The sequence below is a fragment of the Ursus maritimus genome, unplaced genomic scaffold (assembly GCF_017311325.1).
Source record: "Ursus maritimus isolate PB19 unplaced genomic scaffold, ASM1731132v1 scaffold_35, whole genome shotgun sequence".
In the NCBI taxonomy this organism is placed as follows: domain Eukaryota; kingdom Metazoa; phylum Chordata; class Mammalia; order Carnivora; family Ursidae; genus Ursus; species Ursus maritimus.
The window spans coordinates 19,920,679-19,992,767 of record NW_024426119.1 but is presented as its reverse complement, the minus strand read 5'-3'; the positions used below and the strand labels follow the sequence as shown (position 1 = coordinate 19,992,767).

The 72,089-nt window shown below is 37.5% G+C and overlaps 1 protein-coding gene and 2 long non-coding RNA genes across 4 annotated transcripts in view; all 3 read left to right on the top strand.

Moving 5' to 3' along the window:
* The first annotated feature begins 8,093 nt into the window (after positions 1-8,093).
* Positions 8,094-11,383, top strand: LOC103676764. Its single transcript, XR_572203.1, has 3 exons — positions 8,094-8,251; positions 8,747-8,877; positions 10,986-11,383. It is a non-coding gene; the product is annotated as an uncharacterized LOC103676764 (long non-coding RNA).
* Positions 11,384-29,133: 17,750 nt separating this feature from the next.
* Positions 29,134-35,732, top strand: LOC103676765. Its single transcript, XR_572204.1, has 4 exons — positions 29,134-29,235; positions 34,367-34,421; positions 34,558-34,597; positions 35,652-35,732. It is a non-coding gene; the product is annotated as an uncharacterized LOC103676765 (long non-coding RNA).
* Positions 35,733-61,340: 25,608 nt separating this feature from the next.
* Positions 61,341-72,089, top strand: part of UNC13C (unc-13 homolog C) — a 538,361-nt gene continuing 527,612 nt past the window's right edge. The window contains exon 1 of one of the 2 annotated variants that reach the window (XM_008705990.2): positions 61,341-64,332. In XM_008705990.2, coding sequence (XP_008704212.2) covers positions 61,344-64,332 — 2,989 coding nt within the window. In that variant the 5' untranslated portion in view covers positions 61,341-61,343. The remainder of the gene's footprint in view (positions 64,333-72,089) is intronic. The other variant, XM_040620622.1, reaches the window with a different exon arrangement.

The following is a 72,089-nucleotide window of genomic DNA, read 5'->3' as shown; positions in this document are numbered from 1 at the left end:
TCCTCCACTATGAGCCTGCTTCTTCCTCTCCCACTCCCTCTGCTTGTGTTCCCTCTTTCGCTGGCTCTCTATCTCTGTCAAATAAATAAATAAATAAAATCTTTAAACCCCCCCAAAAAAGGACATATTATTATTTTGATTTTATGATAAAGGAAATAAGTTGTATGAATTTATGACTTACTTGCCCAATGTCACACAGAAACAAGCTAGATCTAGAAGTCAGGACTTCTAATGAGGTCATTCTCCCATTCATTCTCTCTCCTTCATCAATCCGTCTCCCCACTCATCAATTTATTTATATCATCAGTTATTATCAAACACTTATTATATACCAACTTTGTGCTAGGCTTATGCTAGGCTAGTGGTTCTAAATTTTGATGCCTATTTAACACCTTGGGATCTTTCAAAAATACTGATTTCTGCCTGGCTGCCAAGCTAGACATTCTGATTTAATTGGTGGGCTGTAACCTAGGCATGAGGATTGTTAAAAGCTTCCCAGATAATTCTAATGCGTAACCAAATTAGGAATCCGCTGTGCAAGGCACTTGGTTAGGAACTAGGAATAAAAGATGACCTAGGCAAACTGATACCCTTAAAAAACATGTGATGAAAGAAGGGATTCAGAGCCTATCCTTCTTATTCCACATTTACAGAGAAGCCATTAAAGCACAGGAACCAATGATACTCAGGATATTCAGGACCTATATAACAAAAATTGTGATATTTTACGTCTCTTAGAACGTCTGTTTTTGTTTTTGTTTTGAGAGGTTTGGCAAAGAACACAGCAAATGGAAATCAGATTGCTGAAGTGCCTTGTATTTATGTGAAGTGCAAAATGTGAAATATGTTACTTCTGTGTTTAAAACATTAAGTAAAATAGATATGAATAGAGCAAATTGTTACTGAATTAACACCTCACAACAGCTGCTCTCAAGGGGTAATTTAAGCTTCTTTTTATATTGTGCTTCAGACTTTGATGTTATGAGAGGATTTTGAAATGCATTTTGAGAATTCTTCTTTTCCTCAGGTTCACATGGTTAAATGATCAGAGATTACATTTTATTTCTACATGGAAAACCTCTATTAATTTGATGCAAAGTAGGAACTCTTGAATCCTGAGGGAAATGAGAAATTGATGGCTCTCCTTCTAAGAGCATGACGGGTAGTCAGGAGCTAGGCTGTGCGTGCTCCAGGGGCTTCCCCTTAGGAGGACCCCAAAAGTCAAGGCACATTAGTAATGAATCTCCAGCTTCTGTCCAACTAAACCCTGAGGAATCTTTAGACCCTGGCATATTTACGGAATAGCAGTATTATGGTATCATCCAGGAGTATCATAGGACAAGCAAAATAAAGATTCTCCTTTTTGGACTTAGCTAAAGCTTAGAAAGTTTGCTCTGAAAATGAATGCATTACAAATTGGGGGCAGTTGCTCTGTGGCAGGGACTGGAGGGAATGACTCAGAGTCAGAAGAGATACGTAGATAAAATCTACATGTCCCATAGCATTTGTGATTACACTTGCTAACACTTTAGTTATTGAGTTTGCTTGTGGAATCATAGGATTGAAAGGGATATTGGAAGATCTTGGGGTTTTCTGGTTTCCTGCCAAATTGCCTTGATGCCATCTAGGAATGATAGATTTCCCCATCACAAATCTCTCCTTGCTCTTGTGTCCCCTGGAAGTGGTGTCAGAGCAGAATCCAGAACTTCTTGTTAACTAGTCAGCAGCTGCCATATGCAGTTGGGTGTGAACAGACGCGTGTTGTGACCCAAATGGACACACACCAGCCAGGAAGGTACACATGACTCGGAGCTTTAAATAGAAGACGCAGAGGAAGGGGCAACTTTTCTTTTGTCCACCGTGGTCTCCTTTCTTTCTCATTCATCATGTCTTACCAATTGTTTAAAGAGCCTAAATTTCTTGTAGTGATGGGTTGTAGGAAGAATAACTACTCTGTGCCTGTCATTTTATATGTGCCATCTCATTTAACTCAAATAACCTATCAGAAGCTATCATCATCATCCCCTTAGCCAGTCTGGGTAAGGTGTTTCTCTGCTGTATTCCCATACCATATGTCTAAATCTATTTTGACATAATGTTTTTTTTTTTTTTTAAAGATGTTATTTATTTATTTGACAGAGACAGCCAGCGAGAGAGGGAAGCAGGGGGTGTGGGAGAGGAAGAAGCAGGCTCCCAGAGAAGGAGCCTGATGTGGGGCTTGATCCCAGAACTCCGGGATCATGCTCTGAGCCGAAGGTAGACGCTTAATGACTGAGCCACCCAGGCACCCCTGACATAATGTTTTAATTGTCTGTTTGTCTCACTAGGCTGTGTGCTTCTTGAGGGTAGAGGCAGTGTTTCTCTTTGAACTATAGCTACTTAGCATAGTGATTTCAAATAATAGGTGTTTAGATAATTATAAATTTATTTTAAATTAGTGACTGATATTTGCAAAGGAAGTATTAATGAAATGAATAAAGAAAACTAAAGTCCACAAAGGTTCAAAAGTAATTTGTACAATGTTATACATAGTCATAAATTGATCAACCTGGGATTTAGACCCCAAAGCTCCAACTTCAGGGAAGGGCTTTTCCTGATATCATGGTCTTTAGAGATGAAGATGTGAAATCCAAAATCAGGTGTCACCATACATTTTCACAACTTGCTATTGATTGAACTTTCTGGGTATTGTCTTCCAACTTCAATGAAATGAAAGTTATGCTTCAAATGGAAGTTATGAGCTAGATTTGTTACAGAAATATAGGCTTATTTTATTTATTTTTAAAATTTATGTTAGAGAAAGCCTGAGCAGTAGAAGGGGCAGAAGGAGAGGGAGAGAGAGAGAGAGAGAGAGAAGCAGACTCTCCGCCGAGCATAGAGCCGAACATGGGGCTTGATCTCAGGACCTAAGATCTTGACCTGAGCCAAAATCAAGTCAGCCACTCAACCAACTGAGCCACACAGGCAGCCCCAGAAATATAACTTTAAATGGCTCCTGGGACAAGCTTATGAAAGAATAGTCAGATTTCTACTTGATGTTTTGGTTTATGTTTAAGGGATAAGACATTCTCACTTTCTCAGACCTAAGGGATAAGGCATTCTCACTTTCTCAAAACTAAATTTATAAAAATTACAAAATGCTTTGGCTAAGTTTTTATTTCAAAAAATTGTAATAGGTGACCTCTTCTAACCTTACACAGAGTATCAGTATACTATCATTTTCTTACTTGAAGGCTCACCCAATGTATGGTGATATCAAAGTCAAGGTGAAAGGTCAGTGCTGTGGTCAAAAAGATCAAGAAATCAGCCTATTTTCACCGTCCACTTATACCACTATGATGAGCTGGCTAGGACATTTTGAAATTCAACTTCTTGATTCTACTCCTGATATTTTGGCAAATATATGCAGAGAATTGGAGCATATATGTTTAGTCACAGAGGCAAGAAAATTTGTACCATTAAGTGCAAGATAATTTTAGGTAGATATATATTTTGAGTGTTAATTATCTAGATAATATCTTCAAGTATCTACAGTATTTCTTCTGCGTAGACAGAGATTCTCAACAGCTCTCTGAAGACTTCTTTTTATACAATGGAATCCAAGTTATGGTTTTTTTTCCCCTAAGAGTCATATATATCAACCCTAGGGAAAAAGTCATTATGGGAAAAGAGAAAGCTAGAAATAATCTTTAATACCGAACATGCTGAATTAAGGAATACAAAATTATAAGAGACAAGGTTAGTAAGATACATGATTTTTCAGTTGCTGTATTCCTGTTATTTCATTAGAATAAAAGGAACTAGGAAATGAGAAAAATTGAAACTGCTCCAGCTAAAATGATGTGGGTAATTAGAGCAATCTACATTTGGCTGAAATACAATCAAAGTGACAGGGCTGTTGAAATTCCATCTCCAAAACATTAAAATACAGTTAGAGTATTCTGTATAGAAATTAAGGGCAGTCATGATGTGGTGGGAAGATGGTGGCAGAAGCTCAAGAATACATGGCAGTTACGGGGCATGTAGAGAGAAAGAAAAGCAGTTGGTGCTAAAAAGCCTGAGGCTTTATACATGCACAGTCAGCTAGGTGGTCTGGCAATATCATAACCACCTACCTGCCCCGTCCTGCTGCTTCTCGTGCTGCTCATTTCAATTAGATTTCTTGCATTTAAGAATATTAAGGGATGGAGTGTTCACACAGCAAATACGTATTTATTGCCTACGTCATGTGGCCATTAGGCCAGGTGCTCGGAATGCTCAGTGATCAAAAGCAGAAATGCACCATCTTGCTCCGGATTCCTGTTCTTAACTATCACGTGATCCTGTCTTAGATGGGGTTTGACTGCAAGACAAAACAAAACAGAAGGCAAAGAGGTTTAGGGTATTAACAAGGATGTCATTGAAAGGATAGGTCTTGGAATTTTTTTTTTTTTTTAAGATTTTATTTATTTATTCGACAGAGATAGAGACAGCCAGCGAGAGAGGGAACACAAGCAGGGGGAGTGGGAGAGGAAGAAGCAGGCTCATAGTGGAAGAGCCTGATGTGGGGCTCGATCCCGGATCACCGGGATCACGCCCTGAGCCGAAGGCAGATGCTTAACCGCTGTGCCACCCAGGCGCCCCGATAGGTCTTGGAATTTAAGCTGCATAAGTTGGCAATTGGAAAAAAAGGTGGGGAGCTTGTGGATCGAGATAAAATTGGGGGCTCAAAGGAATGGGTAGCTCTCTGAGTTTGCAGAATGGCCACACTGGAGGAAGTTGAACAAGGAAACTAACCAAAACTTTGAGCTGAGAATGACTGTGTAGTTAGAGGAAGTATGAGTGGTGACGATGTCGTAGGTTGCAGAGAATGGATGGTAGAAGCAGAATGGAGAAAAAGATCATCACCGGTGAGCGGGTCATGGAACAAGAGGCAGCTTGGCTCGTTGGCTGGGTTATTCATAGGACCAGTGAAGTTACATTGCATAACACGCATGTGTGCATGTGTGTATATGTGTGTGTAAAACATGGACATCCTTCACCTCTATAAAGTAGTTTAGGAGCTGCTGGGTACTACCCATAATGCTCAAAACACTCTGCCTTCACAGGAATATTTTATCACTAAAAGAAGTGCCAAAGTATATATATTATTAGTACATGTATATTAATTATGACAATACTTACTCTGAAATTCTAATATATGCAAGGTGGGAATTAACAGAAATGGGAATGTTCTCAAAGTTGTGTTTTTAAAGGGAGTGGTTCCTTTCTTTGTTAATACTTTGTTTATTAAACTTTAACTATAATTTAAAAAATCCTCACAACACTGTGAATGTACTAACTGTAGTTAATTGTAAATTTTGTTCTGTGTATTGTACCACAATTAAAAAAAAAATCCTTCTCACTCCAAGCAAATCATTTTCTTTTACAGTCCAGTGATTCTGACTAGCTTGATACAAATACCAATTCTTTTCTGTGGTTATTGTTCAACATTCAATTATAGCATATCAAATGAGTAAGAGAAAAAGAATTTGGCCTTATTTTAAGTTTGGTTCAAGTCAGCACCCATTTATTGAACTTCCTAGTAGATGCCAGAAACAGTACTAAGGCTTGTGTGGAAGGCAGCAGCAAACACCCAATAGTCCCGGAGCTCATAGTCTAGTGGGAAAGAAAGAAGCATCAATAAACAGACCTCACAGGAAAGAAACTATGGTCAAAGATTACAACATGGGCTCAAACAGTTTGTTTTGGAGGGGAAGGAGGAGACTGAGGGAGATCTTGTTCCTTATTTTCAGAGTACTTACAAAGCAGTAGTCAGACAGTGCAAAGTTAGGTTTCCCAAATAAATTAGTTGGAACATGAAGATGTACAGAAACGCTGCTTAAAGAGAGCTGATGTGCTGTGTAGAAATTTTGCAAAAGGTTTGTCATTCAGTCCTCTTTCATCACTCTAGCAGTAACAACGTTTAATGGATTGGGGTTAAGTTTCTCGAATCAGAACCACCTCACACTTGGACAGCTCTTAGAGACGCATTGAAATGTCCTTTCTCCCCAAAAGTTCACTCTAAATTTCAAATGCACTCAGCCTCAGGGTTCCACATGACTGCCTAATTTAGATAATGTTTTTGTCTTCTTGTTTCCTTTGTTGCCAAGATCAGAGTGAAATGAATGCCTGTGTTCATTGTTCTCATGTGGTCTTGAAGCCTCTGTGCTGTCTTACTTTCAGAGACTGAGCTCATAATCTGGGAAGTCTGAATGCATCTAATGCAGATGTCTCAACTTATTGATGAGGAAACGAGCTCTTGACTTGCTCGAACTTGTCCGGTCTTTTAGACGAGATATAAGACGGGCTTTTTGATCCCCATCCCAGGCTCCTCCTGCTGCCCCTGCCCTGTGTCCTCTTTTTTACCCTGTTGGTGTTCATGCTGGTGGCCATCGTCATTTGATCTGCCTATACCTAGTAGCTTCCCCACAGTTTTGTAAGGTTGAGGGTACACCTTTGGGTTTCAGGGCTCAAACAAAGGCTTTCTAACCTAGTGTGATAAATTATCATATGCAGTTTTACTTGGGAGAGATTTCATGGCAATGCTTTGTGGGTTAAGTCTCACAACAGAAAACAAATCTAAGCTGCAATTTTATTTATTTATTTTTATTATAATAATATTTTTTATTATATTATGTTAGTCACCCCTCCCCTCTGAAGCCCTCAGTTTGTTTCTCAGAGTCCATAGTCTCTCATTAAGCTGCAATTTTAAAGTGGAAACTCAGTGTGGTGTACATGATCCATGTTGATCAGAATAAATCTTACAGCCGAGTTTTTCATAAAGTGAATTTCTACTTATATTTTCTATAGACATTATTGCAACATCTGAGCTGGGTATTATTGTATAAAATTAAATTGAAGAAGCCCATCTTTACTGATCATGTTTTAGAAGAGAAAGAATTATGACATTTTGATAAATGTAGTGAAGTGACTAGAAGACAGATTTAAAGCTTCCTGGATAGACATTGTCTACCCCCACCACCCACCTTTTTAATTTTTTTACATCTTCAATTTGCAGAGAACATTGAGATGACTCCCTTACCCTGGCTTACTCTGTGTGTGTGTGTGTGTGTGTGTGTGTGTGTGTGTTGATAACATTTAAGGTCCACCCTCTTAACAACTTTCAGTGTATAATACAGTACTGTTCATTATAGTCATCGGAACTTAATCAACTTATAGTTGCAAGCTTGTACCCTTTGACCAGTATCTCCCCATTTTCCCAAAGCCTAACCCCCAGCAACCACCATTCTATTTCTGAGGTCAGCTTTTTTAGTTTTCACATGTAAGTGCTATTTCCTAATTTTATATAACAGGCAAAGAAAACAATGCAGTTATTTGAAATTATCCTTAGTGATGGGTAAATTACAAAATTACAGAAAAAAGTTCAAAAGTGTATGTGCCTGTGTGTATCCTTTACCTAAATGTATAGATGAACCTAATTGACCATTCTAATGAATGCCTACTTTCTGACTGCCCCCCGGGTCTTCTGCCCTCCCCTTTTCTTTATCCCTGAGGTTTTGTTGCAGCCAACAGTCACTAAACAATTCCCTGGAGCTCTCTGGGGCCCTCCAGACAAAGGAGCCTGGCTCAGCAGAGGGATACCTGTCCTTGCCAAAGCCTGCCCACTCACCCAACACCTGGCCATGGGTCCCCTGAGGCTTTGGTGCTATTCTTCCTGCCCCAGAGGAGTCTGTTGTAGCAGGCTGTGCCTCTGAATCATTTGTCCTCAGTGAATTGACCTGTTTGTTAAGAGTCGCTACAGTCCTAGCTGTTTTGGCTGAGAAACACAGCCCTAACTTCTTCACAATGAAGGATGAATACATAAGTGAACATGGGGATGCTTTTATCACTGGGGCCTCAGGGAAATAGCACACAGTGGTTAAGAGCTAGTTTAGAAACTGCATTTGAATCCTGATTTTGATACTGTGTGACATCTCTAAGCCTTCATTTCCCTAATAGTAAAACAGAAAAAATGAGGTTATTGGAAGTATTAAATTGGTTAATATGTGTAAGTGCCTAACACAAGAAACCATTTTTATAATTGGGTAATGTGACGGTTATAACAAAACAGGTGTTCCTAAAAACCTTGTAACTAGCATCCTATTTACTGCAAACGTATGGGATAATGTTCCTTATACAAATATGTACCGTAGCAGGATAAACTGTATTTCCAATGATGCACCAGCAAGAAGAATCTACAAATCAACCTCAAAGTGTCAAGAATTTGGGGGTAAGTAAGAAGGCCCAGAAATGACAAGCTCCCCTCCTACCCTTCATTTATTCCTCTTTCTCATTTTCAATGCCTTTACTTCTTCACTTCTGTTACTATTATCAAACTTGAGGAGTAATCTTTGATTCCTGCTTGTATTTTGTTTAAATTCTGGTATCTAGCTCATATCTCACAATGCTAAGCATTTTGCTGGATTAAGGAATATTATTTTCCATAGTAACAACTTTAATAAGGAGATCAGACAAATAAATATGTGGATCAGGATATGAAAAATGGAACAGGAAGCACAGACTGAAAGCCACTAATTTGCTAATGATTTTTAGATATTGCTCTTTAAAAATACTTATGATATTTGAGCAAATATTTTGATATAGTCACCATTTCATTAAGTATATGATTTATTTCAAGTGTGTGATTTTTAATTTTATTTTCCAGTGTATGTGTGTGTTTGAATGTGAGTTGATTACACTCTGAGCCCATCACAATTTTTTGTAGAGCACGTGTCTGATGGATTCTCTTAGCTGCAGTGGAGACCTCAGCAGACTTAGTGACCGTTATCTGCCTCAGGAAGTAGACAAACCTATGAGATGCTGACTGCTCCGTTTCTGTGTTTCAGCATTTGTCAGGTAACTGGCTGCAAAAAAGAATACTGCATTATTAAAGAGAGGAGAGGAATACATTGGAGCAAGATTTTTAGTGTTTTGTTGTTTTTTTTTTTTCCTCCAGACATAAAATGGAATCACAGAGGTGAGCTTCTGCTCTAATTAATTCTTCCCTTGGTTAGAATATCAGCCTTCTCTTCTCCACTGCCCTCATCAGAACCACCTGAAGGGAATAACTAATAAGAGTTCTTTGCCATCTTTTGTAAATGACAAAATTCTGACTGTCGAGAAATCACAGGTAGCAAGTAATGACCATCTGCGAAAAAGTCATCATAAAGCCTTTTGTATAGTTCTTTCTGTCACGTGGTTTTTCACATTGGCCTGCGGAGATCAGAAGGCTGATGTTGCTGTCCTAATTCTAAATTGACAGAAGGTAGGTTATGTTTTAATGACCGCGCAGAAGGGTTCTAGCATTTCAGAGAATGCTTTTGAAACACGAATTAGATACGCCAGCAGGGGGCGAGCATTAGCCATGAGAAAGGCTCAGATTAACCGTGGTTTAGAGAGACGAACGCTCCCCTACACGCACTCACACGCGTGTACTTAATTACTTGGGGGGATTTTAAAAGTTTCAAAATTTAAATTATACTTCCTCTGTTATACGAAGACTCTCAACTGCTGTCTTTATAGTTTACCAAAATTATACCAAATTATACCAAACTTATTTACCAAAATAATTGTTGTAAAAATGCTTCCTGTTTTGGGGAAGACAGCCTGGCATCACAAGATGCGTCAAGCTTTGAGTTAAATCAAACTTGTTTATGTTTGAACCTCTGGGAGCTGTTGGACCTGCAGCAAATTCTGTGACTTCTCTGAGCTTCAGTTTCCTCATTAGAGAAGGGGGGATGGTAAGGGCATTTACCTCCTGTGTTGTTGAGATACATGTATGAAATAGTACATGTGTAGGATTTAGCTCTTTCAGCCATGTGGCAAAATCCTGGTCTTATATATCACTAGCAATGAGTGCAGATTCTGNAGTAGACACACCAAAATAGGAATAATACCCACACCCGTCGAGAAGCCCTGCTAAGAGTAGATTTGGAAAGGCTTATTACAGGATGAGTCGGCAGAATGAAGGATGGACCAAATGCTCAAAGAAGTCTGATGTATGTTTCAGTTAGCAGGGGTGAATCTAGCAAGAGGACCGAGCCAATGACTGAAGTTCATGGTTCACAAACCTGAAATGACTAAGAAATTGTCAGGGGAATTGAGTGCTGCACATGGAAATGGAAATAAAACAGCCTGGATGGTTTTATATCCAGAAACATAATTTACAGTTAAGCAATTGTGTCGGGACAGAGGGATTTTCTGCATCTATTTTAGCACCCGAGCCCTTTCTGGCAGGATTCGGGGAAGAACATATCTTTTGGAGTTTGGCGAATCACAAACAGGCCCATCTGTTCTGGAAGGAAATAGTCTTTACCCATTGCTCTTTTATAGTTTGGAGTCTTGACAGATGAAAGATGTGAGCTGGGGAACTAAAAATGGGTTACAATTGCAGGAAATAAAATCAGAAAGGACCAACATGTTGATGGAGTCCAATGAACATCAAGACATCTCCCAGGAAAGGCTATTTCTACCTCTTCATCCTGAACTATGTATTCAGGGGACCACTAAACCCAACAGCTTGATACAAAGAGTTTGGAAACAAATTGACAATTTTGCAGGGATGTTCATCTCCTCGCTGAAAAGAGAAATTGAAAAGGGTTGATCTGTCTCCCTAAATCGTGAACACTCTGTGGAAGTAGTATTTTAAGTCTAAGAATTCTATTTAGTGCAAACACCATCTTTTTACAGCTATTTTACAGAGCTACCCCAATGGTATCTATGAAAAGTAGGTAAAAATGATCTTTCTTCAAATAATTACTGAGTATCATCCCATATTTTTCTACACTCGGAGACATGAAATGCATCTCACTCAGGCGAAATAAATTCTGAAGTGATGCTTAGGTATTCTTCTGAGGTATTTAAATATACATCTAAATAAAACAGGCCTGAGGACTTACTGAGCTAGAAATTACAGATGGTATATATAGGAAATGTCATATTTTTCTAAAACTCTAACGTTTCAGAAATAGCATCTCATCTAGGATCCGCACCTGGGGAAGATTTGACAAGCAACAAACAAATTTACCACCCTTTGGGTCCTCAGGGGTGGACGGCAGCCAGTATCGCTGATGGGAGCACAGCTTAAAGCCGTGTCGTCAGCCACAATCCTACACGTCTGTGACTTCTGAATTTTCCATACTTCCTATGAAGGTAGCACCTTGGAAAAAGACTTCTTCCCCCCAGTGGTGGAGGGGCATTTGTCATTTACAAGTACTGTGGTCATAATATAAGTGTCCTCAAGATTTTTTAAATAGTGCTTCAGGATCCTCTAAAGTCATGTTTCGTAGTGTTTAAAAATGGTCTGTGATGGGGCGCCTGGGTGGCACAGCGGTTAAGCATCTGCCTTCGGCTCAGGGTGTGATCCCGGCGATCTGGGATCGAGCCCCACATCAGGCTCCTCTGCTGTGAGCCTGCTTCTTCCTCTCCCACTCCCCCTGCTTGTGTTTCCTCTCTCGCTAGCTGTCTCTCTCTGTCAAATAAATAAATAAAATCTTTAAAAAAAAGAAAAAAGGTCTGTGACATTTTTAAGGCGGAAATAGTTTTGATTATGGTCAGCCTCCACATCTTTTAAGCAAGAAAAAGTGACTGTGCAAAAAAGGAATGCTAATGATCTTATATATTTTCTCTCTGATTATGCTCATAAACCCCAAGTAATTTTGATTTATAAAGGTATAGGGAATTTTGGCCCATTATACTCACACAGGCAACATGGTCCCAAATAAACTTGTTCTTTGGCAATCTGATCATTAAGCATAAGATAGCTTAAACTATGTTTTATTATATAAAATTTTAAACACAATAAGTAGGCAGATTATAATGAACTCCCATGTGCCTCTCAACTGGCTTCAGTGATTATTAACCTAAGACCAGTCTTTCATCTATACCCCATCCATTCCTTCTCAGCCTAATTTGAAGCAAACGTCAGATATTATATCATTTCACCCTTAAATATTTCAGGATACATCTTTAAAATATTTAAACTCTTTTTAACACAGCCTTCCATACCATCGCTTTATAAATCAGAAATAATTCTCTACCATTATTGAATATCCATTTGAATGTTTAAATTCTCAGTTATCTCAAAGGTTTTGTCTTTCCTCTTTTTCCTCGTCTTCTCTCCTTCTTCTTTTTCCTACTAATTAGAATCCAACTAAAGTCTAAATATTGAATTTATTTGTTGTCTTTTAAATGTGTTTTAATCTATTTATAGGCTTTCCTTCTCTTTTTCTCTACCCCCCCCTTTTTTTTTCTTATGAAATTTATTGGTTAAAGAAACTGTTGAAGGGTTCCTTGTTTTATAGAATTCTCCCGTTCTTGATCTTGTTGATCAGATCCCTGTGGCATAGTTAACACATTCTATGACATATATTTTCTATAAATCAGTAGTTGAATCTACTGGCTTGATTAGGGTCAGGTTTAATCATCTTTGATAGGATTATTTCATCAATAGTTGCATATACCTTTCCATAAGAAGACCCATGATATCTGATTGTCTCTCTTTTGTGATGTTACCAATTGATGCTCAAAAACACCAAATTTTATGCCGTGTCCCCATTCATTTTGATTGTCTAAAGTTCTTTGTATAGCGTATTTCTCAGGGTAAGATCACATGAATAAAATTCCTTGAGTTTTTGTATGTCAAAGAACTTTGTACTTTAAAAAAAAAACAGTATTACATTAGTTTCAGGTGTATAATACAGTGATTCAGCAGTTCTATACATTACTCAGAGCTCATCATGATAAATATACTTTTATTCCCCTTCACCTATTTCATCCATCCCCCCCACCTCCCCTCTGGTAACTACCAGTTTGTTTTCTGTATTTAAGAGTCTGGTTTTTGTTTTTTGTTTTTTTGTTTTTTGTCTCTTTTCTTTGTTTGCTTGTTTCTTAAATTCCACATATGAGTGAAATCATATGGTATTTGTTTTTCTCTGAATTATTGCACTTATAGGATTATACCCTCTAGATCCATCCATGTTGTTGCAAATGGGAAGATTGCATTCTTTTTTATGGCTCAGTAATATTCCATTACACACACACACACACACACACACACACACACACATACACACACACCACCTCTTCTTTATCCATCCGTGTATCAGTAGACACTTGGATTGCTTCCATAATCTGGCTATTGTAAATAATACTGTAATAAACATAGGGGTGCATATATCTTTTTGAAATAGTATTTTCATATTCTTTGGGTAAATACTCAGTAGTGGAATTACTGGACCATATGATAATTATATTCTTAATTTTCTGGGTTAATTTTTCCAGGTATGCAATATGCCTTCTCAAAACAACATATTTCAATTTTTTTGTTGTTCAAAATTTTAAGAAATTTTCCTTCATTTACATTTTTACTTTTTTTTCCTTAACGTCCTCCTACTACGTGTATATTAGATTTTCTTTGCCTAGCTTTTATAGTTTTAATTTCATCTTGCATTATTTTTACTATTTTATATGTTTTTTACTCCGAAAAAGTAAAAATTATATTTTTCTTAAAGTAGTATCAATTGTGTTTATGCATTTGGTGTTCTTTCATTTCTGAAGTAATTTTGCTTTATTTCTAACTTTTTCTGACTTCTATAACCTTATTTATGGTTTTTCTAATTAGATTTTAAGTTACTTTTTCATATCTTATATCATCTTAAATTTTTTTAGCTCCTTTGAAGTGTCAGCCTACTACTTTTTAAAAATTTTTAATTTTCATTAATTTATTTTTAGGTTATTTTTAAAATCTGTTTTGTGGGGTTGTTTTTATGTTACATTTTTACTTTCTGGAGGGATGTTATTCTGCTTCATATACACATTTTTTTTTTAATTTTGTTTTGTAACAACTTTGGGAGTTGTATTTCTCTTCTCATTTTTTCACAAAATTGGTTTTCAGGAACATAGATTTTTGCAGTCATTGTGAGTTGAAGTATGCGGTTGCTGTTCTCAAATGACTGACTACTTTTAAGTGAGTGCCTTTGTTCTTTTTGGTTTCTCCTGTTCTTAAGTCTTTTACATTTCTTGTGGCTTCTTTCTCTTTCCTCTCACACAAAAACTGATACTGGGAGCATCTTATAGCTGTTTATATTTTGGGATGAATATATTCTGTCAACTGTTTCTGTTTGTTGGTTATTGGTGGGATTTCAGTCTTGCTCTCTAGTTATTCTGTTTTCAGTGCTATTCCTTTGACTAGTCTTGAAGGACAGCTCATCACGAAGATTAAGGTGGAGGTAGGAGGGAAAGGAGAAACATAAATTATATTAAATTCTTTTACTTTAATGAAGTATTTGCCTTTCTTGAAGATAAATAACTATTTTTGGCACAAGTCAGTCTGTTGAAATTGGTTTTGTAGTTATATGTAAATAGTAATATATGGAACAGTATTTATTTAAAAATAATCTATTAGTAGATTAGTAGATTCTATAAAGTCTTTGTTCTTAAATAGGTAACTTCATTTTTTTTTTTCCTGTGACCTCTATATCTCAAAATATTTTGCATATTTAACTTGGAGAAACTTCTGAGGCCCAATAAACATACCTGGATTTTGATTTGTACGTGCATTCTGTGCACAATGGGGAATGTCTCTGATGGTAAAATGGGATTGTTTTCATGGCTTTGGAATCTTGGCTTTGGATACTAAGAGGATAAATATCCTTACACTCTGGGCCAGAGAGGAATGTGACCAACTTACTGCATAGCAGAGGGTTATTTAGAGAGCAGTTAAGAGACAGTATTATACCATATTATAAAAGCTCATTTCTCTACACAGCCTCGGTGGGTTCTGATTATTCCTGTGTGAACTGGTTCCTCAACTAATATTAAAATTTACTTTATAAAGTTGCCTTTAGTGAATTAGTCAGGGGTCCTTGATATTGGAAGGCTTCTATCAATCTAAGAGTAATACAACAGTAACCAACAGGAAACTTGGAAGATATTATGCACTTACCAGGATAAGTAAGAATCTGAAGAAAACAGTGTGAGGAAGCAGAGACACTCTGGACGTTGAGTGACAAAGGAAAGAAGGTTTCAGTATAACCACTGAAACTCTGTGGAAGGAGCTTTTGTAATCAAAGCCTATCAACTAACAATAGCTTCTGGAAGCCATTGATAGCAAGAAGAAGCACCAGAAACAGTGCCCGGCTAAGAAAAGATCTTAAGTCCCGAGGTCTCAGAACGTCCCATATTTGAATTTCTCTGTAAGAAAAGAGGAGTCAGTCTTGTTTTTGTATGTAATCTGGAATTGGAAGAAGATCTGAATTTCTTATGCCTTTGAGCTTTCTAGCAAAAATCAAAAATTGTTGGCCAGTAAGCAAAGAACCCACAGTTGGGGTTTTTGTTTGTTTTGTTTGTTTGTTTTCGGGGTTTTCGGGGTTTTTTGGGTTTTTGTTTTTTTTTTTTGCATTTTGTTTTCACATGACAGTCATTTTAAAAATCGCAAGAATTTACACAAAGTTCCACATTTCTAGCCTATTTTTAAAAATAAGCAGATTTCATTGTTTGGTGCTCCTGTCGTTTGGCAGCTATCCCTTTTATCTAGGCCTTGTATTGTGTTGTGTCCTATCGTCCGTATATCTTTGAATTTTATCACACTCCACTGACTCAAACCATCGAGATGGCCTTCTTGACTATTCGAAGTATTTGTATTTGTAACCTGTGTCTTGCAGGAGAAAGAGAATAATTATATTCCAAATACTTGGATTGAGTTTGCCATCCAGAAACCCTGGAGTGGTAGAGATCTCACTCAGATCCACAGATGATTATCGTAGAAGTACAGCCAAGGGAAAATGTCTGCAAGCTGATAAAGTAGAAGTGAAGAAGAGTCAGAGCAGAATAACTGATCATTGGAAATAAGCCTAAAAGAGATGACAACAGAGAGGGAAACCACCCAAGAAATCTGAGGCCCCTCAGTGCAGCCCCTGTTCATGCTTTTAAGGAGCTTGAGTTGGAGGCAGTTCCAGCATTCTGTTCTTCACTTCCAGCGAGAACTTGAGAAACTATTTTCTGAATGTTAATACACAGTTTTACATAATACCCACTTCACATAGCAGTATTTTTAAAAATTGTAAAACCCATAACATAAAATTTATTATCTTAATCATTTTGAAGTATATAGTTCAGTACTGTTAAGTATATTCATATTATACAACAGATATTTAGAACTTTATCTCACAAAACCGAAACTCTATACCCATGGAACAACTTCTCACTTCTCTTCCTCCAGCCCCTAGCAATCACCATTCTAATATTTTACAGTTTTTCAAAGAAATTTGACTACTTTAGGTATCTCATGTAAGTGGCATCTTACAGTATTTGTCTTTTTTTGACTGGCTTATTTCACTTAGCATAATGTCCACTAGGCTTATCCATGTTGTAGCATGTGTCACAATTTCCTTACTTTTTAAGGTTGAATGATAACCTCTTGTATGTGTATACTACATTTCCTTTATCGGTTTATCCATTGATGGGCTTTTGGGTTACTTCTACCTCTTGGCTATTACAAATAATACTGCAATGAACATGAGTGCACAAGTATATCTTTGAGATTTTGCTTTCAGTGCTTTTGGATTTATATCCAAATATTGGATTGCTGGGTTATATGGTAATTCTATTTTAAATTTTTTGAGGAGGCTCTCTACTGGTTTTGAGGAAACTGCATAGTGGGTGCACCATTTAACATTCCCACCAATGGGGCAGGAGAGTTACAATTTCTCCATATCCTTGTTAACATTTGTTATTTTATTTTATTTACTTATTTTTTGGATAGTGGCCATCCTAATAAATGTGAGGCGATGTTTCATTGTGGTTTTGCTTTGTGTTTCTCTAATGACTAGTGATGTTGAGTATATTTTTATATGTTTGCCTTTTCTGTATATTTCATATATTTGCCATTTTTATATGTTGGCCATTTGTATGTCTTCTTGGAGAAATATCTATTCAGTCCTTTGCCCATTTTTAAATTGAGTTATTATTATTATTATTATTATTATTATTATTATTATTTGGTTGCTGAGTTGTAGCAGTTCTTTATATATTCTGAATATTAACCTCTTATCAGATAAAGACATATACCAATGGAATAGAATAGAGCGGTGAGAAGTAAACTCACATATATGGTCAAATGATCTTTGACAACTGTGCCAAGGCAACAAGAGAAACAACAGTCTCTTCAACAAATGGTGTTGGGAAAACTAGATATCCACATGCAAAAGAATGAAAGTGGACCCTTTACCTTACACCATGTACAAAAGTTAACTAAAAGTGGATTAAAGGCCTTAAATATGAAACCTGAAATTATAAAACTCCTAGAAGAAAATATAGGGGAAAAAATTCAGGACATTAGATTTGGCAATGCTTTCTTGGATATGACACCTGAAGCACAGGCAACAAAAGCAAAAATAGACACCGAAACTACATCAGACTCAGAAATGTCTGCACAGCAAAATAAACAAAAGTGAAAAGGCAGCATACAGAATGGGAGACAATATTTGCAGGTAGCCATTTTTTAATATAGGATGATCTATAGGTGCAAAAAAGTCTCTATGAGCTGCTGGAATTATAGGTGGTGTTAAGAGGACAGTGTTTTCAAGTGGAATACCCTTCTGGAATTCTTCAAAAATGCGTATTTTTCTTTCCAGGTATATACTTGGGAACTGGCAAAAAATTCATCTGCATGAAGAAAACTTTTATTATCTCCCTTTTAATTCTTAGATGATGCTATCAGATACTGCTTCCTTCTACCACTTCCAGAGGTAGAGCATTTCCTCCTTCAAGCATCCATGAAAAATGAATAATGATGCTGATGATAACAGTAATGGCTGATACTCTGTCAAGCCCTTTATATTTTTCATGTATTTAATCTTTAAAACAAATACATGAATGGGTCGGTGGTCTTTATTTCACCTCATTTTATAGATGCCCCATAAATCAAAATTACCAACTGTACCTACGTGCTATGATGTCAGAATTATCCTAAAAAGACTATGGATTCATTGCTTTCACTTTCTCTTCCTCCAAGTGACATACTTGATTGATTTACAACATAACCTTGGTTACTCACAGAGTCTTTTCTCAGGAGAATAGCCAAAGTAACCAAAGAGTTGCTGAAGAAGAAATTTAAAAAGGGCAAAGACATGGAAAGTGAAGGGCTCTAAAGATAAACTTCATGTAGTTCATGGCTGACCTAGAGCCAACGCTTCCGGTGATAGTTACCACAGGGTCTTTCTCCCTGGCTACAAACCAGAAAGCAGGGTTTTGTTTTGTTTTGTTTTGTTTTGTTTTTGTTTTTGTTTTTGCTTTTTCCCTTCCAGGCTCTGCAGAGAGTGTAGATGTGTTCTCTGGAGAAAAACAACTAGGAAACTGAGCAGAAGATGAAATGCCATGAAAAAGAAGGATATGATGATGTCCAATCATATTAAATAAAATGCTCCAAGTGAATCTATTTTTTGATACAAGAATTTTAGACCATGTCAAAGAAATATATTGTTGACTTGCTTCGTGGTTTGTATATATCCTAAACAGTTATTAATTTAGGTGGAAAAGACTTAGTATGAATCATGAACCATTGCTTATAACCAGAAACTGTTGGAAGAAGAACCGCTTTAATACCAAATATGGTTTTAAGACTGTTGGACAAAGGCTATATCTTCATGAATTTTGAATCTGTGCAGTTTCTGGTCAATAATGATTCTCACCCAGTCATCATAGAGCTTCTACTGAGGGCATTTTCATTGCTCTTGGAATCATCAGCACATATTGAATAGCTCCTGAAATACTGGCAAGTAATATTATGATTCATAATTATACTCCTTAATTTTCACAAGAGAGGAAAAGACATCATTGCTGTTCTTGGAAGGAAGGGGAATCTAAAACTCATTTGTTTATTACTGTGTACATAAATATTTTATCTGAGACATTTCTTCTAATATTGGGCAAGATAGTTCAATTTATGAACTTTATTGTCAGGCATATAAAATGTCTAGTGGGCATAAAACGTTTAGCAAACAAATATAAACCATTAAAATAATTTTTCCTTTTGTCAAACCAAGTTGAAATATGCATTTGAGAATCCAGAAAGAATAGAAGGGAAAAATGGAGCATAGTGATTGAACACATAGTACATACAAACACAGGAAACTGAGGCTCAGGGAATTTACATAACTGGTATATGAGCATACAGAGAGAAAGCAGCAGAGCTATGAATCAAAGATAGGTCTTTGGCATTACTTGGCACTGATATATTTTTTTTAAAAAAATTCTTATTAAAAATAAGAATTCCCCTGAAAAGTTACCATGATGAATGGGGGTCAGGTTAGTAACAGTAGAAAATAATGACAATGATATCTGGTAAGAAGTTTGGTAATAATCAATTATTATTAATTATTACCAAATAGATAATGATTATTGAGTACCTACTACATGTCAGGTATATACTAAATTGCTTTACACAGATTTTGTCATTTGATTCACTAGCAAGAGGATAAATAAGAATTATTTTTATACCATTTTACAGATGAAGTAACTAAGGCTTAGGGCATTAAGAAACTTTACCAAAGACAGAAAGATAATTCATGCTAGGACAAAGCTTGGAAACTAGGCACGTGGTTTCCATAGGCTAGGCTTTTCAGTGCCATGTTGTATAATTAAATCATAATTCCCTGAATGAACAAAAATTGAAGGAATAAGGGAATGGAAATCATTTTACTTGATATTGTCCAAATGTTGTGTCTTTCTAGCAATTGGAACCCCCTTTAAAAAAAAACAAAAACCTTCATATGATGAAGTGCTGACATGAATTTTACAGAAGCAAAGAAGAGAATAACAGGATGGGGCTTTAGAGATGCTTCACACCAAACGCACTCAACATCGCATGATGGTTACCCAAAGCCTACCCAAGCAGACATACTCTAAAAGAGCATCTGCTTAAGTAATTCACCCTTTAGTAGAATTTTTAACAGATTACACATTTTGCCGTTGATTATGGTGTTTAAATAAATATCTGTCAGCTATGTGGCAGAACCAGTTTTAAAGTAGAAGTTGAATGCCTGATTGCTAGTCTAGTCTCCACCACTTACTAGTTCCGTATAGTCTGGTAAGTCAGGCAGGCTTTTGGAGTCTCTGTTTCAGCATTTTAGGATGGGGCAATCACAAGACCATTAAAATATCTTGCAGGATTTTAAAGATAAGTATTAAATGAGAAAAGGTAGGTAAAAACACTTTGTAAGAGGGTTTAACTTTAGACATTATTATTGTGTTCTGTCTTACCCCTGTTGGAATATGTAGTTAGGTGGTTTGTTCTGGCACACATTTGTGAGACAGCTGGTGAGAACCAAGGCTGCCATTTGGACCAGAAAAGGAACAAAGCTAATTGGTTACACAGGGACTCAACCCATGTCCTTAGGCTCATTAGCTCTGTGCTCTACCAACTAAATACACGGTTATTCACTCGCCTACCTTTCATGAGTCTGGCTTTCAGCTGGGCATTGGTGATATAAAGGTGAATGAACCATGGTCTCTGTCCTCAAGGACATCACAGTCTAGCACAAAAAGGCTAAGGTAAGTGAGTAAATTAATAGTTAACACACCTTATACTAAACTAATACTACCATAGAGATTTATAAAAGTGCTAAGGTCACACAGAGAAGAGAACTACCAGTACTGACTAGGGAACTGTGACATTCTCCTCTTGTTCCTGAATGTGTTGAACCCAAAACTTTTACATCTTTTTTTTTTTTTAATGTTTAATTCTGGTTAGTTAACATATAGTGTTATATTAGTTTCAGGTGTACAATATAGTGATTCAATAATTCCAGACATCACCCAGTGCACATCATGACAAGTGTACTCCTTAATCCCCATCACCTAGTTCACCCATCCCCCCACCCACCTCCCCTCTGGTAACCATTATTTTCTCCATAGCTAAAAGTCTGTTTCTTGGTCTGTCTCTCCTCTCTCTCTCTCTTTTTTTTTTTTTACTTCACTAGTTTGTTTCTTAAATTCCACAAATGAAATCAAATGTTATTTGTCTGTCTAACTTTTTTGGCTTAGCATTATACTCTCTAGTTCCATACATGTTGTTGCAAATGGCAAGATTTCATTCTTTTTTATGGCTGAATAATATCCTGGTGTGTGTGTGTATAGATATATATGTGTGTGCGTGTGAGTATGTATATGTATGTGTGTGTGTGTGTGTGTATATATATGTATATGTATGTATATATCTCACATCTTTATCTGTTCATCAATCACCAGATACTTGGGTTGCTTCCATATCCTGGCTATTGTAAATAACACTGCTATAAACATAGGAGTGCATGTATCCCTTTGAATTAGTAAAACTTTACATCATAAGACACTTAAGTACCCTTAAATCCACAAGTTGAAAAATAGTCCATCTAATTTCTCATTTGGAAATTCTAACAGTTTATCTTTTCTTTCTTTCTTTCTTTCTTTCTTTCTTTCTTTCTTTCTCTCTCTCTCTCTCTCTCTCCCTCTCTCTCTCTCTCTCTCTTTTTTCCTTTTTTTAACAATGGGCATTTATTCCCCGAGTGTCTCCACAGTTTCTCAGGTGGTTTCACTCAGCGTGTCAGCAGGGGCTGTCGTCCTCTCAAACCTTGAATGTGGGTAGAAGGTCAGCTTCTAAAATGGCTTTTTCACATGACTGTTGGTAGGAAGTCTCAGTTCCCATCTGGCTATGGGGAGGGGACCTTTGTTACTTGCTCTGTGGGTTCCTTCTAGGCTGCTTGAGTGTCCTCGTGACATGGCAGCTAACTTTCCGAAGAGTGAGCAAACCAAAAGAGAGCGGGCAAAAAGGAAGCTGCAGTACCTTGCATGACCTAGTCTCCAAAGTTACACGCTGTTACTGTCTTTCAAATGTATGCTTTTTACGTGATTCATAATTTAATGGAAAACTTCAAGAACAGAGCTTAATGTATGCTTTACTATCATGAAATCAACATTTTGCCCATCTTTCCAAATTCCATATGATAGTTTATTCCCAAATACTTGTTCCCCTATGCGTTATTCAGTTATACAAAGCTAGAAACAACTTACTATTTTTGATGTAATCATGTTTTTGTCTTTGATTATCTTGACAATAATCCATTTTACCAATACATTTAAGTGCATACAGGGAGCCAATGATGGTTCAGTTTTTTGTTTTTTTTTCCTAATAGTGAGGTCCAGTGATAGGTTACCAGTTCGCTAAAATAAAGAGCAAGGTTTTCTAGAAAGCTGAAAATATAATTCAATACCTATAAGGTTAATTTCTGCTTTTTCAGGAATTCTGTTGCTGAAAGCCAAATGCACAGGCAGTAGCAGAATTATATAAGAACAGTCCTTTTACTTGATCTTTTTGGTTTAGTTAGGTTTTTACTACTGATAAAAAAAAGACCAGTGACCCAGACACTTCCTCTTCTCCCACCTGAACCAAAGAGACAAATGATCTAGCCCACCTATGTCTTGGGATATGGGAGATGAATGGTACCCTAGCGGTTTATTCCTCCTGAAATTACTGCTGAAAGATTTAAAGGAGAAATTATCTTATTGTCTTAATCAGTCTGTGAGTTTTTGGGCTGTACATACCTCTAGAGGTGTAAGTATGTATATGGAAATCACTCATTGCCTATCCTGTGTTGTTTTATGATACTAATTCAAGAATTTGAAAAGTTCTTTGCAAGAATGGAATGTGTCTTATCCTAATGTATAGAACTCTAACCTATTGCTTCATTCATATGATTGTGATTATGTATTATTCAGATCAGGTACTTAGCAGGTGAAAACTACCCATCAAGAGCCATGGAAATTCTGTTAGGGATTTGGTGTCCCTGCACGTCAATAACGTTGTAAGCTCTGTCACTCTCTCCATAAGTGACATATTTTATTAGCAGCTGGTGTCCCTCAGATCCACAATTCCTGCCACTTTCAGAGATGTAGATAGTTTCTATTTTGAAATATATAACCAGAATCCTTTGATTATAGCTAAGCAGTGCATTTATCAGAACACACACACTGACTTTGGAGCATTCATGAGACATTTCTTCTTAAAAACAGAGACTGATGATCACTGCCCCTATTATTTCCTCAATGAGAGTATTTGAATTAGAGCAAATACTAACACATGTCTTTTCATCACAGTACAGACACGCTCTGAGAATCACACAGGAACAGGATCATCTTACTTGTATTTCCTTCTATAGGTTTTTTTTTTTAGATTTTTTATTTATTTATTCGACAGAGACAGAGACAGCCAGCGAGAGAGGGAACACAAGCATGGGGGGCGGGAGAGGAAGAAGCAGGCTCATAGCCGAGGAGCCTGATGTGGGGCTCGATCCCAGAACGCCGGGATCACACCCTGAGCCGAAGGCAGATGCTTAACTGCTGTGCCACCCAGGCGCCCCTCCTTCTATAGGTTTTAACGTTTAAACCACTGACATTCTATCCTAATTTACTGAGGACTCACCTACATTGCACGGTTCTGGGTGCTGGGGGCTCTCCGCGGAGCAGCTCCAGCACTTTGTTCTGGGTGTTGCACACTAAAAAAAGAACAAGCCTCTGTGTTCTTCCCTCTGTGTATTGAAGGGCATTCTTCAAAACCGTGTACTGGCTAGCCTGAATTTTTCTGTATAAAAAAAGTCCAGTTTTGCCCTCTCATCTACTTTTAGGTCTGACGGTTTTCCTGTGCTACTCTGGAGTGCGTACAGCCGGGGGCAGCAGAGCTTTGTCCTGCTACCCACTCGGGTGCTCTTGAAGGCGGGGATCACGGTGCCCCAGCGTGAGCCCCTGATGAAGCTCATTAGACCTTGAGCAGCTGCTCAAGTCCATTAACAGTCACTTGAGCAGCATGTTGAGGAAGCTGTGCTGCTGTGAGCTAAAGGTGGGGCTGGGAATGGGGGGGGGGTGCTCAGCTCTTGGCACCTGGCACATATATTGTGTTAAATTGGGGAGAATTATTTTTAATCATAGAAATAACTATTTATTGGTTGTCAAGCTAGTAGGTGGAATGTGTTTTGCCACAAGTTTTTGGCAAAAATGCTCTATCAGGCTTAGCTGTTCATTTTGCTGTCAGCTATTATATATTGAATGTTTAGGTAGGGTAGAGTCAATTCTAAAGTTGGCCAAGGCATATTCATCATATTCATCCTTACATGTACTGAAAAATGCCACACACATCTATGTATATGTTTCTTCTGTTCGATCTCAACTAATAATAGTCGACTTTTCTTCAGTCCCGGAAATATCCATCTATTTTGTAAAAGATGAGGAAAAGTAGATAGAAGAAAGCCAACAGACCAGATGCAGCCTAAAATCTATAAATTATTCCAGGACTTGAGCTTCTTTAAGGCTCTATTTTAAGATCCAGTACTTTTTTTGTTTGTTTCAACAGGAGGGTTAGAGGATAGAAAATGCTTTATTGATGGAAAGTGGGAGCTGTTACTCCCTCCACCTCCTCGACTCAGCAAAACTAAAAAAGCAAGCAAGCCCATCCAATTCCTAGCCAGATCTTTAGAACGTTAACATCAGACGGGAAGACGTTATTTCTAAGTGAGAAGCAAAACCCTTGTGTCACAGTAAGTTTTCCACCATTTCCCACTTTGATTTGTGTATGTGTCTTTAATTCAAATTTTTTCAAGAATCACCTTCAAATGGCTTTCCACACATGAAAAAGAAGAAAACTATCTGGGATGAGATACCAGCCTCTCCTCTCTCCAAATACGGGGTCCTGTTAGCTGTCTCTCCGTGGCTATTTGGGAATTATACTGTGTGCAGTGTACTTTTCATGATTCCAAGCACAGTCAACTACATCCAAACCAGTAATTATTAAATTGTCCATGTTATCGAAGAGGTTGCACACACGGCTAGCAGCGCTGGCCGTACAATTGTCTCCTAGGTCATCGCTCCGAGATAAAGAAAAAAAATTAGGCTGAGGAGCTTGGGCATCCAGGCGTTTTCCCCAGCGATGAAGCTGCGTCCCACAGTTAGTTGTCAGTGCGGTGGTGACGCCGGCCACACCTCGCAGCGGCCACGGTGCATCTCCCGTGAGCACGGGCTGTGTGGCTCAGCCTGGAGGAGCTGCTCTGTGCAGCGGCAGGGGCGGCAGCAGAGGGAGCCGAGGAGCTCTGGGCAGAGGAGGCTGGGGGATCGCAGTGTCTGTGCTGCATTCCCCAAAGCCGCCGCCGCCGCGGTGGCCCGCGCTGTGTGAAGTTCCCCGCACGCACTCAGCCTCAATTGTTGATGAACCTTGGCGCTCATCAACGCACGGGAGACAACCCATTTTGCTTTCTTAGAGACAGGGATGAGAAATGAGCTGCCGAAGGAATTTGGCAATGAGGAGAGTGAAAGGCAGTTTCATGCCAGCAGCTAAGTTGTAAAATTGCTTTGGAGGCTGCTGCCTGGGGAGCACGATAGAATTGACAAGAACCGACACCGTTGCAGACCAAAGGCATGCCCGATTGCACTTGAGTCGGATCGCTGGGATACAGCCTCCTCTCCTGCTCTAACTATTTGTGGCTGAATAAAGGAAAGGAGACTGGAAACAGGATTCCAAGTGGTATTCCTGAAAGGAAAACATATACACCCCAAAAGGAGGGCAGAAACAGCCCAGCTGGTGTGTACCTTTTTTTTTTTTAAAAGGAGAATCCCTCAGGTATGTTCTCTTTTCCCTGTCTGCGCTTCCTCATCTGCATGTGATTTTGTGTCTGCATTTTCTTGTTTCTTTTTGTCTGCACTTTGAATCACAACCATGGGGGTTCTCCTAGTGTAGTAGATGCATTTGTAAATGCTCAGCTCTTCGGTGTTTCTAATATGGGTGGCTCTATGTAGGATCATGGACTTCTCAATCACTGCTTTATTTTAAATGCAGAATGATGAATGATTGCTTAGTTTCCACTCAACTTTCAGGGGAATATCAGCTCACGGACAAACAAGGCAGGGGTAAAAGGCTGGGATATTTCCTAATCCCTTGGGTTTTGGGGACAAAATTAGAGCCAAACAGAAAAGTTGGGGCTTCTGAGAAGGGGTTAAAGCCAAAATGCCATAGACTAGCACTATGTCACTCAAGTGTTTTTCCAGTTCAGCATCAGTCTGGAGCAAATTGAGCTTTACTAGTGGTTCTGCATTTCCAGCTCTTGAGCAGTCTTTCAAGATGAAGATACTGCAGATTTGCTTTCAAGAGATCAATTGCTTAAATTGTGTTCTTGGTTCTGTTTTACAATTGTTCTATGGTGCTGAAGGAGGCAGTCTAAAAAAATCCTTTTGCCTCAACAGCTCGAGTAAACCCTAACTTCTGCAATTACATCATCTATATACTTGTATAATAAAGAGAAAGACAGATAAGGCAACAATAGTAACGTTGGCTGCCTTAGTACCTTAGGCTGAAATGACAAAGCTTAAAGTCAATTTTCCTTATTAGGCTTTCAAGAGAAAAAGGAAAGAGGTGGGTGGATAACACACAAAAAAATGAGTTTTTGGAAATACTCTGCATTTCTTTAAAAAGCTAAGAATATAAGTTTATCTCATTTTTGAATTAATGGTAAATATGCTTTTAAAAAATTTTGCTGTCTTTTACACTTCAATACATTATTTTCATAAAAGTGGGTACAACCAGCAATAAATTAAACATACATGTATTTAAATTCAATGAGCTTTACTGGAGGGGAGAAATAAGAGAATGAGAAAGTTTGCCACATTTCTGTATATATCAAAATATAGATTTTTAAGTGTTAATACAAAGAGTTAATGCCAAAGCTCTAGAACCTGACTTTAAATTATTGTTGGTGCTATTTTCTTATGATTTAAAAGTTCAAATGGAGTAGAAGTAAATGAAATTTAAATTGTAATTTATGCATACTGTAAAGTAAAGCACTATCCTGCTCTTTTAAATCCAAAACCTCATTTTTGCCGAATGTTACGGATCCAGAGCACTAAATTGGGCCATACAAAAAAAAGAAGAAAAAAAAAAAGAAAAAGAAAAGTGGGTAAATCAGGTGTTTCAAAATTCCACACATTACTATAATAACAACAATGTCAAAATATGGTCAGTAACTATAAGCAACTCCTGGGCGAGAAGAGTGATTTGGAAGGTGGGCAAAAAGTTGAGTTTGCATTCATTAGTAGGGTGTGGAAAAAATTGTGTATTTCTTCTGTGTTGACATCTTATATGAAAAGTGTTACAGTACCTGTGGATGAAACACTATAGCAAGGACACTACAGTTACTTTACCGAATCCATTAAATGATCACTTTTCAAAGTAATGAATAAACTGAACTGAGGTAATTTAAAAGACTATTTGACACTCTCATAATCAAAGTTGCCTGTTCAGACCACAGTGGAATTCTGTGAAGAGTGTAACGTCAGTACAATCGTGAACTTCGGTTTGAAGGTGAATAAGCAGGTGTGGGTTTATTTCCTAGTATGATTGTTTGTTGCCAGACTTCCATTACAGAGATTTGGAAAGTTCTTCCAGAAATTGTCATCACCATGTGCTACGTAAAATGTGAGGTAAACATGTTAGATAAGCCTAGAGAATTCAATTATCATGTCCTTATTGTAAACCGTTTCCCTTCCTTGGCCATCTAACGCCTTTCTATGGTTGCTAGTCTTTAACTATGAGGCAGTGAAGTATGTGGTACACAGAACTACTTATTTAAGAGCCCATGGGTCATTGTAAACGGATGACAACTGTGGTGATTCCCTTTCAAAGACAAATTATACAAAGTGTGCATGTGTGTGTGTGTGTTGTATGTCTGTGTGTGTGTGTATGTGTGTATGTGTGTGTGTGTGTAAGGGTCACTTGAGAGTGGGATGCCCTTCGTGTCTTTGCTGATATAGGGCAAATCTGTGATTTTGAATATCAGTAAACTTGGTATGGTAGTATCTTTTTCCCAATGCCCCACACACTTTCAGTTCTATTGACCTGTTCAGCTAATGCAATGCAAAGTCCCTACCGTAAGTTTTCTGAGACATTATGCCACCTGTACATTGTCTTCCAATTTCAATACCATCAGCTTCTGTTCTTCATTCTTTCCATCCCACCCATAGTCTTTACTATGGAAGGACTTTCCCCAGAATTTTTGAAACATGGGAATTATGTTCCCACCTGAGAAAAATATGCCTGTTTTTCAGCTGGAAATTTTTGGAATTTTAAATACACACCAAATTTGTTTCTAAAACACACTTTTACAGATAAAAAGCCACTTTCTACCTGTGTCATGGTTTATATGTATTATCAACTTATTTGATAATACCTTTAAGATAATACCACTCAAGCAATAACTGCAAAGTCAAGAAATTAAATTTGCATCATTTGTTGTAATTTTTATTATTAGAAATCCTTTCTGGATCTCAAATGCTCTGTGCTTATGTGGCTAAGCTCCAGTTCCCTTCCAGCCTAAAAAAGGGGGTATTTATTAATAGCCCTCTCAATTTGTAGCTTTTGAGCGTGCAGAAGATTGAGGGCTCAGTTCTATGATATCTGTAGAGGTAACGGTTGCTTCAGCAGTGTTCGCTCCACTTGTAGTATTTTGAGGCATAGTTAGGTGAAGAGGTGGTCTTCTAACCTCTGCATCAGAAGTCCTCCAGAGGAGAAGGAGAAATGAAGACACACTGAATCATTTCTCCTTCTCTTGTGAAAATGGTTGTGATCCAAGAGGCATAAATATTTCCTCTCTTTCTCTCTCTCTCTCTCTCTCTCTCTCTCTCTTTTTTTAAAGATTTTACTTAGTTATTTGACAGACACAGAGAGAGAGCACAAGCAGGGGGAGCGGCAGGCAGAGGGAGAGGGAGAAGCAGGCTCCCCACCAAGCAGGGAGCCCAACGTGGGCCTTGATCCCAGGACCCTGAGACCATGACCTGGGCCAAAGGCAGGCACTTAACCAACTGAGCCACCCAGGTGCCCTGTTTCCTGTCTCTTACATATCCTCATTATATGGTTTAGCCTCAGCATATAGAAAATATTATAATCTTCAAGTGGGAAATATTTTATATTATTTCTCTTACGTAGTGAGTTAAAGTATTTTGTGGAAATAAATACTGGTTAGCAAGCTATAAACTCAACATTATGAATAATACTTAGGGATTCCAAAGTAGTTTTAAAAACTGATCAGAGAAGATGGGTTTTCCTCTAAAATATTTTCTTGTCTCCCTTAGACTCTTACAACTTCATCTTCAGCCTGTCTCTATTCTCAACAGCCAGTCTCCCTTGGTCCAAGTCCAATGTTCAAGGTAAAATAGACTTTATTTTTTTCTGAGCATTCTGGCTTTTGAGAGTCTGAGTGCAATATGTCTTCTTGATAGACAAAAAATATATATTTTTTGAATGAAAATATGTTGTTTCATGTGTTTCATAAGTTGAAATAAGAGACTCCAGAAGTAGCTTTTCTAGGTGCGTTAAAACTAAGGGGAAAAAAAAAGGCAACAGTAGCTTTCAGATAAGGATGACGATTTCTATTTTATACATGGAAAAACTGATCACTTGGGCACAATTACTGAGGTGTGTTTCTGAGTGAGAACACCGTTGATCTGATTCTAGAAACAGTGGAGAAAGAACAGCCATGTTTTAAATCATGTCATTAAGTGGCATATAGCTAAGAAAAAAAAAAATTAACAAAACCCTAAACAATTGCTTTATTAGAACTATTTAGTAAATATTGTCAACCAGATAAAAATAAAAATAAAGAATTGACGCAAGCATTCCAACCAGAGTCCCATGCTTTTCGCTGTCCATTAGAAAATACTATAGTTCGTCAAATCCTGGTTCATTTTCCAACTGGCTGGGTAAAGTGGGGCTGTCCTTTTCTTTTCTTTCCTTTCTTTTTTTTTTTTATTTTATCTATTTATGTGACAGAGAGACAGCCAGCTAGAGAGGGAACACAGCAGGGGAGTGGGAGAGGAAGAAGCAGGCTCCCAGCGGAGGAGCCCGATGTGGGACTCGATCCCAAGACTCTGGGATCACGCCCTGAGCGGAAGGCAGACGCTTAACAACTGCGCTACCCAGGCGCCCCGGTGCTGTCCTTTTCTAAGCATTGGTTTTCTCATCTGTAAAAGACTTTCATGCTCATGAAGACTCAGTTCTCAGACTCAGAAATTCTATAAAATCTACATAATGCGGGCTCTCTACGGTTGACTCTATTTGAAAGGAAGCTACAGAATTAGTTGATTCTGGTTTGCTTCTCCCGAGACTAGAGGTTTATAAATATCCATTCCTGCCTGAGAAACTGAAGAAACAGTGTTAATCCTTGTAGGACTTCAACAAAATTTGTCAACTTGTTTTCCTTTACATAACATGGCATATTCCATGAAACTGCATATTTTGTGTACAGCCCCGTATTTGTGGGTCATAAATATTTGCTGCGACTTTGATAATGTTGAAGTGCTGTCATTTCGTTACAAGAGAGAAATGGTATTCCGGTACTTAGCTGCTCACTTTACTTGCGTCATTCATAGGACAATTTTTCTGAGAGCTTTTAAAGTTAAAGTGTACATGCATACTCAGTCATTTGAGTGAAATTGTTCTCTCTCCTTTCAGCTGTCTTCCCTTCTGGATGGGCACCCTTGTAAGAACGTGCTAGAAGGGGATTGCAGGGCTCTCTCATGGCTGAAGGGACAAACTTAACTAGGGAAACGCTTTCCTTTTTAATTTCAAAGAAGTTTGATTGACAGGAGGCCAGATATGTAGATTAACTTCCATTATGTAAAAATTAAAATTTAATTCTACTAGCTTCTTGGAATGTAACTGATAGGATTAGAAGATCATGATGAATACCCAGTCAATCATCACAATGTTACTGGGCAGTAGGTGAAGAACATCTTTTTTTTTTTTTTTTTTAAATAAGCCATAAATAAAACTTGATAAATAAATACAAAAAATTACAGTAAATGCATACATCAGTTGCTGTTTTCCTGTATTTAGCCTTGATGAGGGGCATTCTTCTGATCCTCAGTCTACTTTTTGTTCTGGTGAACTGAATTTCTTTAGCGGCCTATTAATACCTCATTAAGGGCATTTACATTCTATGTCTCACCAAGGTGAAGAGATTCAACCCTCCTAGTTTCCCCCAAACTGCTTCTTTTCCTGATTTCATGTCTCCCAGGCTCAAATCTTAAGTGTTTTGCACTGCCTTGTTCTTCCTCATGACCCATATTCAATTACCGAATCTTGTTTTCTCTTGGATACGTCATTTCCAGCCATGCCTTCTTTCCTCCTCCTGTTGTACCACCTTAGTTCAAGTTATCTCTTTGTGAGTAAAATAATACTTCAATCTTTCAATTGTTCTCTCTTTATGAGCCTCTCCTCTGAGCATCTGTTCGGCACACTATTGCCAGATTCATTGTCCTAAAAAATGCCTTGATCATGGCACATGTCAATCTCTGTTCAAAACCTTTCAAGGACGCCACATTGTATATAAAATCCTAAACTACTTAGGGTGGAAAAGAAAAAAACAACCAGATTCCAGACTGCCTTTCCAGCTTTACTTTCTTCCAGTTTCTTACCGTGTCTCTGATTCCAGTTAAACAGAATACTCAGTTTCCAAATACTGAAATTTTATACAATTCTATAGTACTGAAGTATTTGCAGAATTCATTTGCTAATGAATCATATACTTTCTTATGAGATTTCTCTTTTGGTCTCAACCTATAGTTTAGACATTTAGTATTCTACATAATGTTAAAAAAATGTTTTAGCAGTACTATAAACCAATTAAGTACATGATCCGAGTAAACTTTGGCAAGTTACTCAAACTTTCTGCATCTTAACTTCTCAATCAGAAAATAATGGCGTCGTAAAGAGCATTGCTTCAAAGAGTTTTTATGAAAATTAAATAATATAAAGTGCCTAATGAATACTAGCTATCATTAATCATAGTTATGTTCATATACCTCACTACTTTATGAATAGAAGGTGAGCGCTCAGTAAATCTCTTTACTTTTCTATTTAATGTGAACTCTCTAATATTATTCGTTATTAGAGGAAAGACTAGTAAGGGAAGGAGAGAGACTAGTATACAAAGTAAGAAATAACAAAAGGAAAAAATGTCAGAAGGAAAAACATACGCCTCTCCTGTGACCTGAGACAATAATTATCTTAGCAACTACATTTAGAGCAAATTGAAATAGCTTTGAACACGCTATTTTTCATGAAATCAAAGGCCCTGAAAATCCAAAATTCTTATGTGTGTTTTTCGTAGAATTATGAAACAGCAAATCTTAATGACTTCGGTATTACAGCTGATAGGGGTTTCGCGAAGAGTCTACCACAGCAAAATGCTTCTGCGAACAAGCAGAGAGATGAGAGTATGACCCGTGACCCCTGATTTATTCTCATTCTTCAGGAGGCCCTCAATAGCTCTTCAGCAAATGTCAGGATCTATGTAGCTCATGAACAGAACCGCTAAAAAGCAGAAGTGTAGCTTCGAGAGTGGTGGAAGAGGAATAATTAATAACAGGGGAAATGCCTGCCTGACTTTACCTACGTCCGAACCATGTTACATTATAGATCCATGTCAATTTGGTCTGGTGTATGTCTTCCTGTTCTTTGGTGATTGTAGTAACAATTCCTCCCCCATTAGCTCCGGGTCCCATATCCTCCCTCCCTTTGATCTAAATCTTCCCTGATAATCTAGAATGTGGTCTGTCGCTCCCCTACTTAATTACAGCAGCATATCCAACTTGTGTCCAGTTTATTGGTTTTTATCACCCTGGTCCCTGCTTTGTGGTCCTAGTTTCCAAAGGATTCAGCAATAGCCACGATTATGGAATGAAATCCAGGGAATTTCCAAAGGTGTTTTTTAGTTTTCGAAAGGAATTCTTAGAGCATCTGTTAATTCTGACATAGGAGGCAATATGGTTAATTATAGACAGGTGCTTTCATTTGCAATATTTCATTTTGGAGGAAAATTTCCCAGAAAGAGTGAATGAGGCGTCTGAGCAAAAATGTTCCTTCATTCTTTGGTTGAGCTTGAAATCTTTAAATTTCTCAGTAGTGATGGTAAGCAAAGAAGCTGCCTATTAAGAGGCAAAGTATGGTGAACGCTAGAACCTATCGAAAGAAAATTTGAGCCTAACTTTTTAAGCGTTCTTTGTGAGTTTCAGCGTTCCTTGTTAACTTTCTCTTAATGTACTTGACACTATAAGCCTTGGTGAATTTCTCTTAGTTAGTTCCAGTTGTCTGCACTTACTAAGATACTATTTGCTGATTGTTCGAAAGATACTGAAAGATATTATTTGCTGATTGTTGTGTTTTGAATATAGAGCTTTCTTCCATGAGAATGAAGATGTTTCTTAGAATGCAGAAAATTTGAAAAAGTTCACAAGATGTGAAACAAATTTCAAATGTCAGAATTACAAAATTCTAGATAGGGTTTTTAAAAAAATTACAGGAGCACCAAGAAGATACATATCATAGTAGTTACAGTTTCTGGATGTCTGTTTTTCAACTATTTCTCAGTTAATCCATGTGTTGTCTCCATTTTTATTGCGAATTCAGTCTCTTAGTTGGGTTATTTGAAACTCATAGAAGACAATTTACTGTACTACTTAATACCAGTTGGAAATGGACCAAAAGATAAAACCTGTTCATATTTTTACGCAAAGAAATGTGTTACTCTATGTCTGTAAATATTAATGACTGAGAAAACCAAGCAATTTGAAGTCTCATGGAAAGATACTGTAAATTCCTATTTATGAGGAATTCAGACATTAGTGAACAATTAACTAATTTGTGCCAGTAACTTTGGAACAAGAATAAATGCGATAGATATTTGTAGGTGATGATACTACTCAAAGATTAAGATGTTATCTTGTGTCTGTAATACTGTACAATGATATGTATTCATTATGACGGCTTGGAAGATTTCCAAGGCTTCCCCCTAGTACTTTTCACATTATAAAATATTAAGTTATGTTTTAGCATAATTGATCTTTATTTAATACTTTCTAATTATTTGGTAAGTAGATATTTTGGATAAATAGGCATTTCATATTTTGTTAAATAACACAATGTTGATGAGAGGTGGCTGGGTAATTAGAATTCTAATATGTTTTGAGATATAGTAGAAATAACCTTTGGAAAGTGAGTTAACTCTTATATGGATTGATTATCAGTGTTAAGGGAAATATTCTGTACCAAGATCACAGACTGGCTCCTAACAGGTCATATTGTAAGAGGAAAACAATTGGTCTAAAAAGGAATGGAAAAGGAATTCATGTTATGCAAAATCCATCTCTCTTCCCAGAAAAGCAGCTCAAAGCCAGAGTCCTACTGAGGGAAACTTGAATACCAGCTCTATGCATGAAAGATAGTACATTTTAATATTTCTGAATATTAGCAGGTTTATATTAATTACATTTTGTTTAGATCACTACTGAACTTCGTCTGACAGTCCTGAAGCCTCCGCAAACGGCTACATAAGGTGGGGCCAAAGTGTTACAAATAATAAGAGAAAATCAAGCTTAGATTTGAAACATGTCTGCAAAATTCATCTTTCAGAAATCCCAGCATGCCCAAATGACTGTGTTTCTATTTTCTGTTCTTGCTGTATGCCTTAGGCTGCCTGAGGGACATCTCCTGCACCTTTCTGACTGGGAGGTGTGTATCCTGCTTCTTGAGCTGCTGCCTTTGTCCTAATTAGATGAGCTATAAAACATTTGGAGTCTAGGGGATTCCTTCTGGGTTAATTACAGAGCTGTAAGCAGCTTTTGCAAGAGAAGTGAAGCAAGTTCAGTTTTAGACAAGATGCGTCTGTGTGGCTTTAATGTGTGGTTACCTGTGCAGAGGCCAAAAGGTTTGGCTTTCTTGATGCCTGTCTCCCTCACCATCTAGTCTGGTCTTAACTGGTAGTGCCTGAACCTGTCTTCTTTTCTGTTCTTCATTAGATTGCCAGTTCTGTGAGAGCAAGACATGTGCCATTGTTCTCACTGCCTAACTGGTGGTATGCTTATGTATAATAGTTGAAGAGAAAAAAACCCTGGTGAATTAAAAAGATTCTGATGTGTACAATACAGCAAATTCCTGTGTTTGACATTATGAATGACAAAATGTAATGCTTAAAAGAGTTTTTATTGATATTTTAAAGAAGAGGGGATGATATAAACTATGATTATTGGTCAGAGAGAATATTCCAGGCAGTGGCAATCCTTGTGGGGCATAAGGAAATAAAGTTGTGAGTGGAGAGCAGGAAGCTGTTTTTGTTGATATTTAAGAAGCCTTTGAGGACTTGGCTAGGCTCTATAGAAAGAATGAGGAGATGAATAAAAAAGAGGACCTGCCATCAAAAGCTCTTACAGCTATTGGGAGAGGGAAACACACAAATTATTATATAAGAAGTGGATTTAGGGGGGTGGCCAAAGTAGTGAATGTGAATGTGGGCTAAATGGAAGGAATGAATTATAATAATCCACACTGCAACAGTGATGGTCTAGGGAAGAGGAAATGGAAGTACATTCTCTTCAAGCAAAGAGGTAAAAGCATGTCTTGGGAGAGCAGAGACTATATGGTGAGGAGGAGGGCCGTTGGTAGGTCTGAAGTTTGCAGGGTATGCATCAAGGAGTCACTTTTTGATAGAAATAATTGGAAGGAAAATACTATTATTTATTGACATTGCTTGTTTAAATAACTTTCTCTGTTTCTATTGATCTTACAGAAGCAGAAAGTATTGCTGTTTGCTCACCATTATATCCCCCAAACCTTGTACAAGTCACAACACCTACCTGGTGCTCAATAAATATTGTTGGGTGAATGAATAAAATATTGATAAATCCATGCTGTCAGTATTTTTTAAAGTTTGAAATTCAAATGTATAGCTAGTTAGATTCTCCTGAATATATCTTTCACTTCATCTTCACTAGTAACCTGTTCTGTGTAGATCACTGTGGAGGTACCAGGGTTAAACAGGACTGTCTTTCAAAGGTGAGGCTTATAGCCTTATTGGGGAGAGAAGACATAGAATCATAACGTGCTTGATGTAAATGAGAACATCACCGAGTAAATTGAGCTGTTTCTGTAATGTCAGCATGTGGTTCAATATTCTGGATGTTAAATAAATACATACCATCCAAATTGTGATCAGATATTTCTCACCTGAACACTGTGGCTCAATTTGCATTTATCAATGAAGGCAAGGTTATGTAACCTCAATTATAATCTTGGAAAACTGTCAACAAATTCTAATTAATAAGTACTGCTTAATTGTTAAAAAAAAATATTAAGCCATCTCTCTTGCCTGTAATAGCAGCCCCATAGAAAATTTAGAGATAAAAATAGAAAAACACAAAGAAACAAAACATTCGTTCAAACAGTTCCTAAGGACACCAAGGCAGGACAAAGGCCTTAAATTAAAACTGTAATTCCTTATGCCATTAAATCTGTAGGTTTCTTCTCTGGCTAATATAGGGTCTTGTGTTTTGCTTCCTATGTCATATAGAACCTGTTTTGTTTTGTTTTGTTTCCTTTGCTATTATAAACAGCTAATTCTGACAAACCAGAGGGAAGATTATTTCTGATTATGTGTTCAGGTATTTCTTAATTTTTTACACCATCTGTGTTTCCAAAATATCTGCAAGCTAATATCAATGTTAAATTCTCTAGAGAACTGGCTTTTTATTTTCTGAAAAACTTGCTAAATACTTTTGTAAAGCAAGTATCACTCCATTAAGTTACGTATTTTTTGAATGTAAATTTGCTTGTACTGATTCATAATTGAACTTTTTTTTAAAGCAATGGACAACACGGTCATTCTGTCTTCCACAGTTAAAAAGACCTGTCCTAGGTGCTGACCTGTAACACTGCAGTAGCCCTACATCTCAGTCGTGGCAGAGATCTCTGGCACTGTCATAATATGGAAATCAGAGGAAGAATTGGGCTGACAAGTCCAAGATTATATTCCCATTTCTTTCAGTGATCCTGTCTACTATCCCTAAGAGGATAATGAGGTAAGGGTTACTTCAACAGGGGAGAACTCATAAAGGGAGAATAGGTCAGCTTGCCCAAAAGGTAAATGAGCCATGACAACTATGAGTATCTGTTTCCTCACCTTAACCCAGTTTGCCATCCTGGAGTGTGTGTGTGTGTGTGTGTGTGTGTGTGTGTGTGTGTGTGTGTAGATTCTTCTCCTTACTAAAACACACCTGTTTTGTGTCTCATCCCTTTACTTATTTGGAACTCTTTAAATTATTCCAAACGTTCAGATAATTATCCCACGTATCTACAAGGTCATCTATGAAAGAGTGACCATAAATAAGAAATAAATGATTACAACACTTTCAAGAGAATGCAGCAAATGATTAGGAAGATTGAATGCGGAACAGTAGTGCAGGGGACTGTCTTGCTCTCTGCTGGCCAAAAAACTGGCAACAGAATTCTGGCCTCAATTGGCTTACTCATATCTGTGTATAAAGGACATAGTAGAATCATACCTAAGTGTTATATGGTAAAAATTTTAAATCTTTTATTTCTTAAGTTTGAGTAGCAGTAGATGCAAAAATTCTTCCTACCTCATACTCCTTTCCAAACATTACACATTTTCTTTGAGGTTTCATTTACTGGGTAAGTGGATTTAATTTTTACTACTAGTACAGTTTGACCTGTAAAGAATGAAAAAAAATTAGTTTAAAGAAAAATAAACTAGATGTGTTAGAAATAGGAAAAAAAAGTTTTTCTTTATTTGGTAAGGTTTCAGGGCCAAGAAGTTCTCACGTTTGGAAATAAGAACAAAAATAACTCTATTTTTCTCCCCCCAGAATACTGATGTTTTAGTGCGTACTCTAACATTCTTCCAAATATCCCAGAAAAGTAAATAAGTTAGGCTGCACCGGTATTAACATCTACAGTCATCAGGTTCTTTCCTGAAAGTTGTGGTAGGTAAGGTAAGACCTGAGTAATTGGACACTTGAGGCAGAGGAAGGAATCCTTAGATGGAACAGAAAAGATGAACAGAGAGGAGGCCAGGTTGTTGGGAACAAAATTTATTTACTTTACAAACTTTGTTTTGTAAGGATTAGGTATTTCTGTGCACCTCAGCTACAAATCTCAGAGCAACTAGTTGAGAGCATCATTAGATGCTAGGAGACCTTTGATTTCAAAATGGAAGTTTGAACCTCGTGACCCCTTTCACCTGCTGTGCTCATCCTCCCAACCCTTCTGGGAACCACCAATGTCTTTTTTGTATCTCTAAGTTTGGCTTTGTTTGTTCATTTGTTTTGGTTTTTAGATTCCACATAAAAGTGAAATCAAATAGTATTTGTCTTTCTGTCTGACCTATTTCACTTAGCATAATTCCCCCAAGGTCCATCCATGTGGTTGCATGGCAAGATTTTATTCTTTTCTTATGGCTGAGTCATAATGTACATACACACGTCTTTATCTATTCACCCATTGATGGACATTTTCACTTAGCTTGTTTCCACGTCTTGGCTACTATAAATAATGTGATGAAGATACGGGGTACATATATATTTTTTAAATTAGTGATTTCTCTCTCTCTCTTTCTTTCTCTTTTGATAAGTACTCAGAAATGAGTATGTTGGACCACATGGTAGTTCTGTTAATTTTATGAGTTTCCTCCATACTGTTTTCCGCAGTGGCTACACCAGTTTACATTCCCACCAACAGCGTGCCAGGGTCCTCTTTTTTCCACATCCTCACTGGCATTTGTCATTTGTTGTCTTTTTGATGACAGCCATTCTACAAGTGTAAGGTGATATCTCATTGTGGTTTTGATTTGCATTTCCCTGATGATTAGTGATATTGAACATCTTTTCATGTAACTATTGGCCATCTGTAGGTCTTCTTTGGAAAAAAGTCTGCCCCAGCCCTCTGCCCATTTTTTAAAAATTAAATTGGTATTTTTTCTATAGAATTTTGTGAGTTTGGATATTATTCTTTTATCAGATATAAGATTTTACTTATTTATTTGACAGAGAGAGAGAGACTGGGCAAGTGCACAAGGAGGGGGAGTGGGAGAGGGAGAAGCAGGCTCCCCGCCGAGCAGGGAGCCTAATGCAGGACCCTGGGATCATGACCTGAACCGAAGGCAGACGCTTAGCCAACTGAGCCACCCAGGTGCCCCTAGTTTCAATAGTTTATATGTGGCTGCCCAGTTTTCCCAGCACCATTTATTGAAGAGACTGTCCTTCTCCCACTGTATATTTTTGCCTTTTTTGTTGTAAACTAGTTGATCATATATGTGTGGGTTTATTTCTGGGATCTCTGTTCTGTTTCATTAATCTACGCATCTGATTTTATATTGTCTTGATTACTATTGCTTTGTAATATGTTTAAATCAGAGATCCTGATGCCTGCAGCTCTGTATTTTTATCAAGATTGCTTTGACTATTTGGGTCTTTGTGGTTCTATACAAATTTTAGGATAGCTCTATGAAAAGTGCCATTGGAATTTTGATAGGGATTGCATTAGATCTGTAAATTTCTGTGAATAATATAGACATTTTAGTAATATTAATTATTCTAAACCATGAATATGGACTAGCTTTCTATTTATTTGTGTCATCTTCAATTTTTTCATTAGTTACTTTGTTTTCAGGGTACAGGTCTTTTACATGTTTGGTTAAATTTATTCCTAGGTAGTTTATTCTTTTTGATGCAATTATGAATGAGATTGTTTTCTTAATTTCTCTTTCTAATAGGTTGTTGCTGGTGTGTATATACACAAATGATTTTTGTATATTGATTTTGTACCCTGCTACTTTACTGAATTTATTTATTCTAACAGTTTGTGTGTGTGTGTGTGTGTATGTGTGTGTGTGTGTGTGTGTGATCCTTAGAGTTTTATTTATATAAAATAATGTCATTCACAAAGTAACAATTTTATTTCTTCCTTTTCAATTTGGATGCTTTTTTTCCCTTGCCTAATTGCTCTAGCAAGGACTTCCAATACTATGTTGAATAAAGGTGGGGAAAGTGGGCATCCTTGTCTTGTTCCTGTTATCCTTGTTATTATGTTGAGGTATGTTCCGTCTACACTTTGTTGAGAATTGTTACCATAAATGGATGTGGAATTTTGTCAAATGCTTTTTATACATCTACTGAGATGATCATATAATTTTTATCCTTCATTTTGTTAATATGGTATATATCATGTTGATCGATTTGCGGATGTTGATTCAGCCTTGCATCCGTAGAATAAATCTCACTTGGTCATAGTATGTGATCCTTTTAATGTATTGTTGAATTCAGTTTGCTAATATTTAGTTGAGATTTTTGCATCTGTGTTCATCAGGGATATCATCCTGTAATTTTTTGTGAATGTATGGTGTCCCTGTCTGCTTTTGATATTAGAGTAATGCTGGCCTTGTAAAATGAGTTTGAATGTGTTCCCTCCAATTTTTTGGAATTTTGAGAAGGATAGATATTGAAGTGTTTGATAGAATTCACCAGTAAAGCCTTTCAGTCTCCTTACTAGTACTGGTCTATTCAAACTTTTTATTTCTTCCTGATTGTCTTAGAATATTATATGATTGTAAGAATTCATGTATTTCTTCTAGGTTGTCCAACTTTTTGGCATATAATTATTGATAGCCTTTTAAATGATCCTTTGCATTTCTGTGGTATCAGTTGTAACTTCTCTTTCATTTCTGATTTTATTTTTTTGAACGCTTTCTCTTTTTTTTTTTTTTTTTCGTGAGACGAGATAAAGGTTTGTCAATTTTGCTTATCTTTTCAAAGAACCAGCTCTTAGTTTTATTGATCTTTTCTATTGTGTTTTATTTTATTTATTTCTACTCTGATCTTCATTATTTCCTCCTACTAACTATGGGCTTTTTTTTTGTTCTTATTTTTCTAGTTCCCTTAAGTGTAAAGTTAGATTGTTTATTTGAGATTTTTCTTTTCTTTCTTTCTTTTTTTTTTTTTTTAGATAGGCCTGTGTTGTTATGACCTTCCCTTTTAGACCATTTTATATTGGTATATTGGTATGTTTTATTTCCATTTTCATTTGTCTCTAGGTGTTTTAAAATTTTTTTTCCTTCGATTTCTTTATTGACTCAATGGGTTGTTCAATAGCATGCTGTTTAACATTCACATATTTGTGGTATTTCCAGTTTTCTTCCTGTAATTGATTTCAAACTTTGTACCTTTATGGCCAGGAAAGATGCTTGATGTGATTTCAGTCTTCTTAAATTTATTGAAACTTGTTTTGTGTCTTAATATGTGATCTATCCTAGAGAATATTTCATGGGCACTTGAGAAGAACATGTATTCTGCTGCTTTTGGAGGAAATCTGTACATATCTATTATGTCTCTCTCATCTAATATGTTGTTAAGGCCCATATTTCTTTATTGATTTTTGTCTGGATGATCTATCCATTGATGTAAGTGGGGGTGTTAAAGTCCCCTACTGTTACTGTATTGCTGTCATTTTCTCTCTCTAGATCTGTTGATATTTTATTTTATATACTTAGGTGTTTTTATGTTGGGTGTTTTATGTTAGGTGTTTTTATGCCACATATATTTACAAATGTGCATCTTCCTGTTGGTTTGACTTTTTTATAATTATGTAATGCCCAATGCCCATCTTTGTTTCTTACTACAGTCTTTGTTTTAAATACTATTTTGTCTAAAGTGAGTATAGCTACACCGGATTTTTTTTCATTTCTGTTGGCATGGAATATCTTTTAATATCCCTTCACTTTCAGTCTGTGTATGTCCTTCTATCTGAAGTGAGTCTCTGTAGGCAGCATATAAATGAGCTTTTTTTTTTTTTAATCTATTCAGCCATTCTGTGTCTTTTGGTTGGAGAATTTAGTCCATTTACACTTAAATAATAATTGAGAGGAGTGTACTTATTGTCGTTGTGTTGTTTTCTAGCTGTTTTTGTAATTTCTTGTTCCTTTTGTCTTCTCTTAAAGTTTGATGATTTTCATTAGTATTATGTTTAGATTCCTTTCTCATTTTCTATTGTGAATCCACTATAGGTTTTTGCCTTGTGGTTACCTTGAGGTTCAAATATAACATCCTATATGTACAACGGTTGATTTTAAGTTGACTGCAACTTGAGTATGAACTCGTTCCAAAACTTTCCATTTTTAATCCCTTCCCATGGCTTATGTTTTTGATGTCACATTCAATGTCCTTTATTTTATGTATCCTTTAACTAATTATTGTAGCTTTAGTGAATTTTATTACTTTTATCTTTTAACCTTCATTTTAGCTTTATAGATGATTAAGTCACTACCTTTACTATACATTTATCTTTACCAGTGGGATTTTTACTTTTGTACATTTTCTTGTCATTAATTAGTGCCATTTCTTTAGCTTAAAGAAGTCCCTTTAACATTTTTATTAAGGCCAGTTTAATGTGATGAATTCCTTTACCTTTTGTCTGGAAAACTTTATTTCCCTTTTAATTCTGAATGATAATCTTGCTGAGTAGAGTATTCTTAGTTGGCAAGGCTTTTTTTTTTTTCCCCCTTCCCCTTCAGCATTTTAAATATATTGTGCCTCTCTCTTCAAGCCTACAAAGTTTCTGCTGAAAATTCTGCTGATGGTCTTTTGGGCTTTCTTTGTATATAACAAGACTTTTTTCCCTCTTGCAGTTTTTAATAATCTCTCCTCATCTTTAACTTTTGACATGTTAATTATAATGTGTCATGTTGTGTGTCTCTGTTTTCTCTTATTTGCAGCACTCTGGGCTTTCTGGATCTGGATGTCTATTTTATTCGCCAGATTAGGGAAGTTTTCAGCCAATATTTCTCCAAATAAGATTTCTACCCTTTTTGCTCTTTCTTGCTCTGGGAGCAATATAATGATAATGTTAGTCTATTGGCTGTTTTATAAGTTTCTTAAGCTATCTTCACTTTCTTTCATTCTTTTTTTTAAATTTTTTCTGCTCTGATTGTGTGAGTTCCACTGTGCCATCTTTAAGCTGACTTATCCTTTCTTCTCCTTCATCTAATCAACTATAGAACCCTTGTAGTGTGTTTTTTCAGTCCAGTTATTATTCTTCAGCTCTGTGAATTCTGTTTGGTACTTTGTTGTATTTTATATGTCTTTGTTGAAGCTTTGACTGTGTTCATCCATTCTGCTCCCCAGTTTGGCAAGCATTTTTTTTTTTATTACCAGTGCTTTGAATTCTTTAACAGGTAGATTACTTCTCTGTATTTCATTAAGATCTTTTTCTGAGGTTTTATCATTTTTGTTTGTTTAGAACATATACCTCTATTTCTTCAGTTTGCTTGGCTCTCTGTGTTGCTTTGTATTAGCAAAACAGCTACCTCAAGAATAATTTCTGACGTTCAGTACAATATACCTATATAGAGCCTTTTCAATAGAATAGTTACTATATTTATATTTAGTATATTAAATAATATATTTAAATTGATATTCAGGCAGTTTAAATTCAAATTATTTTTCCTCTGATATAAGTATGTACTTTTTATATTTTGCAGATTGTATGATATAGTGACATGAGGTGAAGGCTTTTGGTGTTTCATATCCTGTGGTCAAAATGTAGGCACTACCACTTCTTGGAATTATGGTGTTAAGAATGGTGGTTAATTGTGCCATAGTTCTCTCCTAACTACGATAGGGATAGTATAATACATTTTTTGGATGATTGTTGTCATGATTAAATTAGATAATTTAAAAAAATACTCAGCATAGTGCTGGGACACAGAGCTGGCAATGTTAAATGGCAACTACTATAATTATTCTTTGTTACCCATTAGCTATCTCTGCTACTTATGATATATTGTGAAAATAAAGATAATATATTTTGTAGATGTTGAGTTACATAACCTAAAGGTCAAAACTAGGGCATTTTCAGGGACAGTATGGAAAAGCTGTGAACTGGTGTTTCACAAATATTCCCTGCAGTTGAGGGCCATTCCCAGAAGTTGACTCAGGGGGCTAAGTACTGTGGTCCTGAAGGTATCACATCCTGGCATCCATTATAGTCTGCTGCGCATGCCACTCAAATCCACTTGCTTCATATGGCAAGTTAACACCATCTGGAATAGCTGGCTTGTCTCTTTTTGTGAGGAAACTTATATTAAGGTTGTCGGAATAACTGGAGCACTTTTATTTGCAGCTACTCTCAAGACCACAACACATTATCTCTCTTCTGTACCTTCCATTGTAGATATCACCTTCCCATAGCTAGCACCTCTGCTTCTGTAGTCTAGGTGGTTTAACTGGTGGGATGACTCAGATTATAATCCCTAAAGGGTCTGAGCCCTTTGTCATTTTGCCATGCTTATCCATTTACCATAAAATTGGGCAGGGAGTAATGAAGAGTTTCCTTAGTGGCTTATCTGGGTGACATATGTATTCTTCCTTATCCCAGTGTAATTTCAGCCCTACACTCTCCTAATGATCAGGGTCAGTTCTTCCTGCCATGAGTTAAAGTGACCAGGTGACAACCATATTTTAAGATTTCATGGCACTTTCACTGTGTCATCATAGAAGCAGTCTTCCTCTGGGAACCAGGTGCTCTGTAATCACAGAGAATAAAATCGTAGGGATAGGAAGTATAAATACTCCAAGTGGGAGATTAAGAGTGATAATAAGTAGGGCAACTACATGGTTCCCAGACAAATATATTCTATCTACTGGGGACAAAAATACCATGGGATGATCATGGATTTAGAATGTATACTACATTCTGAAGTATGGTGTCCCATCCTATCAAGGTATCATTTCCAAGTTGGCCCTTCAAATATTTCTTCAAAGGCCATTTTTAAATTTTGTCAGCCTGGAAGCTTCTGGATTTTGATGTCATAGGACTAGTGAAATGCATAGTCATGAGCCCACTGCTGCATATCCTCTTGGTCCACGATGAAATTGTGTGGGTGGGAAAGGCAAATTAGTATCTGGAATTGTGTTGATTTCAGTTAAAATGAAGCATTGTCCTTTATAGAGTAGATGTTCAATGTAATCAATTGTTACCAAGTGGCTAGTTGGTGTTGAAAGATATATCGGGTGCTCAGCATCATTCTCTGTTGCTTGCAGGTTGAACATCCAGCATTAGTACCTAGATCAACCTTGGTGAATAACAGCCCATGCTGTTGAGTCCGTGCATTATCTCCATCTCAGCTGTGATTGGCCAAATCATTCTGTTTACTTGGTTATTTATTGCTTCTTTCATGGCAGATGCTCTCTGGTGGGCATCAGTATGCAAAACAAAAGTTTTCCCACGTTGTGTCCTTTTCCTTAAATCTACCTGCATGCTTCTTTCCTGGCTCTTTTTGACTTTGATATTCCAATTTTTCTTTTTGCAGGTGAATATCCAAGTGATATTCACCATTGCTCATGAGTCCACATATATTCTTACCATGGGCCACTTCTCTTTCCACACAAAGTGGCTGATCAGGTAACCTACCTCAAATTCTGCCCATTAGGAGGATTTTCCTTCACTGCTGTCACTCAGTGTCATGTTAAGTGGGACGGTGTAGCAGTAGACCATTTTCATGGACTTCCCACATATTGAGACCCCTGTGTGCTGAGACAACACATCCATACACTAAGCTCAGTTTGTTTTCTTCTTCCCCTAGTTGTCCTTATGGGACATCTTCCAAAAAGGATATATGCGTATGTATGTGTGTGTGCATGCTCATGTACACATGTGCATATGCGCACACACACACCCACACTCACCCCCCCCACACGCATATACTCTGAGGGAGAGGCATTGGTGCAATAGTGGCAGATGACAAAGATCTATACTGCATACTTGAGTAGCTTACTTGTGCCCCATGACAGTGTTCATGCCTGGTAATACCACGTATACCATTTCCATTTTATAATGGATTGCTATTGGGTCCATCCAATCTTAGATTTGGTGAGTCAAACAGAACTAAGCTCATGATAAATTGTCCTGGCAGCATGGGCAGTTGATGCCACATATTCAAGTGCTCTGCATGTATTTGGGCCCAGTTGTAGATTGGGAAATATTTTTTTGAATAGTGCATAGGTCTCCACTGCAGATGGCATGAACTTTCTTGAGAATTAGGGAGTCAATATTGTGATTCTCCTTTTGGGTCTGACCATAATTCCACAAAGTGACTTTTTTTTTCTTCTTACCACAGATGTCTCTGTCCATAGTGTATGAACCATGTCAGCCTTTGACTTTACCAGTATAGGGGCTACAGGAATATTCCCAAGTATAGTTTAGTTACTTCCAGAACACACAGAGGCTACTACTTTTGAAGCAATGTTTTATTTTTTATTTTGGAGAGGATATCTGGGTATGCTCTAGACCACTTACTCTGAAAAACTGCACTGTTGTAGAATTCTGAATCATCATAGGAATAATTTTCCTCTAGAGCTCAAATGTCTTATTGAGGCCTTCTTGTTCACCTTCTTGCCAGTATTTACTCACTGGATCCAGTTAACAGGCTATCAATGTAGTGGTCAAATATGCTTCTGAATACTCAGATGGTCTAAGTCCCAGTGGGAGAATGAACATAGTTCCTGGGCAAGACAGTATATTTTTGTCTGCCCCACTTGAATGTGATCTGCTTCTGAACTATTTTCCTGATAAGTACAGAAAAGATTAATTTGCCAGTTCAATGACCATATACCATGTATCTGAGACGATGTTGATCTGCTCTAGCAAAGATACCACATCTGTGAACCAACTGCAATTGGGGTGACTACTTTGTTGAGTTTATAGTAGTCCACTTTCACCTTCTAGGATCTATGTGGCTTTTGAAGGGGCAAACCTGGTAAACTAAAGGAGATGAATTAAATATGAATATGATGGAGACCACGACCTTGCATCACTTAAATCTTTATGTGTAGTACTGAGCTCTGCATTCCCCAGAGAGTGATAATGTTTTTTATTTACTTTCTTGGCCTTCTCCACTATGATATCTCTTATCCCACAGGCCAAGGAATCAATGTGAAGGTTCTGCCAACTACCACATATATTCATTCCAATTATACATTTAAAGACTGAAGAAATTATTGGTAGGTGAGTCCACAGACTCCGTGGATCAGTGAGAGTCATATCTGAACTAAGACTACGTTTAGTATCTGTTCTCATATGCGCCCACTCTAAAAGTAGGTTACAGTGGTGTTCAGGTCACTTAGTATCAGTGTCAACTCAGACTTATGTCTCACAGTCCGCAGGATGTTTGGATAGTCTCTTCCTAGAATATGATTATACAAGTAGGTCCCTTGGTGAAGGTCTATGGGAATCATGACCATATTCATTTGTTATGATGTACCGAAGTCCAAACCTCATTGAGACCTGGCCTCTCCTTCAGTCAGTAGGTTCTGGATGTGAGTATTGGCTCAGGTCCAGAAACTGGGTAGGAGATTTATCTTTTTATTGGCAAGGCTGTCCTCAACCTCCTGATCCATGGTTTCTTTGGCTTTTCTAAATTAAACGTTATCTGTGGAGGCGTGTGCATCTGTCTTTACCTCTAGGAATTGCAACCTAACCATTTCTTTAGCTCTGAGTTGCCTCATGGCTGCCGTTCCAACAGTGCAGCTTATTATGATAATTGTACCTACTGTGTTTCTGATAGTTAAATGCTATCACCTAACTTTGTTTGTTCTGCGATCCTATCATTGCCATTGTTATTAGAGCCTAGTTCCATAACATCCTTAGCCAAAGACGGTAGCCACCACTGAGATGTTCAATGATGCCACTGAGAAACTTATTGTTAAATGATGTGTCCTCCTATGGAAGATTTTTGGCTGATGAGTTTTTTGGCTTTATGTAGTAGAGCCACTCTAGAACATCCACTTCTCTGAGACTTATGATCCCTCTCTCTACTATTTACGTATTATTTCTACTTAGTGCAGACTATAATTTTTTCCAAGTTCACAAGAACCACTGTAGTTCTGTGTTATACTGCCTTCGTGGTCCCTGTCAGGTGATAAATTCAGTATCATAGGAGAGTGCTTCCATAGCAGTACATTCCTCCCTATTTAACGTCCTATACCCCCCGATTGATCCAGTACTGACAGATGCCAGTTAATAAGTACTCTCTCAATTCCTGTGAGTACATATGAGTGCATATATGTTGGGGAGGCCCTACTGTTTTTTCAGCATGTATCTCTTTCCTCTCTTAACAGACTCCACATTTACTCAGAATGGATTATGTTGTAACTTGACCCTAGTTATTCATCTCAAGGCCCAACGGAGGGTTTGTGGTAGGTCTTTATGAAGAGTGAGCAGATTTTCCTGTAAGTTAGAGACCTCTGCATTGTCTTCAAGCAAGGATGGAACACTAGCTGCTAATAGGGAGTGGGCCACTTTTGCAGTCTCAGAGTGTTTCCGGGAATATGAAGATTCAGGAGTTTCAAGTGAATTAACCCAGATGTCCCCATCTCATGACTCACAGTCCCTTTTTTTTTTTTTCTTTTTTCTTTTTTTTTTTTCCAATTAAGGCCCTGACCTTGGAATAGCCAACCTGCCTAAGTTGAGAATTAAACCTCTGGAGCTCTACCACTCTTAGGATTTATTCCCGGGTCTGGTGCTCAGCGTTTTCTGCATCTGCTGCAAGAGGTGAGAATTTATTTATCTGGTGACATGCACATCTGTTGTATTTACACTTAGCCTTAATTTGGTGATTAATCACGTTTAGCCTTTGATTATCTTTCTTCACTGCATCCGGAGGCCCCAACATCAGCTGTTCTATTCCATAGTGGTAATTGCCTCCTCTTCTCAACTTCTCAAATACCTTGAGATATCGCACGCACAAGTCCGTTTCCTTCCACTGGTATCACCCCTTAGTCCACCACTGGTAAATATTTTAACAATTGCACTGCTTCCGTATGCCATAGGCTATCAGTTTTCCATATAGCATTTGTAGTTAGGTTCTCATTGCCAGTCTAACAGAGAAAAATCCAGATAAAATATGTCGGTTTGGAATCACTTCCTCAGTGCTTCCTTGGTACCAACTTCCATTCATCTGATTCCCTGGGACATAGACTATGAAAGAGAGGTATATATGCAGAGCTCCTTTTGGATGTGGTAGAGGGAGAAGCTGAACTGCAATATATTTGTGACACAGGCTTTAGCTAATCCTACAGGAAGCTGCTACTGGCTTGGCCCCTGCAGTACAGCACAGGGGCTAGGTATCTGAACATTCCCATCAATTAGTCATTGGCTATGGGTTGCCCTAGAGGAGAGGTAATAAACCCTTGGCCATGGGCCATTTTCAGAGAGTGACTTAATCATATGGCTTTGGCGATGATCACAATACTCTTGGCAGTTGAAAGAATGAGTGATTTAGTCCCGAAGAGTGATTTAGTTGTGGTACGCCATTGTTAGTTCTGAAAGTAGATTCCAATGGGAGGCTGGAGTGCAAATATTATGATTGAGATTACATTGATTTTAATTTCAAAGGTATACAGAGAGTGCATATGCTCTGGGCTACCTTTTTTTATGTCCTTCTTTTGCTGAAAGCATAGGATTTTACTCAGAAGGTTTTCTCACTGATTATTTGTCATCGTTTTCATTTATTTTTCTAAAATGTTTTAAAAAATAGCAGATTGTGGTTCCTGGGTATCAAAGATAGTCTCTCTAATTTCACATGGCATTCTTCTAGGTCTTTGCTTTCTAGTTGTCATCAAAGCCTAAATGAAGGCTATGGACTGAGTCAGGGGAACAGACAAGTACAGGTACAATCAGAGCCTGAATCTTGGGGTGGTTTTGTGGGAGGTCGGAAGGGCTTCCCTTCCTTTGTGAGAGGGGGCTTTGGAAAACTTGAATTTGAATAGATAGATATTGTATATTTTAACTCCTATGGTTATTAGAGATGAATTTTTGTATTGCCTTTTAAATTTCTTTCTATTTTCTTATTTCAATTTACACCAGCATCTAGACTTGCCATAGATCAAGTTACCAACTGCTTTCATTGTGATTATTTATTCCCAGAGGCTGTTTGAGGTAAGACCTGGCTAATGCTAAGCATGTTTTAGTTTTAAACTGTGGAGACTACATGTATAATTTAGTGGTCCATAATAAAAAGTATAAGACATTTTTAAAGAATTGCCTTGATATTTTGAGGTGGCATGTATTATCTATTATTTTATGGAACATGCTCTGTCTTTGCTGAAAAAGCTAAAACATGTCTTGCTCTTAAGAATTTTGAAATATTGCATGGAGCACTGGGTGTTATATGCAAACAATGAATCATGGAACACTACGTCAAAAACTAAGGATGTACTGTACGGTGACTAAGATAACATAATAAAAAATTATTAAAGAATTTTGAAATAATTTCTTTATGGTTTTTCTTAAAAGCACCTGTGATACTGGAAAAAGAAATTGCATTTCTTTTTAGTGAGAAACTAATCTTAATTTTAGTTATAAGTGCCACACCCATTTTGCTTGCATGCTTTGAAGCATAAGTAATTAACTTTCACCCAAGAGTTAGAATCAAATGAAGTTCCATTGTGTGAAGAGAATTGCACTGCATCTAATACTCTAAAGGGGAAAGGAGCAAGGATAGTAATTATGAAAGCATCTAAGTTTTGGTCTGTTGCCATGTTGTACAACATGTATTAAAATTTGCAATTCTCACTTTTACTACAGAACCAGGATGCATCTAGACTTATGCACAATTGGTGAGGCGAGAACAGCTAGGAAGTCCTATCAATAGTCCAGAGTAAAAGTCTTTGGTGAGGATTATGTGAATTTATGTTTTTTAATGTGTATAATATAATGACTGGACTATATTAGGACCTACAAAAAATTTTAGGTTTTTATGAATTTTTTTTTTTTTTTGTAAAGAAGATATTGACCTAAATTGTGCACTGACAAGGGCCTGACCAAGATGCTCGCTCTGAAATCTGGAAAGGAGGTATGGGAAATGACAGAAATTATGAAGTTAAGGACCGTAAGATTTAGAACTGGCTAGAAGTTTGGGACGATAAAAAAGAGAGGAATTAAAGGTCCTGAAGTTCCAGTCTGTATAACTAGGAGAATGTTGATTTTGTTAATTAGTACTGTATGTGGGGCGCCTGGGTGGCCCAGTTGGTTAAGCGGCTGCCTTCGGCTCAGGTCATCATCCCAGAGTCCAGGGATCGAGCCCGCTCAGCGGGGAAACTGCTTTTCCCTCTCCCTCTGCTCCTCCCCCTGCTCATGCTTTCTCTCTCTCTCACTCTCTCTCAAATAAATAACTAAAATCTTAAATTAGTATTGTACAAGACATTTAGATAATACAGTTTATGGATGAAAATGAGTTGAAAAATATTGAATTTGAGATATTAATGGTCATTCAGACAAAACTGGCCAACACACAGCTAGGAACTAATGCAAAAAGGGGAAGCTAGGTGCAGATACATTTATTTGATAGTTAGAAGGAAAAGGGAATAAAAATTTGAAAAGACAAAGGAGAAGCCAGTGAAGGACCTCATTAGGGTTTCTTTGTAAAGGAGAACACTTATTGAAACTGATATCTCATCATACCTTAGACAAAACTCAAAATGGCCCCAGACCGAGGCCTAGAGAACAGTCAGAAGCAAAGGCATTTCCCCCTTCTGTGGCCATATTTTCTCTCATTATTGCATTCTTTTGTTTTTCTGAAAATAAGTGTTCACTGCTCATTTTTTACAAAGTTCAAAAGTTGTCCACTCAGGTCACAACTTCACATCACTTCCTTGTTGAAATGCCTGAAAAGATCTGACAAACTCCATGTTCCAATTCCCGGTTCCCAAGAGAGGCCCTGATTGGCCCAGTTTCTACCATGTGATGATTCTGGTCAAAATAGCCATGTCCAGAGAGAGACTCCAGTAAGCCATGATGTCATGTAGGTATATAGAATGGTTTAAAGAAAGGCCAAGTGGTTAATGGCTTCAGATGCAGAAGGTAGTAGTAGAAGATTTATGTTTTATACGAACATTATTCATGCCCATTAGAAGAGGAATTTGAGTAGAGTTTTGGGGCTGAAACCAGATAGCAAGAAGTTGAAGATGAATGGACTCATGAAGAAGTAGAGACCACAGGTCTCCTCTATGCTTTGGAAGACTTTGGTGGAAGATACAGTAGCCTGAGGAGGTAAAAGCATTTACTCTGGTCTTTTTAAATTTGAGCCACTTTTGACTCTATAAAATGGCATCTCATTTTGTTTTTTAATTTGCATTTTTCTGATAATTAATGCTGTAGAACAAATTCCATATGCTTATTGGCCAGTTAGAATTCAGTTTGAAATGGTCACTAATTACTAATCCATTGTATTACTTTTAAGGATGTGCTCTTGGCATTAGAATGAATTTTTGGATAGGTCAAAAGCAATAAAACTGAGCAAAATGACCTAGCAGCCCCTAATCATCTATGAAAAGTATTTTGTGAACAGATTTTTATTGAGACACTCAAGGTATAGAGATCTTTAGATTTCATTAATTAGGCATGTGGACGTCTAATCAATGTACCAGTTAGCATAAGACATATTTTTGCCTGAAATACTTAGTTGTATACAGTTTTTGTAGAAATACAATAATATCTTACAAATTTGAACCTTGTTCTTTCAGAAGGTGTGATAATTATTTCATCTAGGAAAGTATCAAATTTGTATTAAGAACAGGATAACTCCTTTCCTCTTCCACCTTCCTAACATTTAGGTTGACTTCTGTTCATAGTTGAGCAGATTAATAATAATAATTTATTCATTACTTTTATTTCCAGTGAAAAATAATTAAACAGCTATTAAATATCAGGCACCTTGATATATTCCGTTGGGGAAAACATGCAGAAATGAGGGATTATATTACCTCATGATATATGCTTACTACAGGGAATGCGGTTTGTTAAGGGTGTGCGTGTACTTCAGAGAATGTAACCATGATGTCCAAATGAGCTCATAACACAGATGGAGGAACACATTAACTCCTGTCTGGGCCATCAAGGAGACCTTTACAGGGAGGTATTGCCTGACCTGCACATAGAATCCAACAACGCGAGTAAGAAATTCAAGACACTCTAGCTGCGTTCATGAGTTTTGGTTTAAATAACGTTTTGTTGGCATACGAGAGGGAGTGATAAGAAATGAAAGGGATATTAATGAAACCAAACAACGTGTCCCACCGAGAAATATGATAGATGTGTCATTATCACATTAGCTCACACATCTTGCAAACATTCCAGTGAAAGAGGTCATATCGTTTGTTGGTCCATACATGAGAAACATAGTTTCCATGGTTCCAGTCCTGGTTTCAGGAATATTAAAATTTAAAAATGTATGTCTTAGAATCCATAAAATACAGGAAAACCATTGTTGTGAGTTTCTTATCTCCTCCTTTAGAGTATGTAACATTTTAAAAGAATTAACTTTTAGCCAGGTAGAATAGTGCAAGTGGAAAAAATATCTCCTCATTTTTCCTTATTAATAACAGTAACGTTTCTAATACCTCTGATATTCTTTAATCCTTACATCGGCTTGAGGAAGTGGTACCATTATCTCATTTGTCAGATACAGAACTGAGGAACAGAGAGGTTAAACTCTGTGCTCAGTATGTCCAGCTGGTGTGCGGCAGAGCCCTGGTTCAAAGCAGGCTGTCTGATTAAGCCTCTACCCTATGCTCCTCCCCTAAAGCAGTAAATGGTCTATGTTGGAACTCAGCTGGGCACAGGATAGAGGTGCTCTCTGGTAGAACTGAGGGCATCCTGCTTGAACAATGTGGTGTAGTATGGTTTGGGGCCATGCAGAAATTGTTCCTATTCTAGCCCTACTGCTTGAATAAGTGTTGAGCAAATTACTTAGGATCTCTGGGTCTTGGTTTTCTTGTTTTTATTTTTTTATTTTTTTAAAGATTTTATTTATTTATTTGACAGAGAGACAGCCAGTGAGAGAGGGAACACAGCAGGGGGAGTGGGAGAGGAAGAAGCAGGCTCTTAGCGGAGGAGCCTGATGTGGGGCTTGATCCCATAACGGCGGGATCACACCCTGAGCCGAAGGCAGACGCTTAACGACTGCGCCACCCAGGTGCCCCAAGGTTTTCTTGTTTTTAAAATGAGGGTAATATTTAATTTTGTGAGGTGGTTTTGAGGACAAAGTATTTTAACATATTGAAGACCAAGTAGACATTGCCCATTAGGATAGAGATACCAAAAAGTGTTTGGGAAGACAGGTGTGTGTGTGTGTGTGTGTGTGTGTGTGTGTGTGTGTGTGTGTGAGGTGGTTTGTCTTACAGGAATCTGGGATCCTGCCTAGGCATAGGACACTAGGCTGGTAATATGTCCGTCCAACCTCATGGGACAGAGATGTGAAAAACATTAGGAGTAGCAGTGGCTTTTTTCCACAATGGGTGTTCTTACTCAATGGCCTTACTTTATACAGCTAAATCTCTAGTAAAAATTCCAACCATGTCAAAATTGCTCACAAGATTTTCTTTTAGAAATCCCTTTTAACATCAAAGGGTTTCCAGTTCCAGAAAATTGCAGACATTGACTGTAGAAATCAAGGTAAATGTCAAATTATTTAGGATAGAGTTAGATGATCATATCAGAGAACATTGGGCACAGTAGGAAGGTGCCAAACCCTTGGATTATGTTGCTTTAGAGGAAGGCAGCACAGTGCAGGGAGAAGAAACAAACAGACACACACAAAAAAAAACCCAAACAAAAACAAAAACAGTGAAGTCAGGGCAAAAGACCTGCATTTTCATTCCAGCACTGCTGTGTGAACTCAGGCTGGTGTTTTGACCTTTCTGGGTTTCATAGCATGCTGTGCCCAATTTGAGGATTCGTGCTTCTCAAGCTGGATTCCCCCATCCCTAGGATCCTGTAGAGAGGTGATAATGGGCTATAGCTCATGTGGAAGCAACAGGTAATGTGGGACTCCAGCTGTATTCCCTTCAGCCAACCCAAGGAGCTCTGCTTTATTAACTGAATCATTGAGTTTCCACATCTGACTTTTTTTGGAAAAAAAAAAAAAGGTAGGTTAAAACAAACAAAAACCACATAACTCAGCTCTGGGATGATAGCATTCCAAGTTGCTCATCTCTAAGCCAGGGTACCTGTGCTCCATTCTCTGTGCATATAAGTGGGCAGAAGTTACAAAGTCTGAAATAGACAGTTTTTACCCTCAAGTCGTGTAGCTGGGAATAGGGCAAGGCCATGCGCAAGACAGTGAGTTGGCAAAGCTTATTGTAGGTTTCTCAGTTTCTCCTTTCTGACCTACTCTCCCTACCTATCTCCTTTGGTAGTGGATTCTTCCCATCCTCAAGCTTCTTTGTGAACTCTCTCTTTGTGATCTCCCTCCTATTCTTGAGGAATATTCTCATAAACCCTTTACACCAAGATACAGAAAAGCTAATAAGACTTAAAACATAGGGTCCCCTTGGTGAGATTTTCATTTCAGCAAGGACCAAAATCTTAAATAAAGGGAGTAAAGCTGTAATAGTTGAAACTAGTATATATTCTTCTTGAAGGGGCAGTTCTTCTTCAAGCATAGCACATAGGAAACCACCTTTTTCTCTAGGGTTGGTCCTTATGAGCTTAGCAGTATAGGACAGTTTTATTAGTAAGGATTCTGAAGCCAGTTTGGTTTATAATTCTAGCTATGTAACTTCCTAGCTGTGTGGCTTTGGGATAGCTACTCAGGTTCCCAGTTTCTCAGTTTCTTGATCTGTAAAATGGGGATTAATGACAGTACCTATTGCAGAGCTTACAATCAAACATTAATGTAGTAATCTATACAAAGCACTCAAGACAGAGTAGGGCATAAAATAAGCACTAAAAATGGAAAACAGGCACAGGGTGTTACACACAACTGATGAATCGTTGAACACTACATCAAAAAATAAAGATGTACTATATGTTGGCTAATTGAACATTAATAATAAAAAAATGAAAAACGTGTAAAAGAGCTATGTGATGAAGATAATTAAGGGCTAAATATCATGGTTCGGGTTATAAAAATTATATGAAAGGGAGAAGATGACAAAATAATTGAAGAGGCTTTAATGGAAAAGATTAGTCTTGATCTATCCTTTAAAGGATTGAGATCAGTATAGCTGGAGGGCATTCTAGGCGGGGTGAAGAACAAGAATAAAAGAAACAATGAAAGAATAAGCTTAGTGCATCCATGGAACCATAAGGTGGGCCAGTGTAGAGGGTATGCAATAGTCTTTAGTAGGAGGCTAAGAAGAAGGGGAAAAAAAAGTATTTAGGGAAATTTAGGTGGAAATCAATTCTTGGCATGGTTAAGAATGGTGGGGAATATTACCTGAGGTTAGTAAGCTATTGCAATATTACTTATCTAAAGTAAGGAGAGTGTACATTATTACTATAGCAAAGGAACCAAATTTTGGAGTCAGGACTCCCAGGCCATTACTTTAGCAAGTAAGAGACTTACCATCATTAACCATGAACTGCAGATACTAACGTTACTAGGTTACCACGCAGATCATATGAGTTGATACACACAAAAGTACTTTGTAGATTCCAAAGCTTTTATAGAAGTATCAGTACTAGATATCATTATTTACTCCTAAAGTAACAGCAATGGGAGTGAGTAAAAAATGCAGATGGGCTATAGTTGGATGAAGAAATTCACATGATATCTACTTATCAAGAATAAAGAAGACACAATTCATTTGACCTTCATTCTTGGGGAAATGGGTCTTTCTGTTTATTTTTAAAAAATAATTTATTAGCTTAGGATAAACCTCTTAATCACTTTCTGGTTTGATCATTTTTGCTGAACGAATTTTAGTACATAAATACCCAGCTCACCTACTTTAGTGCATTTAGTAAGAAACATAAGATTGTTTATTGATCTGAAAATGCTTTAACTTAATTCTGGTAAGGATTTAGCAATAAATTACTGTCTAAAGGTTCATTAGCTCTTTTAGCCCAGTAGGGCACCCAGCTTTATAGTCATATTCAATAGCTCTCTTACAAAATGAATTTAACATACCTGCAAAAAGTATTTTACTTCCCATTCAACCCTAGTATGCTTTTCAGAGTTAATACACTTGTAGTCCGAATCTGGGGTTGGAGTCAGGTTGTGTTTCTTGTTAATTACATGACCTAAGTCAAATTTCCTAAAAACTCGAAATTGCAGGTTTTTTTACTCTGGAAAACAGTAATACATATTTCACACAATTATGGGAATGAAATGAAATGAGGTAAATTTTAGAAAATTAGACACACGTCGTGCTTGGCACATAGTAACAATGAAATACTATTACTAGCCTTTCCATAACAACGTAGTCTAGTATTTTAATCCCTCTCAAAGATCTTATTACCAAAATTAATGCGTGGCTGTCTTAATAAAGGTAACACAACTGTGGATAATTGTAGGATTTTGAATACAAGTAGTTGAGAATCACGTGATGATATCCTGGTCTCTCCCCATCTCCTTAACCCCCCTTCCTCATAAATGGAACTTCTCAACCTAAGTTTGAAAACTTGTCACATTCTGTTACCATTTTGCCCATCCAGGCTCCTCTCCCTCTAGTCCCCATCTTTCTCCAGGGTGGAAGTTTCTCCCTCTTTGGACAGGACATGAATGTTTGTGATATATTCCTTCTGCTCAGACTGTGTCTCTTTCTCTGGATTGTTTAAGTCCAGCAAAGCTATCTCAGGCCTCTTGGATCTCTATTGTTTATCTATTAACTCATGGACTTACTGTCTATTCATTCTTTTGTTTATATACTTACTCATTTGTACAACAAACATCATGAGTCTACTGTGTAATATGCAACATGGATATTTAAAGTTAAAAAGAACATGACCTTAGCTCTCCAAGAATTCACAGTCCTATATGAGAGATAGAGACATAGATAACATATGTTACATTCGTTACATATGTTACAAGAGTTACCGTAGCAAAGATACATTCAAGGCGTTGTGGGGGCACACAGAAAGAAGTGCCAACCCTGAGGAGGTCAAACAGGTTAATGTTGATTCCTGCTGGGTCTAGGATATATAGATATTCTAGAGATGTTCATGAGAGAGACATGTGGAGGCAGAGGATAGGAGAAAGGACCAGAGGCAGAATGAACAGCATGGAAAAAGGCACATTGGTGAGGCAACAGTATGGTAATCAGGAAACTGTTACTACGTCAGTGTGGCTGGGGCAGGTGTGCTTGTGGGAGTGACAGGGAATGTGTCTGCTAAAACTGGCAGTATTTTAAGTAGGAGGATTTATATCTTTTATTAATTTTAGAGAGGAGGATTTGAGAGAAGGGCGAGGTTAGAGTCAGGAAGATTATATAGAGTACAGTGGTAATAGTTCAGATGAGAAGTTGTGGAGTTCAGAACTAAGGCATTACCAGCAGGATGAAGGGACGTATTCACATCAGTTTGGACACGGGATGGATCATATGGAAACTAGAATGACTCCTGGGTATACGTCCTGAGGAAGTGGATAATTATGTTGATAATAATTGAGATTAATAATTCAAGAAAATGACCAGGTTAGATGGAGTTTAATTGTGGGCAACCAGATGAAGATATTTAGTAAGTGGCTGAAGTGGAAGCCAATTCTTTTTTCTTAAAATTAGTTTAAAGTCGGGGCGCCTGGGTGGCTCAGTCGTTAAGCGTCTGCCTTCGGCTCAGGGCGTGATCCCGGAGTCCTGGGATCGAGCCCCACATCGGGCTCCTCCGCTGGGAGCCTGCTTCTTCCTCTCCCACTCTGCCTGCTTGTGTTCACTCTCTTGCTGGCTGTCTTTCTCTCTGTCAAATAAATAAATAAAATCTTTTAAAAAAAATAAAGTATACATCTGTGAAACCATCACCAAAGTCCATGCCATAAACATATCTATCATCTCCAAAAGTTTCCACCCACCTTTTTCTTATTACTATTTTGTGATATGAATATTTAACTTAAGATCTACCCTCTTGGCAAAAATTTTAAGGGTATAATACAATATTATTAACTATTAGCACTATACTATATAGGGGATCTCTAGGATTTATTCATCTTGTGTAACTGGAACTTTGTACCCTGAAGCCAATCCTTCAGTAAATATTTATTGAGAGCTTATCATGTATGCTGAGACAAGTTATAGTTTTTATCCATAAAGAAGATATCATGGATGATGAAAGAAATGATTGTTATACAGAAAGCTCTAATTGCCTATGAACTGGGTTGTGAGAGAGTGTGGCAAGGAGAGAGAAAAGCTCAGTGTGGTGGTTGGTGAGGTCTTCACAGGACAAATGATTCTGGAGTTTAAATACAATTTTTACAGACAGGGTGGGTGAGCTATAAATGATATTCTAGGTAGAGAACAGGAAAGTTCCTGAGGCGTGAAAGAGCATAGAGCCCTTAGCGAATAACAAGTCACTCTGCGTAGCTGGAATGTAGAGCAGGTGAGTTTGTAGGTCCAACAGTGGACACAGGCCCCTGGGTTCATGTTGTTTTGAGGCAGGACTTCAATTCAGTTTGAACTTTCCTGCTCAAAATTTTGCCAACAGTTATTGCCTAGAACAATGGTTCTGAACAAATAATGCAGGTCAAGAAATATACAACAATTTCATGAAACATCAGAGGCATTGGCAAAATTGTTGCTCTCATTTAAACAAGAAGTATTTGTTTTGAAGTTTGATAGACTCAGGATCTTGGGTTGTGTGATTAGTACAAAGTTTATTGTGTGAAAGTTGGTTTTAAAATAATTTCCTTTCCTCACTGTCACTTAACTTTCTAAATTCTTCTCTCCGCAAGGAGAGATTGTCTAGGGGTACAGTATTTTTTAAATTTAATTCAGGAGTCTATTTTTTGCCATTTATATTAGTAGAGAACAGGTCCTGGCTTGTAATGATGAATGAATGAATACCAAGTTGTTTTAGATAAGAGGAATTAGACTCTAACAGTTTATGAAACCCTGAAGATAAGGACTGCTTTAGAATCTGTCTCTTTCTCTCCTCCATTTTTATGCTCCCCTTTCTCACTTACATTGCCCTGTTTCTTGTGAAGCTTGGCTCCTGGCCAGAGTATGTTTTCCCCCGAGTTCCTAAAGAATGTGAGTGAAGTAAAAATGGCAGATTTCCAAGCAGAGGGAGCTTATAAAGTCAGCCAGCTCCTAAAACCATATGCAGTTTCTGACGTCCTCTTTAAAGAATTACTTCGATTATTTACCTATGCAAATATGTAGTTCAACGTCAGCAAAGGCTTTTGGCTGTTACCATCACGGTGGCATCTTTCAACTGTAAAATACTTAAGTTCACTTCCATAAAATTTTATTTGAATACCTACCACATACAAGGCATGATGCTCGTGAACCAGGAAAACGAATGTAAACTTTCTTCTCTTCCTTCTCCCTTTTCTTCTTCTGCTTCATGCAATTTGAGAAACTAACCATCATAAAGCTTATTACTGGTGTGGTCACCTGCATCATAAAATACCAAATCATTGGATGAATTATATCTGACCAGTTTTTGGTTATCTGTAGGCACATCTTATCTGTGGCACAATTTCCTTTGTAATTTGGAACTCAATCTCCAGTCATAGCTCTAGCCTGGGGATGGGTTTCCTGCCATCTGCCATAAGGCTATACCAGTTGATTGGGATGGCTCAACTCTTTCAAGTCATGTCCTCTCAAAACTTGGATATATTATCTGCATTTTCTAATATATTTTCTCTTGGTATTTATCTCATCAAATGAAATATTTCTCACTTGGATGACTTTATTATTTAAGACATTCCCAGTCATTGAATACCTAGAAAAGGGAAATGTTATTTGAATAAGAAAAGATCTTACATACATGAATAATATTAATTTGTTGAATTTTGAATGTCTAGGAGTGGAGAAATTTTGAATGCTTATGCTTATGTTTGTGTAAATAAATATACTTTTAGGAAAGGAAATAAAGTCGAAATGATAATGTCATGTTGTCAATATAGCTTTTTAAATTTGCCTATTATTTACATAGCCTTTCCTAAATAACCATTATTACCTTTTATTACTATTTCAGCTCATTTATTCAGTTCAGTTGTGTCCACCCATAAATGATTTAGGAAGAAAAATGTAATTTAAACATAATTATTGGTATGTATTTGCTTTATAGTTATTTTAAAAGCAACTACATACTGAAATTCAGATATTCTCCTGCCCCGCTCTGCAATTTTTCACACTGAATCTTGAGTACTTCTGAAAAATGTTAGAAATGGGATAAATCTAGAACTGAATTCTGATTTTCATTTTAACCCTCCTTTCTTTTAGACACTCTATGAAGTTATGTGGAAATGAGAGAGATTCATGAAACCCCTTTGCCGGGAGAGAATGTCTTTCATGAATGGAGCTTTGCTTCTGGTTTTCACAGGACATTGACATTGCAGCAGAGCCATGGCTGCCCTGCCTGTTATTTTCAATAATTCACAGAACATCTGAGCAGAGATGCTTGCCTTGGATTTACAGATTTTCATCCCGATACCTTGCTTACTTCTTTGGGGCAGAAAAGCTTGCACTAATTGCTCTCCATGGTGGCTAATCTTTTCAAGAGCCTGATTTTACCTTACATACATAAGCTTTGCAAAGGAATGTTTACAAAGAAATTGGGAAATACAACCAAAAAAAAAGAGAATCGTCAGCAGAAAAAGGATCAAGACTTTCCTACTGCTGGCCAGACCAAAACCCCCAAATTTTCTAATACCTTAAAAAGCACTGTAAAGAAGATTGCAAAGTGTTCAACTACTCGCAACTTATCCACTGAAGAAGAGGAGGCTGATAAAGAGTTTTCCCTTTCACCAACATTCAGTTACCGAGTAGCTATTGCCAATGGCCTACAAAAGAATATTAATGTAACCAGCAGTGATAATGAGGATCGGCTTCAAGAGTTATCTTCAATTGAGAGTTCCTATTCAGAATCACTCAATGAACTAAGGAGTAGTACAGAAAACCAGGCACAATCAACACACACAATGCCAGTTAGACGCAATAGAAAGAGTTCAAGCAGCCTGGCCCCCTCTGAGGGCAGCTCTGATGGAGAACGCACTCTACATAGCTTGAAACTAGGAGCGTTACGCAAACTGAGAAAATGGAAAAAGAGTCAGGAGTGTGTCTCATCAGATTCAGAGTTGAGCACAATGAAGAAAACCTGGGGAATAAGAAGTAAATCTTTGGACAGAACTGCACGAAACCCAAAGACAAATGCCCTGGAGCCAGGATTCAGTTCCTCTGGGTGCATTAGCCAAACACATGATGTCATGGAAATGATCTTTAAGGAACTTCAGGGTATAAGTCAGATTGAAACAGAACTTTCTGAACTACGAGGGCATGTCAATGCTCTCAAGCATTCCATCGATGAGATCTCCAGCAGCGTAGAGGTTGTACAGAGTGAAATTGAACAGCTACGCACAGGGTTTGTCCAGTCGCGAAGGGAAACCAGAGACATCCATGATTATATTAAACACTTAGGTCATGTGGGTAGTAAGGCAAGCCTGAGATTTCTAAATGTGCCTGAAGAAAGATTTGAATACGTTGAAAGTGTGGTATACCAAATTCTAATAGATAAAATGGGTTTCTCAGATGCACCAAATGCTATTAAAATTGAATTTGCTCAAAGGATGGGGCACCAGAGGGACTGCCCAAATGCAAAGCCTCGACCCATACTTGTATACTTTGAAACCCCTCAGCAAAGGGACTCTGTCTTAAAAAAATCCTACAAACTCAAAGGAACAGGAATTGGAATCTCAACAGATATTCTTACTCATGACATAAGAGAAAGAAAAGAGAGAGGGATACCGTCCTCCCAGACATATGAGAGCATGGATATAAAGCTGTCTACTCCAGAGCCCAAAAGCAAGAACAATTGGCAGTCACCTGATGACAGTGATGGAGAGCTGGAATCTGACCTCAATAGAAACAGTTATGCTGTGCTTTCCAAGTTAGAGTTTCCAACAAAAGGAAGTACTTCCAAGTCAAGTTCAAAATCACACAATGCTAGAGCCAAGAATAAAATTGCTAGTAGCAGCAGAATTTCAAATAAATCCGATTATGATAAAATTTCCTCACAATTGCCAGAATCAGATAATTTGGAAAAACAAGCTACAACCCATTATGCAGTTGCTACACCCCTCTGGCATTCACAGAGTGATTTTTTTACTGCTAAACTTAGTCGTTCTGAATCAGATTTTTCCAAATTGTGTCAGTCTTACTCAGAGGATTTTTCAGAAAATCAGTTTTTCACTAGAACTAATGGAAGCTCCCTCCTGTCATCTTCAGACCGGGAACTTTGGCAGAGGAAACAGGAGGGCACACCCACCTTGTATGACAGTCTGCAGGATCAACATTCGAATGGGGCTGTTCAGGGTGTCCAAGGGCAGAGTGAAATTGAGAACACAGAAACTGTGGATAGTGGAATGAGTAATGGCATGGCGTGTGCATCTGGGGACCAAAGTCATTACAGTGAGTCTCAGCTCTCTTTACATGAGGATCTTTCTCCGTGGAAGGAATGGAGTCAAGCAGAGCAAGGAGCTGACTTAGGGTTGGATTCATCCACCCAGGAAGCTTTTGACTATGACACAAACAGTCTATCTGATCAACAACTAGATATTTACAATAAAGACCTAGAAGACTTGGGAAAGTGCCCCAGTGACCTTCAGGATGACTCTGAGACCTATGATTTCACGCAAGATGACAACTCGTCTCCGTGCCCTGGGTTGGATAATGAACCACAAGGCCAGTGGGTTGGCCAATATGATTCTTATCAGGAAGCTAATTCTAATGAGCTGTACCAAAATCAAAACCAATTGCCCATGATGTATCGAAGTCAAAGTGAATTGCAAAGTGATGACTCAGAGGATGCCCCACCCAAATCTTGGCATAGTCGATTAAGCATTGACCTTTCTGATAAGGCTTTCAGCTTCCCAAAATTTGGATCTACATTACAGAGGGCTAAATCAGCCTTGGAAGTGGTATGGAACAAAAGCACACAGAGTCTCAGTGGGTATGAAGACAGCGGCTCTTCCTTAATGGGGAGATTTCGGACATTATCCCAATCAACCGCAAATGAATCAAGTACCACCCTTGACTCTGATGTCTACACAGAGCCTTTTTACTACAAAGCAGAGGATGAGGAGGACTATAGTGAGCCAGTGGCTGATAATGAGACAGATTATGTTGAAGTGATGGAACAAGTCCTTGCTAAGCTAGAAAACAGGACTAGTATGACTGAAACAGACGAACAAATGCAGGTATATGATCACCCTTCATATGAAACACCCTATGAAACCCCACAAGATGAGGGTTATGATGGGCAGGCAGATGATGTGGTTAGTGAAGGGGGATTGGAACCATTAAATGAAATATCAGCTGAAATGGAAATAAGAGAAGATGAAAACCAAAACATCCCTGAACAGCCAGTGGAAATCACAAAGCCAAAGAGAATCCGTCCCTCTTTCAAGGAAGCGGCTTTAAAAGCCTATAAGAAGCAAATGGCAGAATTGGAAGAGAAGATCCTGGCTGGAGGTACTCATGTTTACATGCTACACTTTGAGCTAGTTGTATTTTAACATTTGGTGGTGCTTCTTTAGAGCATGTTCTGTGTTTACTCTTGAGAAAGAGAATGTATTTGTGAGAAATTTGCATGTTTATTTTGAGAAGGGTATTATTTTACTCTGCTCCCCCAACAAGCTGGGCTTGATGATTTAAAATCAAGGTGTTTTCAAGTAGGTCATACTAAAAGGAGCCCTACAGTCTGTGGATCAAGATTTCTCTGCTAGCATTGGTACAAACCCCATTTCATATTAACCAACTTTGTGGCATCAGTCATGAAAAAAAGGGTGAGTAAATTCAAAGAGCAGCCTGGGATTATTCTTTGGTTCTATTCGGTTTATAGGGGTGAGGAGAATGGTGTAGTTAATCTTAAAGAATTAGGAAAGATGGACCCCCAGACTTACCACTCCCTTTCCCATCAAATCTATAGTTTGGAGCCTGGCAGTAGGAAGAGGTGGGTTTGCACAGCCAACCCTAACCAGTCCCATGGAGGACCACTGTCTCCCTCACTGCCTATCGATGAAGCCGAGGGAGTACGATACAGCCAAAACCCTAGGCCGTGCCTGAATGGTCATGAGTCACTCTTTGAGTGGGAGTCAATATTGAGTAGAGTCAAGTTCCCCTTTAAAGAGTAGATTGGAAGTCTCTCTCCCCTTATGAAAATGAAAAGAGTTACCTTATTTAACAATTTTACTTGATTTTCTAGGGGAACAATTTTGGATCACACACGTGAAAATTAGCCACTTAAAAATGAAACTTTTTTTTTTTTTACTTTTTATTTTCAATTAAACTTCACCCACACTTACCTGATCCCTTATCATTTATTTTATTTGCATGCTTATCACTTTATATCTCTGGGATAGTTTGATATTATCTCAGTTGTAATGAATTATATATTTTAAAGCTTTCCTTATTTATGGCATGGTAATCTTTAACTGAAGTATTTACATAATATTCCATAAAGGTATATATTTATGTGATCACCTGGTACTTGCCATTATGAAATAATATAAAAATTTCTGCAGCCAGTAGCTGTTTATATCATCTTTGTCTGAACAAAATTGTGATCAGACATTCCTCCAAACTGGTCATTTTCTCGTTGATATGGGTGGATTCTTGAATAATCAGAAAACTTTATTGTTAAAGTATTTCGGACCCTAAGGTAATTGAAATAACAATTAAGATTATCTGCTCTAAAAAAAAGTCTGTCTATATAAAACAACATACCCTATGTAATTAAAGAACCACCTAAGTCAAAGGGATCTTGGGTGCATTAGCTGTGACTTTGTTGCTGTTTTCAGGAGGTAATTCTCAACTATATTTAAAACCAATGTGAAAGTGCAGAGTAGTCAAAATTTTATGCAAATAATAATTCATATTAGAATAATAGCTATCTTATTTAAGAGTGATGTTTAATGGTTAGATATCCTTGTTACTAAAACTCAGTTAATAGTTTCTTGGGATAAAGGCCAGCAGTTTGGCATTGTATTTTATTTATTTTATTTGCTGTAGATTCAAAGAAGTCTACTCAAGAGCATATTAAGACTAACCAGTGTGTGTGCACGTGTGTCTGTTGTGATGTAATAGATATTTTAATGCCAACTGGTTAAAGTACCTGAAATACTAGGCGGTATTATAAAAATTACAAAACTATGTTTCAGGAAAAAAAAATCAATCTTCATTAACTTTTAAAAATTCCAAATTAGCAAGCGTCTGCAAAATAGATTTCTATTGGTATTGACCCTTCAGGTAGTTAACAACCTTAATCATCCAGTGACACTTACGCTTAGAGAACAGAAATACACTTGGTTAACTACACGTCACCAATTTAAGAATCTCAAAATAGGTAAAGCAACATCGTACCATATTCCTGACATACTAGCCTGGGCTACTGAGGACCTAGACCCCTCCACCATCTTGGAGCTTGGCTTGTTATCCTTGAGCCAGCTTTGAATGGAATCTGTTGGGGATCATCTATCCTAGAGGAAATCAGACACACATCCTTAAGATGCTCTTTGGTTGCTTGAAAGGCACCAGATTGACTACCCAGGAGGCTGCAGTAGCCTAGATTTTAAAGGCCATCTTTTCTCCCTTTGGCAGGAGTCAGTCAGTTGTCTCCCTCCTGTGCCACCAATATGCCTCAGGAGGAAGGGCAGCCAAAGAAGGGCATTTTTCAGGCCCCTTCACTGCTCAGAGCATCCCAATGAGGTGTGAATCGTCATGATGGATTTTTTTTGTGCCCAAGGCCATCTGCTTACTGGGCTTTGGGCAGATGCCAACAGATTTTTCTCTCCATGACTACCTAGTCATCATTAGGTAGCAGTGCTCTTTTCCATTAGTAATCTGGCAAGATTAGACTGTAGAGCTCTTGCTGTAAAACTCTGTGGGATGCTGTTTCCCCGATAGAGCTTTATGGAATTATAAACTCGTAAATTATTTCAACTTTTGTCTTCAGCATCCTGGTATAGAGGAATTCTGAAGACCACAATGTTTATACATATGGATATTTGGTCATATTGTTTTTGAGAACCTTCACCCCGAATAGCATGCCAGTGGGAAAGAGATTTTGGAGCGTGTGTAGCCAGAAACTCCATGGGGTCATATTCTTCCCTTGTTGCTGAGCCCTGCTGAGTGGTGACTTTTGTGTAGCTGGCCTGAACCCCACACCATGATAGTGCCTCGGATCCCCCACCTCCAGCCCCACACCACCCGTTTACTGGAATTAACTATCGTCTCTTCTGAATTCCCAGATACTTGCCTCTTATGGCACTGGCTTCCACCTTACATAATGACAGTTTGTGCACCTTTCTCATTTGGTCTTCTAAAGTAATCTGGAGATGAGAGCTTTGTCTTCTTTTCTTCATTTGCACTGTGCCTAGATCAGTGCTTTATATGGAGTTGGCACTGAGTTAATGTGTGTTGGATTAAAGCCTGAATCAAGGGGAACAGGATACTAAATAAAGCAAACAAACCAAGCTTCAAAGTTAAGTTGAAATCTAAAGTGTGGCCTTAATTGCTAAGATTATGACTTTATCTTTTGAGAGTTCAAAAGTATGGTTAGAAATAAAAGATTATTGGGGCGCCTGGGTGGCACAGCGGTTAAGCGTCTGCCTTCGGCTCAGGGCGTGATCCCGGTGTTATGGAATCAAGCCCCACATCAGGCTCCTCCGCTAGGAGCCTGCTTCTTCCTCTCCCACTCCCCCTGCTTGTGTTCCCTCTCTCGCTGGCTGTCTCTATCTCTGTCGAATAAATAAATAAAATCTTAAAAAAAAAAGAAATAAAAGATTATTATTATTATTATTATTATTATTGTAAATTTTTAAATTTGAGTATAATTGACACACAATCTTACATCAGTTTTGGTGTACAGCATAATGATTTGACAAGCCTATACATTATGCTATACTCACCACAAGTGTAGCTACCATCTATCACCCTACAATGTTCTTACAGTACCATTGACTATGTTCCCTATGCTGTGCCTTTTATTTCCATGATTTATTCATTCCGCAACTGGAAGCCAATATCTCACACTCCCCTTCACCCATTTGTCTTTTCCTCCATCCCTCTCCCCTCTGGTGAACATCAGTTTGTTCTCTGTATTTGTAGGTCTGGTTCTACTTTTTGTTTGTTCGTTTATTCGTTGTTGTTTTTTTTTTTTTAAGATTCCCCTTAAGAGTGGAATCCTGTGGTATTTTTCTTTCTCAGTCTGACTTATTTCACGTAGCACAATAGCCTCTAGGTCTGTCCTTATTGTCACAAACGGCAAGACCTCATCCTTTTTCATGGCTGCATAATATTCGTGTGTGCGTGCGCCAACACACACCCCACATCTTCCTTATCCAGTCATCAATCGATGGACCTTAGATTGCTTCCATTTCCTGACTATTATAAATAACTATTATAAATAAGCAGAGGGGTACATCTATCTTTTTGAATTAGTAAAAGCCTGTTATTGAGCCCTACTACATACCAGATATTGTCCGGGCAGTCTCTCTGTTTTTATTTTTACTTCTTACAATACCACTATGAATTTGATTCCGTGATTATTCGATTTTACAGGTGAGGAAACTGAGATGCTGAAAACTTGTATAACTTACTCAGTGTCTTACAGATAGTAAGGGGTGGATCTCGAGATCTAGGTCTAGATGGTTACTTTGGTATTTAGAACAGCCATATGCTTACTCACTTCAGAGATTCTTTATTCATGTTTAAGGTGGATAAAAACATGATGAAAAAGGGACAGCATTAGCCACAGGTTTATTATAACTAAAGGATTTTCTTTAAAAAACAGTAATAATACAAAAGGCACTGAGGTTTTGATATAAAATAGTTCATTCTCAGCTTTCCTGCTTCAAGTTCCTGATACATCTTATAAATCAAGGTTTGTAGAGCCCAATAAATACTGTACAATAGCAGCTCTATGGATGATGTATTTGAAGTCTGAGGATACTTGACCTGGAATTAGAGTCTAACATCAGTTTGAAGTAAATTTTCTTTAGCAGAACAAAAATCTTGTTTTGTTTTGAAATGCCATTCCCAGACTGTCTCTAGATTCTGAAAGAGACTGTGACTTCTGTAATTAGCATAATTAATGATATTTTTACCATGGTGTACATTTTGTGTTCTAGTAGTTGTAAAATTTGTGGAAATATTTTGGCTTCCAGCAAAGAAATGAAATTGAATGTAAAAGATTTTCCTAAAGTTGAGACTTCATTACATTAGACCAGTGGTTCCTAATCTGGCCGATTGTTAGAATCATCTGGGGAGCTTTTGTAGTACTTGTTATTGTTCCCAACAAGAGTTGTTGTAAAATTATTAATTATTAGGATCCTGTCACTGAATGTTTTGATTTTGTGGTTCCGTACTGGGGCCCATGGATCTTTATCCAAAACTGTATTGTTATTGATGAATTATATGTGCCCTTGTAAAACACACACACACACACACACACACACACACACACACACGCTAAAATAAAATCCAGAAAATACAAAGTGAAAAGTAAAATTAACAACTTCTATTCTTCAGAGAAAGAAAATTTGTTTCTGACCCTCTATAAACACACATACATTTCCTTTCTTTTTAAATTTAACATAAATGGTATTACATTTCATATATTCATGTTGTTCTGTACCTTGCTTTTTCCATGTAATATATATTTGAAAGATCTTATTATGTGATTACCTGCTGTATTATTTTCAGTGACACAAAGATTTCCACTATAGTTATTGCATAATTTATTGACTCAGTGCCCTACCACTGAACAGTGAAGTTTCTTAAAAACCCACAAACAATGCAGACTTATTAGCTGCCTTTGAACAAATGAGATAACTTGTATAAATACCTAGATGTTATAATTACTCAGTCAATGGATTTCCTCCAGCTTTGGCGAGTTAGGATCTCAGGAATTCTAGGCCAATTCATAGCACCTATCATAACTGTAAATTTATATTTGTGTATATAATTATTTGGTTATTATAGATCTCTGCTACTAGACTAGCTGGTGGAGTCAATGAGTGAATGTTTGTTTCTGTTGCTATTGTAATGCTAAAGCCTAGGTCAGTGGCCTAGAGTAAATACTCAGTAAATTTTTGTTGATTAGATAAATATATGCTAACCCACTCCCTATGTTTCTGGGCTACCTAGTTCCACATATGGTGGAGAACTCATAAAATTAAAATACACTTCAGGTGTTTTTTTTTCTTTCAATCAAAAGGACATTTTAAAATTATACATATTTTAGCAGAATACAATAGGCAAAGCATGATCGAGAATGAAAACATGACTTTTCCCTCTTTGGCTCAATAACATCTGTGAGAAGGCTACCTCTTCTTTCCATGATGATGTAACCTATGCATCTGCAAAAATGTGTTTGAATTTACTTAAATTCCAGGTTTCATGTTGAAGAAGAAGAAATATTTCAGCGAAGTTCTGGGGCTTTGCTGGCCCAAATCTATCAAGAGGTGCCTCTCTAACGTTAGGGTCCAGGTCAGGAAGGATGGGGTCTGCCTTTTGTAATCTGTTCCGTGGGTGCTTCTGATTCAGATGACCATCAGAACACATTTAAAGAGTGCTACTCAACACCGTGTAGCAAATATTTCACCTGCCCACATAGACTTGTTTTAGCTCTTCTTCTTTTCAAAGTAGAAGAGACAGAATCAGTTTAAGGAAACGCAGGAATAATTTCCACAACTTAAAAACAAATACAGGATGATTTCCTAGTTCTCCGGAGCAGTAGGTTATTACACTTAATGAAAAAATGATGATAGTATCTACACATTAAAGCATAGGAAAGCAATAGATGTATTCCTTGAAAGGTGTGAGTAAACTGAAAATTTTAGCAATTATCTATATCAAAGGTTCTAGGAGATTCTTTTTTAAAAGATTTTATTTATTTATTCGACAGAGATAGAGACAGCCAGCGAGGGAGGGAACACAAGCAGGGGGAGTGGGAGAGGAAGAAGCAGGCTCGTAGCAGAAGAGCCTGATGTGGGGCTCGATCCCAGATCGCCGGGATCATGCCCTGAGCCGAAGGCAGACGCCCAACCGCTGTGCCACCCAGGCGCCCCAAAGATTCTAGGAGATTTTGCTGTAGAAACCATTCAATGCATATTTTGCCTACCTGTAAATTCCCATCATCCTACATATCCCGCATTTTATCTGTTTTTGCAGGTTTGAAGTTTGTTTCATTATTATTGTTGTTAGTAGTATTAGTAGAGGTCGTAGTGCATCTTTACTCAAAGTAAGCATAACAGTACTGGTCATAGTGGAAGGCAACCTGTTTATCAAATGTTCCATTAAAATACAATGCATAGCAATAAACTTTGTTTAGTATTATTTGCTTTTTAATACTTTAGAATAATCTATAATATAAAGTGATTGTTTCAGTTTTTGAAATAAACTATGATCTAGAAAGGAGACCTGTGAAGAGTGAAGTGGCCAAGGGCCCCTAGAGGCATCAGAAACAGCTGGCATCTCTACTTCTTGCTAGACATAAAGCCCAAATGCACTGGGGGTAATTCTTCTCCATCCTTCTAGGATACAGGATTGGAACTCAAAGAACATTAGAAGGGAGACAGATAATAATGGTGGTGTGTATAAGGAGATCAGTTCCAAATGGAGCCAAAAATTTTCTTTTCTTTTGTTTTTTTCTTTCTTTTTTTTTTTTTGTTTTTTTTCTTTCTTTCTTTCTTTCTTTCTTTCTTTCTTTCTTTCTTTCTTTCTTTCTTCTTTCTGTTTTTGTTTTTATTCTTTTAAGTAAAGCTAAAGGTTTCAAAGTATATTCTGGCGTGAGCTAGAACTAAGAGAGTAGAAAACCAATACATGCTTAATGCCTTCCTAACAGGTTCAGTTTTAGAAATTTTAAGGACGTACTTAATTCTCACTATAATCTTGGGAAGGTATTATATATAGTCACATATATTATACCTATCTATACCTATATCTATATCTAATCTCCACACTTTAAAAATGAGATGACTGAGTCTCAGAGAAGCAAAAGCAGATCTAGGTCATACAGCTAATAAGAGTGTTGCTCGAAGCTGATGTACATCTGACAGAATCCAGAGCCTGATGCTATTTCTGTGACACCCCGTTGCAGTCGTGGGCAAGTGTTATCATGAAAGGGCATGGCCCATGTGCTTCATGGTCAGCCAGTTTTTGTGTTAGCTGCTGTAGTAGTGACCTGTGTTAACACAAAATGGGTAATAATGATTTGTGCTAGGAGG